The sequence below is a fragment of the Armigeres subalbatus genome, chromosome 1 (assembly GCF_024139115.2).
Source record: "Armigeres subalbatus isolate Guangzhou_Male chromosome 1, GZ_Asu_2, whole genome shotgun sequence".
Classification (NCBI taxonomy): domain Eukaryota; kingdom Metazoa; phylum Arthropoda; class Insecta; order Diptera; family Culicidae; genus Armigeres; species Armigeres subalbatus.
The window spans coordinates 29,226,368-29,298,456 of NC_085139.1; the positions used below are offsets into that span (position 1 = coordinate 29,226,368).

The following is a 72,089-nucleotide window of genomic DNA, read 5'->3' on the forward strand; positions in this document are numbered from 1 at the left end:
CAGGTTGTTTATCGGGACGGAGGCAGACGAACCATTAGCCTGCTTGCCATTTCAAGAAGATTATTATTATTTATTCAGACTAAGGCCGAAGTGGCCTGTGCGGTATATAAGAGTCTTCTCCATTCGGCTCGGTCCATGGCTACACGTCGCCAACCACGCAGTCTACGGAGGGTCCGCAAGTCATCTTCCACCTGATCGATCCACCTTGCCCGCTGCGCACCTCGCCTTCTTGTGCCCGTCGGATCGTTGTCGAGAACCATTTTCACCGGGTTACTGTCCGACATTCTGGCTACGTGCCCGGCCCATCGCAGTCGTCCGATTTTCGCGGTGTGAACGATGGATGGTTCTCCCAACAGCTGATGCAATTCGTGGTTCATTCGCCTCCTCCACGTACCGTCCGCCATCTGCACCCCACCATAGATGGTACGCAGCACTTTCCTTTCGAAAACTCAAGTGCGCGTTGGTCCTCCACGAGCATCGTCCAGGTCTCGTGTCCGTAGAGGACTACCGGTCTAATTAGCGTTTTGTAGATTGTCAGTTTGGTACGGCGGCGAACTCTATTCGATCGGAGCGTCTTGCGGAGTCCAAAGTACGTACGATTTCCAGCCACTATGCGTCTCCGAATTTCTCTGCTGGTGTCATTTTCGGCAGTCACCAGTGAGCCCAAGTACACAAATTCTTCTACCACCTCGATTTCGTCACCACCGATGCAAACTCGCGGTGGGTGGCTCACATTGTCTTCTCTTGAACCTCTGCCTATCATGTACTTCGTCTTCGACGTGTTGATGACTAGTCCGATCCGCTTAGCTTCCCTCTTCAGTCTGATGTAGGCTTCCTCCATCTTCTCAAAGTTACGTGCCATAATATCTATGTCGTCGGCGAAACCAAATAGCTGGACGGACTTATTGAAAATTGTACCACTCGTGTTAATCCTTGCTCTTCGTATTACCCCTTCCAAAGCGATGTTGAATAGCAAACACGAAAGACCATCACCTTGCCGTAACCCTCTGCGGGTTTCGAAGGGACTCGAGAATGCCCCTGAAACTCGCACTACGCACATCACCCGATCCATCGTCGCTTTGATCAACCGTGTCAGTTTATCCGGAAAACCGTGTTCGTGCATTAGCTGCCATAGCTGGTCCCGATCGATTGTATCATATGCAGCTTTGAAGTCGATGAATAGATGATGTGTGGGCACGTTGTATTCGCGGCATTTCTGCAATACTTGGCGAATGGCGAACACCTGGTCCGTGGTGGAGCGTTCGCCCATAAAACCCGCCTGGTACTGCCCCACGAACTCCCTTGCAGTTGGTGCTAGTCGACGGCATAAAATTTGGGAGAGTACCTTGTAGGCGGCGTTCAGCAATGTGATTGCGCGGTAGTTGCTACAATCCAGCTTATCGCCCTTTTTGTAGATGGGACACACGACACCTTCCATCCACTCCTGCGGCAAAACTTCCTCCTCCCAAATCTTGGTAATGACCCAGTGCAGCGCTCTAGCCAGTGCCTCACCACCGTGTTTAAATAGCTCTCCTGGTAGTTGGTCAACCCCAGGGGCTTTGTTGTTCTTCAGCCGGCCAATCTCCTCCTGGATTTCCTGGAGATCCGGAGCCGGTAGAATTATGTCCTGCGCGCGTTCTCCCAGGTCCATCACCATACCGCCATCTTCGTCTGCCACATCGCCATTCAGGTGTTCTTCGTAGTGCTGCCGCCACCTTTGGATCACCTCACGCTCGTTCGTAAGAAGGTTCCCGTTTATGTCCTTACACATATCAGGCTGTGGCACGTGGCCCTTACGTGAACGGTTTAACTTCGCATAGAACTTTCGTGTGTTATTAGCGCGGTACAGTTGCTCCGTTTCTTCACGGTCTCGATCTTCCTGCTGGCGCTTTTTCCTCCGGAAAATCGAGTTTTGTCTGTTCCGCGCCTGTTTATATCGTGCCTCGTTCGCCCTCGTGCGGTGTTGCAGCAATCTCGCCCATGCTGCATTCTTCTCTTCCACTAACTGCTCACATTCGCCGTCATACCAGTCGTTTCTATGATCCGGGGGCACCGTGCCTAGTGCAGCGGTTGCGGTGCTACCAATGGCGGATCGAATATCTCTCCAGCCATCTTCAAGAGACGCTGCGCCTAGCTGCTCTTCCGTTGGAAGTGCCACTTCCAGCTGCTGCGCGTATTCTTGGGCTAGTCTACCGTCTTGTAGCCGCCCAATGTTAAGCCGCGGCGTCCGACTTCGACGCGTGTTGTACACCGTCGAGAGTTTTGAGCGCAGGCATACTGCAACGAGGTAGTGGTCGGATTCAATATTCGCACTGCGGTAAGTGCGGACATTCGTGATGTCGGAGAAGAATTTACCGTCGATTAGAACGTGATCGATTTGGTTTTCCGTTTCTTGGTTAGGTGATCTCCATGTGGCCTTGTGGATATTTTTGCGGGGAAAGAAGGTGCTTCGGACTACCATTCCGCGGGAGGCTGCGAAGTTTATGCATCGTTGGCCGTTGTCATTCGATACGGTGTGCAGACTATCCGGTCCGATGACCGGTCTATACATTTCCTCCCTTCCTACCTGTGCGTTCATGTCACCGATGACGATTTTAACGTCCCGCAGTGGGCATCCATCGTATGTCTGCTCCAGCTGTGCGTAGAACGCTTCTTTCTCGTCGTCGGGTCTCCCTTCGTGTGGGCAGTGCACGTTGATGATGATGATGATTTCAAGAAGATGTCACTCTTTTTTACTCAGGAAACAGAATAGCTCGACTGTCAGCCCATATACGCCTAGTCCTATCCATAAACCGAGAATCGTCCAATATCGTTTGCCGTGACCAGTATACCATAATCAGGATCTTACTGGTATGAATCCTGATGTGCCGGTTGGCACTCCTCTTGGGCTTGTGTGCTTTGAGCGGCGCACGGTCGCTGTGATAGGGCCTGCTTGCAGACACATGCAGCTTTTTATAGAGGATCAACAGAGCCCACTGTCAAACCCCACCACATCCTAGACAGGCCCCCTAACTCGCAGTGGCCATGGTGTGTGTGTGTGTGTGTGTGTGTGTGTGTGTGTGTGTGTTTGTGTGTGTGTGTGTGTTTGTGTGTGCGCGTGTGTGCGTATGTGCGTATGTGTGTGCGTTACCAAAATCTCACATCAAGATCTCAGCCGTCCGTGGGCCAATTTGCACGATTTTAACACTAAACGAAAGCTATGACTTTGTCATTGTACAAGTTCAATTTTTTTTGCAATCGGACATTTGGTTCCAGAGATATGTGAGAAATACAAACATGAAGTGTATTTTCAAAAAACTAACAAAATAATGTCACATAAATATCTCAGCCGTCTGTAAACCAATTTGCATGATTTTATCTTTAAACGAAAGCTATGACTTTGCCATTGAACCCATTGTATTTTGTTTTTGCAATTAGACATTGGGTTCCGGAGATATCTCTGAAATACGAACATAAAGCATTAGACAATATGCCCCATCAAGATCTCAGTCATCCTTGGACCGATTTGTGCGATTTTATCTTCAAACGAAAGCTATGTTTTTGTCATTGGACCCATTAATTTTTTTCTGCAATCGGAAATTCGGTTTCAGAGATATCTGTGAAATACGAATATGAGACACATTTTCAGACTACTAATGAAGAATTGTCACACCAATATCTCAGCCGTCTATGACCCGATTTGAACTCTTTTGGGCTTAAACAGAAGCTGTAATATTGCCATTTAAGGCGGCAAATCAAATCTGCAGTCTTTCTGTATTTTTTAAAAATTGTTAAATTTCCAGAAATATTCTTTTTTTTTATTTTGAAATCGATAAAAGCATGATAATGTGTGGGACTAGACAGCCCTGTTATATACCGTTCTATATTATATGCGGCTTGGTGTTGATGATGAGCAAGCAGCCAAGCATCGTTCTCCCTCAGTGCGAGTTTAACAGTGACCCGACTAAGGCGATCTCTCCGCCGAGTGCAGTGATGTGCTTTGGGTGATTTCCTGGTGCAGTTGCAGGTTATACATTTGGCGACAGTGGCAGGTTTGGCTGCTAATTTCATTTAGTATCGAGTGTAACATTGTGAAAACTCTGTGTCATGGAAATCACCCACTGCGCAGTTTCACGAAAAAGAAATAAAATAAGAAAGTTGTTTACTTTTTGTTGTGTTTGCGTAGTGAAAGATGCTGCGAGTTGGGAGAATCGGAATGGCGTGTTGGTAAGTGGCAGGGAGTGGGTAGACTCCAGATTATATGCCGATATACGTGTTTTGAAAACCGCAATGTTGTATTGGAAGGAAATTGAAGATTAAACGATTTGCGTGTTGGTAAGTGACAGGGAGTATAATCAAAATGATTTGCGCGTCTTGAGGACCGCAATGGCGTGTTGGGAGGACCGCCAGGTAAACTGATTTGCGTGTTTTGAGGAACGCAATGGCCTGTTGGGAGGACCGCCAAGTCAAATGATTTGCGTGTTTTGAGGACCGCAATGGCGTGTTGAGAGGACCGCCAGGTAAAATGATTTGCGTGTTTTGAGGACCGCAATGGCGTGTTTGGAGGACCGCCAGGTAAAATGATTTGCGTGTCTTGAAGACCGCAATGGCGTGTTGAGAGGTCCGCCAGGTAAAATGGTTTGCGTGTCTTGAGGAACGCAATGGCGTATTGGGAGGACCGCCAGGTAAAATGATTTGCGTGTTTTGAGGACCGCAATGGCGTGTTGGGAGGACCGCCAAGTCAAATGATTTGGGTGTTTTGAGGACCGCAATGGCGTGTTGGGTGGACCGCCAAGTGAAGTTGAAATGATTTGCGTGTTTTGAAGACCACAATGGCGTGTTGGGAAGACCGCCAAGGAAAATGATTGGCGTGGTAGGAGGTCCGCAAAGTCAAACTGAAATGATTCACATGTTTTGAAGACCGCAGTGGCGTGTTGAGAGGACCTCCAGAAAGTTGAAATGATTTGCGTGTTTTGAGAAACGCAATGACGTGTTGAAAAAACCGCCAAGTAGAATGATCTGCATGTTCTGAGGACCGCAATAGCGTGTCAAATTGAAACGATTTGCGTGTTTTGAGGACCGTCATGGCGTGTTGGAAAGACCACCAAGTAGACTTGAAAGAATAATGCTGTGAGTTTTAAAGGCGTGGTGCCACGACAAAAGGTTTAAATGATTTGCGAAATAATGTAACCGTTAGATAGATTGAAAGAAAGGTTGACAAGTTGGTACCTACGCAATGCACGCCATGACGTGGGCGTGTTGGAAAGACAACTGTATAAAGTGGAGAAAGTTTTTTTTGATAAACGCAATGGTGTGTTAAGAGGATCCCTAGAAAGCACAAACCAAGTTTTTTGGAAAATGGAGAGAAAAACTATAGCGTGTTGAATGAATCGCCAGTTGACAAGATTAGTCAAGGCGATGGATCTGGTGTTACGCGAACTGAATTACAAAGATGTTTTCTATCCCTTCCGAAACAGGCAGAGAGTTATGGCAAGGTAATTTTGTGCCTACTTATAAACATCGCTTTAGCATGGGTTGACACTATTGGTATGATTTACAGAACGTTCAGCTTAACCAGCTACATTGATGCGTTGACTCGTAACATTAAACGTAAAAACTAGCCAGAGTATATTATATAGAGTTTGCGCAAAGATTGAAGCTTAATCAACATATTAAACTGTCAAACCGTCTACCTATCGAGCAAAGCAAAAAAATCTTGTTGAAAAGGTGGAAGTGAAGTTATAAGTGTACACTCCCGTGAAGCCACTTGAAGGGTTGAAGAAAGCTTCAAGTTGCCAAAATAATATTATGAGAATCATACAGAATCAGTATAAGCGGATTCTATTTGCGTTACTTTACTTTCAGAAACTTTAGGAAAAAAAATCCTGCTACAGTTATGAATACGTGTAAGACGATGTACATGGCAGGAGAAGACTTCAAAAAGATAATGTAGATACACCACGAGTTTTCATCGGTGGTGATCAGTGTTTCATCATTTCGGTTTTCATAGAAATCGAAGCAGGAGGTTTTCAGACAAAGAAAGAATTGATTTGTAATTGTAATTGTTGGTTATTAGGGGAACGTACCGTACGTGGTTGAACCTTTTGTCAGGTAAAGTAGGTTTTTTGAAAATTTTACATAGGAAAGCTAATAATGCTGAATCTAAGTATAAACAGGTATAAACTAGTAAACTGTCAGAAGACGTTAATTGGTGTTGCCCATCAATGTTGCTTTGAACTTGACCACGGTGTTCTGCTGTCTCGACGCCAACGGTAGTTGGTTCCTCATATAATTATGCCTTCTTCATCGAATTGGTATGTTGGATTTAACAAACGATCTCGTTCTACTATGTCCCCCATACTGAAGGTGGTGTAGTAAGTTGTTTGTAGAATTATTGATGTTAATAAATTGTTGCAATGTCGTGACCGAGTATCGTGTTCAAAACAGCCGCTGTTGATTCTCTGCAGTAAATATTGTAAAGGAATCAAATTGAGTGCTACGGGCAAGCCCAGGTAGTAGACAACATCACTGTATGTAAACAATCGTACTACTACAGATTGCACTAGCTTTCTTTTAGTTGCAACGGGTAGTACCGGCGAAAACCTTCGAAAAGTGTACAGTGTATTAGAGACATTACTTATCACATCGTTTACCTGATTGGTTTATTTCAGACGTCTGTCCATACGTAGTCCAAGGTTCCCCATGCAGTCCGAGATGCTGATTTTTTTCTCAACAGAATACAATTTCAGTTGCAGGCACAATAGGGTCGCCTTTACAAAAAAAATGATCGCTTGAGTTTTCTCCGATTCAGAACAAGTGATTCGCTATTGTCCATCGGTCGATGTATTGTAAGTCCTTGTAGACCGCAGCGACCAATCTCGCAATCTCTCGTATAGATCCGGAAAGAATATTTGCAGGTCATCGGCATAAAGCTACTAACTGCATTTTAGACCACATGGAAGATTGTTTATGTACAGGCTGAAAGAAAGGGCACTCAAGCACGATCCCTGTGGTGTTCCGTCTGTGATCGGCAGTTTGTAATGAAGGGACGTTGCCTATTTTCATTGCCTGAGTGCAATTGCCGGGAAATGAGAAAATTAGACTACATGCTCCATCGAACAAATGAAATTCGTGGTGCAGTTTTCTTCCCAAGAGTTAGTTGAAGCCGTTGAAAAATCTACAAAACGCTCAACAGACCGGTAGCCATTATTCGGGCAGGAGACCTAGGCAATACACGCAACCAACGTGTACTTGGAGTCTTTGAAAGAGAAGTGCGGTGAACCATATTGGGGAGTGCAGATGGGACAACTATTAGGGGAAACTTCAATTATTCACACCGGAAATATTCGGTGAAAATGGTTTTCAATTTTTTGACCTTGGAACGTTATATGTTCGAAAATTAAATCTATATAGTGGTATTATCACCGAGAAATGAATAAAATAGAAACATATATAATAAAAGAAAAAACCCAGATTAATCCACCTAGCAGTGATGATGCCTTTCTCGTGCATTATAAAATATATTGAAAAAATCACATTAGAAAGGTCAAAAAAGCTCTTTGGGGGAATAGATCACATTTTTTCGATCATTTTTAATATTTTTGCCTTGCCACCATTCAAAAAAAATTGTTCTTTGAATTTTCAAGGGGGACCTTTGGGGAAAAACAATGGTTTTTCAATAATTCCGAAAAGCAATGATCGGGCCCATTTCCAATAGCAAACAATTCCCCGTCGAATGCAACTTGTTGCGAGTAAATCGGATAATTCTAAGTTCTAAAAAGTGTGCCTACAAAATTTGTACACATACACACATACACACAATAAAAAACAGACGTCACCTCAGTTTGTCTAGCTGGAGTCGATCGGTATATAACACTATGGGTCTCCGGGCCTTCTATCAAGTTTTTTAGCAATCATATAGCCTTTCCGGTACAACTTTGTTGTACGAGAAAGGAAAAATGCATATGTTACAAATATGCGATCGTGCGGTAGTACAATGATTAGCGATAGTAAATATAATGATTAGCGCAACGGCGCGTTTTGAAAAATACATATGGATTAAAATTCGATATGTTTCCAACTTTCCTGATTCCCACGTAGTGTTTTTCACCAATGTAATATTAAAGTTCAATCATACTACATATAGTTGTATGTCATACATTGATTTTGCATCCCTTTGTGTAATAATTGTACAAGTACATTTGTCAAAATGAAACCAACAATTCACATAAATATAAATGAAAAAAAAGCCGCATAATATGGAAATAAGGAGGTGTATGAAAACGAATGTTCAAATCACCCATATGCCCAAACTACACCATCATTCCACCCAAACCAACCAAACCACCCAAACCAAAAAGCAGTTAGCCGTAATGACACGCCTCTTCTTTCCTTCCAAAGCATGAAACAAAATGGCAGCAAACGTAACGAGCGCACGAGAAAGCATGTACGTAGGTATGCGATTTTTATTTCCAACGACGAAACTTTTACAGCTGTGTTGAGGCGGATGAAGTCATCGGCTTCGGGTCTCTAGCGCGTGTGTGGTGTGTGTTCGTCCATTAGTTTTCGTGTTCCACATTTGAACATTTGAAGCACATTTGAAGCGGGCAGCAGGGACCATGTCCAAGGGCTTGACGACCCCTCCCCAGCCGTCTGTGAGTCAGGGGGTTCTGCCTAGGAGGTGGTGGGGTTAACAGGGGGCGCTGTTAATTCCCTCCCAAAAACCACATATCCGCAAGCAAACCTTATCAAGCGACCGTGTGCCGCTTTAAACATACAAGTTCCCTAACCCCTGAATCCTAAGGTGTCAGGCGACCCTGTGCCGAAGGGATGAATGGTGGGGGTGAAACAATTAGCCAGGTCGTTAACGGAGCCTGTGGAGGTTCCACAGAGTGAGGGCTGCTTCGGCGGCAAGCGGGTGGCAGTGGGTGGTACCCACACACCCCAAGTGGTGCACATGTGGTGCAAGCGAATGGTAGTTGGGGTATTACTCTGCAATGCCCCACAGAATCGAGGGACCGAGTGTGGGGTGAGCACACAAGTAAGTCTCTGCATGGTACGCATGGTCGGTAGTGTTAGAATGACTGAAGTCTGGTGAGGCCTGGCAGGAGTGTCGGGGGCAGATACCTCTGCGGCACCTCAGAAGTAGGGGACACGAAAGTCTCTGCTGCGTCTGGCAGGAGTGTCGGGGGTTGATGCTTCTGCGGCACCTCAGAAATCAGGAGATGACAAGGTAGTGGTGCGACCCCTGTTCCAGGATGGGGAGACCACCACATTGGCTGAGGACTACCTGGCTTCGAAATGTCAATGGGTGGGTGCTACCGGCATAGTACCTAACGGTGACCTATTGGCAGTATCAAAGCCTGGGTAGGAGTGTTAGGGCACGTCTGACGTGCCGGGTGTTCCACGCCCAAACGATGCACAGGGAGGTGCACAGAGTGGATAAAATGGGAGATGGGGGTATTACAACCCCACTGAGTGAGTGACTGAATGTCAAAGAGAGTGGTGCACAAGTGGTGCAAGCGATTGGGACTGATCAAATGTGATGAGCGAGCACATGCTAGACTCGCATGGTAATGTATGGTCAGAGTGGCTGCTTAGGCAGTAGTGTGATCCGGCTGTCGAGGGACGGAATGAGTGAAGTCTCTGCTAGGCCTGGCAGGAGTGTCGGGGGCAGATACCTGCGGCACCTCAGAAGTAGGGACACGAAAGTCTCTGCCATGACTGGCAGGAGTGTCCAAGGGGGGGTTGATGTTTCTGCGGCACCCTCAGAAATATGAGACAGGAAAGGGACCGCCTCGTAGCGGAGGTAGGAGCGGCATATTAGCCACCAACCGAGGGTCGCCTCCGGCTGGGGAGACAAGGGGTGCCATGCTGTTGCAGGACGGGTGAGCACCATACTGAATGAGGAATGTCTATGTTGTGAGATGGCGGCATTGGGGTACTTCTGCAGGGTGCCTGATCTTCCCTTGCAGTCATTCAAGGGCATAGGCAGGTGAGTGTTAGGCCATGTGGTGCCAGTATGTCTTGTGCAAAATGTGCTGCATGGGAGTGTCGAAGAGTTGAGGCGCATACGTGCACTTGTGTACGTCATGGAGGGGCAAGCACGTTCAATAGTCATCCCCGAAGTATTGCTTTAATTGCGGGCCTGGGGAATGACAGGAGAGGAAGGAGTTGGTTTTAATGGGTCGGGAGTGGTGATCCCATCCTCACACTACCTGGGTTCGCCTCCCCAGGTGTCTGTTTGCAGATTTCCATTACCTTCGTTAAAAAAAAAAAAAAAAAAAAAAAAAACATTTGAAGCTTTGGAAAACATTGAGAGGTTAGCATCATCAATAAAGCACGAAAGAAGCAACACAAACATTCATGCTGTCAGTTATATACAAACGGTGCTCCCCTGACCGTTATTAACAAAAAAAATTCTCCATCAAAACTAATACCCGGAGCTGAATTCTGGGGCTATACTGCATCTCTGGACGAAATTTGAAAAAAGTCGTAATTCCCGTTTTGGAGTTACGCCCTTTTTAAGACGTAACTGATATATATCGAAGAAATTCACAGGATTCTGTTTCAACACGATCTGAATTTTCTAAGTTGTATCCTCATCTAAAATGATTATCGTACATAAATAATCATCTGACTTTTCTCTGGATTATTAGTGGTTTTTAGGAACATGTTGCATGGATTTTGGTCATAAATTAAAGCCACACGATCAAAAATTCGACCGAAACAAAATCGTGTGAAAAACAGAATTCTGTGTATAACATCTCATCAAATACATATTTTTAAACTTCCAAGGTGTCGTCAGCGATAAAAAAAAAGTTTTTTTTTTGTTATAGCCATTAGAATTCTATACAAAATTGTTGACTATGACGATAAGTAATTTGAGATTTGTCTAAGAACATTTAAAATAAGATTAGCTTCATCTTAAGTCTAAATTCAATTTGTTAGCCAACTACGTATGATTAATTCTTTTATTTATGTTTAAATTAAATGGACAATATCAAATGCACACATATCTTCTTTTCGCAATAAATTTCAGCTCGCAAGAGATGGGTTTTATACAACTTCGGCGTATATGTCGATATATACTCTTTGTGGCATCCCTGCCCATGGCCGAATGTATTAAAAAATCCTTTTATATGAAACTTTGGGATATGATATTTGGAGGTCTTCAGAAGATCTTAACTTTCCCAGGAGACAACGAACTTATCAATTGCGACATAGAATCCAGGTGAAGGTTCATATGAGGAGTTGAAAACATTTGGAAAATGCTTCAAAACCTGTAAACAAAAACCACAGATGTCATTCACATAGAGTAATTGTACCACTATTAATAACATGCTCCGATAACGCCAACAATTTTAGATTTAGAGAAATGACATATTAGAAAAAAGTTTTGAGGGTCCATTATACATTGTTTATATAAAAACACAATTGTACATAACAAGTGACAAAAAGTTATTCTATATAAAAGTTATTGATTTCAACTTGATACGTGTCATTTCCATGCTCTCGTGCATGCTTAGAGCTGAAAAAAATAACAAAAAATTGGAGCAACGCAATTAGCACTTCAATTCTATGTTTTTGATTGGTATTGGTATGGGTACATGCATTCAAGGAGCAGTTACCCATCTGTTCTTTACTATAGCTTCGTTCATACATACGTCAACAAACTTGGAAACAAACTCAAATGGAACAAAAAATATGCGCAGCATCAGAGAAGATAGTGGTATGCCTCAGTGAAGCTGTTTTTATGCTTAAGATACCTTTTGAGGTATCAGACGGTAAATGTTAACGAACAAAGAGTGTTCACGTGGATTGAAAGAGGAGGACACTTCATCAATATAGAATCACTGTCCTTGTCGGGAATTAGATGTATTTTTCACGCAACATGGCCGACTTTTCAATTTTTATTAGTAGCTGAATATTTACAATAGTCCTAATAGTCCTGGAAACGCCGCTCTCGCCGGCTTCGCAATTAGTCATTATTCCTATTATTAGATTTATAATCTTAAGGTCACCTGCAATAATGTACTCGAAATGGTTCAATTTGACAAACTGTTCAATTTAAATACGGTTCGAATTTTCCCAGGTAATAAGTGTGGATACAAAGAAGACAGCACTTGTAGCCGATTGTCGCCAGGTTTTGAAATTTTGTTTGATCTGGAAATATTGAAATCGATACCATTTTCAATAAACACATTTTTCGTCAAGGATATGACTACTGTTTTTAATACATTGAATCAAAGCTGTGGTACATCATTGTAGTATGCAACTGGTATATCAGCAAACTACACCCGATTCTGTTTTACATGGCCGGGTAAAAAATCCCATACAAAATTTTTGCAAAGTTGCTCCATTTAGCGAGATGGATCAACTAGGTCCGAGCTCTATATGATGGACAAAGGAAAAAAAAAGTTGCTCCATTTTGCATGATTCGTCGTTTTTAACTGAAAACTTTTTTTACGCGGAACGCATCCTCCGTGTAAAAAAAGAATCGGTGTACTTTTATTGCTGACGGCTCGATGGAAGTTGAGAAATATTGTCGCGCTTATCTTTTTCTAGACTTTCGCGGCGGTCTTACTCTCGCAGGCTCGACTGCGAAGGTAGACGTCAAGATAGCCGCCGGTTAAAAGATAGGGAGAAAATTTTCCTCTCCTCAAACAAAACCACGTGTTTTCGCCAAATGACAGCAATACTCAATTGTATTAGTGAGAGGCAACCGAGTCACTGAGTACATGGAGAGGTTTATCATGACAAGTGCATAATGTGGGTAAGATTTTTATTGACTCTGTCGTGTTTAGTGACTGTTGCGATTACCTGAGAAGCAACCAGCAGGACGCCGCAGTATTCTATATTTTCTCGAGATGCATAATATGCATAAGACGAGATATACATTTATTTTCTTCGATATCATACAGTTACGTCTTTAAAAAGGGCGTAACTCCAATTTTTTTCAAATTCCACCCGGAGATGCAGTAGAGCCCCAGAATTCAGTTCCAAGTATTAGTTTTGATGGAGAATTTTTTTTGTTAATAACGGTCAGGGGAGCACCGTGATACACGGTGCGAAATTTATTCACCGCATGCAGAAATGCTACACCCTTAATTTGTTTTACTCAATATTGTGCGGTTACTTGCTAAGTTTTTTTTTAAACTTTATTAAGTGTTATTTTAATCTCCAGATTATGTTCAACACCGTACTTGCTAAATGGACACGGTCGGTTAAAGTAGCTGTTCCTTAAATAGTTCGTTAAAGTAGTCGCTGAATTATTCGCTGTTGGTTTGAGCGAGACAGAGTATATGTCAAAAAAAAATTAACCAGCAATCTGCGGTGTATTGTTCGAAATGAACGTTTATCAGCAATGAACTTTCTGCTGTACTATAGATCTCGCATAATTTATCAAAAGGACCTAAAGGCTGCCTCACACATCGGGAAAATTTTCCAGCGGATTTTGAGCCCCGTGTATTTTAAATGGGGCCGGGATTTTGATTTTCCGTGTCCAAATTCCGAAAACATCGCATATGCAAAAATGCATGGGGAAAAAATCCGCGAACCAAATTCCCGAGGTGTGAGGCTACCTTAAGTAACATTTTTTTCATGAATTAATTTGAGTACTGCAATCAACAGAACAACATGAAAGCTATTGCGATTCTTTTCTAAAATTAGCATACTGGCTCACCAGTTACGCGCCGGGTCCCATGCGCCGAGTTGTGCGCCATGCAAAAAGTAAATAAACCAATGAATGTCAAATAGATGTGAGCCTTCGGTAAGCTTTTCCACATTCGCTTGTAAGGTATGTAGCATATTGTCGTCCCTTTACGAAAAGATATTTTTAAGTGAAATTGTTCGAGGTTTAGTAGTTTTTTGCTTTTCTTTCGCCTGTGTTGCGTTCGGGATATTGTTTAAGTGGATATTAGTAGTGCAATTATGTTTAATTTGTGATGTAATATTCTACACTTGAGTAAAGTACCATAATATGACACAATACCTTAGCGGCGCACAACTAAGCGAGGCAGAGGTGAATGAGCAAAATGCTATAATATCTCGAGAATCACAATATTGATTGCAGTATTCAAATTAATTCATGAAAAAAAATGTTACTTACGTCCTTTTGAAAAGTTAAGCGAGAATTCATGAAAAAATTGTACTGCCAGGTCCCTTTTGAAAAGTTATGCGGGAAATGTAATAAAATGCGTAAAGCCAAAATAGAACTTTTGGGAACTTGCAAGTGTTCTGATTTGTTTAAGTTGACTTTTGGTAAATTTATTGGTCAATATTTAAGAAGTGTAGTTAAAAGAAAAGTGCATACTTAGTTTATTCAAATTTGATTCAGACTATCTTTTGAAAATGGTCAAAAAGGAAAAACGACCCTTCCTACAAAAAGTAATGTATGGGGTGACTATCGCAAAATTAGTCAAACTTTCTAATAAAACTTTTGAAAACTCAAAATTGAACCCTACACTAAAAAAATCGATTTAAAAATTAAAAGTCGATTTGCAAAAAACGCCCTTTTCGATTTGGACGAAATTTTGTCTCAAGATAGGTGATTATGTTCCTACCAACCGTCCATACATCGCATAGCTGGGCACTTTGAAGGAAAAAATTTCTAACAAAAACTTTTTCTTGACGGAATTGATTTTTTCAGTGTCTTTAAGGGGTGGATTTAACATATGTATACATAATATACTCATATTAAGTATTCCTGTACAGTCAGGCAGAGTACAATGTTTTGGTCGTAACTGGTCGCAACTAAAGAAGCTAATAATGGAATATAATATTTTTTTTTGAAGATATAAACCCCTTCTTAATATTACTCTTAATTTAAAAACAAACTATATTTAGTGGCTAAATTAGACAATGTATCATAAAAATAGATTTGCTTGGGGTTCTATAACGATGGATTTCATTGGTTTAATTTCAGATGAAAATACACTGAAAATATTTCCGACAAGAAAAAGTTTTTGTTAGAAAAACTTTTTTTCCTTAAGAGTGCCCAGCTTGCGATGTATGGCCGGTTGGTAGGGAACATAATCACCTATCTTGAGACAAAATTTCATTTAAATAAAAAAGGCGTTTTTCGCAAATCGACTTTAAAATTTTTAAACTGGATTTTTTCAGTGTAGGGCCCAATTTGGATTGTTTAAATATTTTCACTAGAAAGTTTGACTGATTTTGCGATGGTCACCCATACAACACTTTTTGTGGGATGTCGTTTTTCTATTATATCCATTTGAAAATATTAGCAAAAAAATTTCAGCTCTTTTCAAAGGATAGTCTAGATTAAATTTGGAAAAACATTTTTGTTTTCATTTCGGATCATCTGGTGATTTTTCATTTCTCATTTTTCATTTCTTCTTACTTTTCACTCCTCACTTCGCACTTCTCACGTCTCACTTTTCACTTCTCACTGCTCACATCGGCCCATAGGGGAAAGAAATGGCAGAAATGACGCTTAACTTTTAAAAAGAACATATGTCACCTTTTTTTTCATGAATTAATTTGTGTACTGCAATCAAAAGCTATCATATTAGTCTGTTGATCGCAATATTAAAATTCATTTATGAAAATATGTTTCTTAGGTCATTTTGAAAAAATAAACGAGAATTTTCAGTGTATACATGAAATCTTAAAATAGGTACCTTTTAACTCCTTACTGGGTTTCTATGTTTCTTTGTGAAGTTTTTTCTTCCCGTGTAAGCTGTGTATTCTATGCTGTCAGTGTGCCGGTTTCGAATAAATTGTGTCTTGGGAGAACATAACCTAGAAAATCGATAGCTTATTTGAAATATGAAATAATGATGTCTCATAACTCTTTGAATATTTACTATTTTTTGAGAAGTGCCATCATTATGAAACTCAATAGTGAACAAGAAGAAAGCATTCCCCATCGAATGCAACTTGTTGTAGCAAAATCGATTCAGGTTTAGTACTAGAAAATTGGCTAATGTTTCAATGTGCACACACATACGCACACACACACACACGGACAGACACACACGGACAGACAGACATTTGCTCAGTTTGTTTCAGAGCTGAATCGAATGGTATATAATACTATGGGTCTACAAGCGCTCTATAAAAGTACGTTTTGGGAGTGAAATGAAAGCCTTTCTGGTACAACTTTGTTGTACGAGAAAGGCAAAACCAAAGAAGGTATAATTGCATAGCATAGCTTAGCATTGTTACGGTAAACTTCGTAGATTGGACACTAGTGATACTCATGTTTTTCTCCTGAAATCCTTATTCAGATTGCTATCAGAAATCAAGGTGGTGTGGTCCTCAGCAGTGTGGACTCAGCGACACCCTCATAAGTACCACGGAGTTGAATATTAGAAGGAATTCGTTGGGTCAGGATTTGCCTGTAGCTGACCTGACAATATGACCTTGGTAGATCTTACACAGTAACACACCACGCAAAGGTGTCTACCCAGCGCTGCGGGTACAAAACCAAATAATGTATAATTGCGACGACAAAAAAAATCCGGAGAGAAAGGGGATGTGTGGGACTAGACAGCCCTGTTATATACCGTTCTATATTATATGCGGCTTGGTGTTGATGATGAGCAAGCAGCCAAGCATCGTTCTCCCTCAGTGCGAGTTTAACAGTGACCCGACTAAGGCGATCTCTCCGCCGAGTGCAGTGATGTGCTTTGGGTGATTTCCTGGTGCAGTTGCAGGTTACACAGATAATATCAGTTATTTTATATTCAATTGAAGGTCATATGCATCGAAATTGTAATATGCATTGGGCACACACAACCATTCAAAAGTGTAAGAAGGGTTGCGTTCACTGTAGGTGGATTAAGTCGGTTTTTTTTGTTTTTAAAAGAGATTTATTGTTGATTCAAAAAGAGTTGTATGTTTGTTTCAATCGATTATTTGGTTTAATATAAATAGGAAAATACATTATTGTTTTATTATCTAAAATATTTTTATATTTTTTCCGAGTTTTGTTCTCTTTGTTTTAAATACATTTCATTACTTTTTTTTACTTGATTCGTCCTCCTGTAACTGCCGTTTTGTTTTTGAATTTAGGCAGGTTTTATGTTGATATTTATCTGAAATACGCCAACAATATTTACCTGGCAATATTTTTTGTTTTTAATGGAAATATATGGCACTTACCTGGTTACATCTCCGTGGATTTATCTCTGGAAATTCCGTCTTTCCGACTTCTACTACTCCTTTCCTACCGGGAAGGTTGCGGTCGTTGGGATGCTTCGTTTCAGAACCAAATAATATGTTCTGAAAATTGAATTGTCACTTATCAATGGTTAATAAAAATATATTAATGAACAAACCTCACTAATTGGCAATGGCATTCTCGCGCACTCCGGCTGCTCGCGTATTTCACAGCGATCCATTTCTGGCCACTTCCACTTGACAAAAAATGTTTTTCAGTCGACCATCAGATTGCTTGATTTGTTTGCGAAAATCAAGCTAAACAATCACAAATGCCCTATTTGATTTTAAAAAATTAACGGGCGTATGCAAATAAATATAATTATGGACCAAGGCAAAATAAAGTCCCCGAAGAAATTGTCATGTATAAGCGGGTAGCATCTTCTTCTTCAATGGCTCCAACTGGAACATGGCCCGATTTTCAACGTATTCTTTCAGCATTTCCTCGTATGTATCTTGTGTGGCAAGTACAATGGACGCACTATATCTAGGGTGTCAAGAAAGTTTCCAACCCGAAAGCATCCTAGACCGGATACAGAATCGAACTCGGTATATCAATAATTCTTCGATATCTGTCAAAAGTAATCTTGCTCTGAAAGCATGGTTATTTGAACATTTTGAACTGTCACTGATAAGTTTAATTTGATTTCAATTTGCGAAACGGAACAAAGCCTTAATATAAAATCGAAAACAAATATTGTCCACAAAAACCTATTGAGTTATTTTCAAATGCTGTAAACGATGGAAGTCATTCGAGCTTTTATGAAAAGCTCATTTTCTAAGAAGTATTGTTGAAATACTAATATTTGTAATTGTTATTATGTTTGCAAATCTTGTTGAAACAATAAATTTCATAGTATTTTAATAAAATTTGATAGTATTTTTAATAAAAATTTGATGAGACTTTGACTTGTTTGTTTTCTAGATCTCCAGGGTGTTTGAAACGCTATAGTTACACATTTTCGGTAGAGATTTTGAAGCCGGTGCGTTGTTCCCCATGATTCAACCGATTTAGCGCTGATTGTAATTTTTTGTGAGATTTTTCCTGTTACCATCGGAGGCCGAAAAGAACTACACCGTCGGCGAAGAGGTGCGTGCTTCAGCAGGAAGCTCTGCATATATGGTGTCCATTGCAATGGGAATAGCGTAACACTTATCACTGATCCTTGACGTAGGCATTTTTCCATTATTGTTTCCTGTGACAGAAGTATTGTTGGCTTTAACACGAAGGTCCTTCGTTCCCAGAGATTTTTGGTTTTTTTGTGTCTTTATTAAGGTTTTTTGGATGTATTTAACAAATTTCCGTCTGTATTTTCCCACTCTAGAATTTTTGTTCAAGTACCAGCCCTACACTTGAAGTGGTGTCCGAAAGCCTTTCTAATGTCGAGAAAGATTGCTTGTGTAAAGATCTTTTTTGTGCATAAAGCTTCTCTGCTGCGGTGTCAAAGTGTGCGATGAACTGCAAACGCGATGGGCTTTTCAGCCTTCGAGGGTGGCATGAGCGGAACAGCTAGACGCCATCATCGACTTTGCGTCATCGAAGCATACTATCAGTGATAAGGACCTCAAGAGGATGTTGCGCTGAAACTTTGAAGAGTCGATATTGGACGCCAAGCTGGAAGAGAGGCGGTCGGGACGGCCAGAAATCTAAACCCGTGAAATCCGTGAAGTCGAGGTCTACCCAGACAAGAGGCCCAAGGATTCGCCGGACTCGGGCAAGGTCGAATCGACCGAAGGGCGTTACCAACAGCAGGCAGTGGTGCCAAAAGTCTACCCAGACTGAGGGCTCAAGTAATCGCCCAGGCAGGCGTCAGGGGTGATTGCTCAACCAGAGCAGACCTTACAAAAACAGGGAGACAGTCTCCAGGGGATAGCAGGCTCCCTGGAGGCCAAGCTCAAAAAGAGCGGAGGTTACTACCCCGAACAAAGGGTGAGTGGGGCTGGGATGCTGAACTCCAGGCCGAAATTACCTCCAAAACCAGGGAGGAAGGACCTGGAAAGGTCCAGACCCAGACCAGGGAAATAGAGGGGATGACGCCTCCTGGACCCTAGTCCAAAGAACAAGAAGGAAACCGAAGACGTCAAGAAGGAGGGCCGTAATAACGAAGGCCCAGCAGGCGAATGAAAGGTATGAGAAGTCTAGAGACGGCGGACGAGGGCCAGAGTACTCGGACGTCTTGAACGTGATGAGGGGTGACGTCGAAGCTCGGTAGACTCGGCGCCGACGTACGTCCGAATAAGACGTACCCGGATGGGCGAAATGATCCCTCGAGCTGAAGCGGGGCGTCTCGCAAAAAGGGCGCCGCATACAAAAAGAAGTTGGCGGAGGAAGTCCTAGACGAGACGGTCGAGGTGAGAGAGCACTCGACGGAAGTGAATCTAAGGGTTAAAGATCTGGACGAGATCACACCGAGAGTCGAAGAGGCTCGTCTGCGGCACTGCGGCGACAGTGTGAAGTGGAGACTTTACACCGCAGCTCGTTCGGCTACGGAAAGGTCGAGCAGGGACGCAGATAGCATTAGTTCGGCTATCTGCAGCGGACACACCTCAAAGGTAGTCAAGATTAGGGGAGCGTCAAAAGGTGGGATGGTCGGTATGCCCTGTGAGAGCATATACGAGCAACCCGAAGTTTATAGCTGAAAGTGCCTGGAACCGGGGCACAAGCAATGGGACTGCAAAGGGCCTGACAGAAGCAATCGAAATCTGCCGAGCGCTGCGGATTGGAGGGACATAAGGCACAATGCTGCACACAGGCCCTCCCAATTGTTGTTTGATTTGTTCCAGCAAAGCTGTGAGACAGCAAGCACCCATGGGGGAGTTCGATGTGCCCGGCGTTCAAGCGTGCTGCCAAAAGTCACAGTGCATGTAACGCAGCTAAGCTTGCTCGGCCTCACCCGAGTGTTTTGGTGTGCACTGGTTTAGAGAAACGGCGGAACACGTGTTGTTCGATGTGCTCACGTTTTCGCGCAAATCGCCCAAATCGTCTCGGAGCTACGCAGAAGGTGGCGCGTGGACACAAGGATGGCTAGTTCAAACAAGTAAGAGAATTGGTCAAGGGATCGGAGTCGGCTTCATGGGTCATACCGGTGGTCATGCTCTGTGGTCGAACTCGATCCTTTTAATCTCAGGAACATTAGTGTCCGCGCGAAGAACAACATGGTATCGTCGCTTTCGCGGCGTCAGTCAACCAGGCGGAGTTTCAAAGCCCGAGGACGGAAAGGGGTCCTCGTTAAAGGCTGGGGCAGGCGTAGGCACTGCGTCAGCAAATTCCCTCTGTGTGTTGGCGAATAGAACCCTGTAGCAGAGAAGGTAAAATTTGGGTGCACGCGGCATCATCATTCTTGATACCAGTCATGCAGAGGGAAGCAAGCGCAGAAGTCGACCCTTCCCACCTTCCGAAAAAAGCGAGTCACGATGCTCGGTGCTGCAAGGACACGCAGCTAACCTCGAGGGTGCGTTGTGCACTGGCCCCCCTTTGAAGCATTACTATCTGGTTGTACCGAAGGGACTATGGGCTTGGCAGCAATGGAAACGGCTTAGCGGGTCGGGGATGTAGTCCTGCCTCCCTCGTTTGCTGTTGGTGGAGGTCCCTAACCCCGCACTTCCTGGACAACCCAGGATGTCTGTTGAGCAGATTCCCCCTCCATTGCTTAGGAAAAAAAAACACACACACACACGTGTGCACAAACTAATCTAACTCATTTTAAGGTACTTATCCTTAACTAATTTATGCAATATGTTGCATTCGACGCAGAATCGATGAGCTCGGCGGTCTAGTGACTACCGCTTCTGGCTTATAAGCAAGAGGTCGTGGGTTCAATTCCAGGCTCGTCCCTTTCCTACTTTGTATTCCTATCTTAGTTCTTTCTGTGTTTCACGTTCTACCAAAACGATTCCTACTGTTATAACCTTCCACACAATTCCAAAACCTCCCGTGGCACCTATGTGAAATCGTAGAGTTCTCTGCATCTTTCTTAAGTATGTGTCCAACAAACCACCCTTCCCCTTCCTCAGCATTCGCAAGGACGTGGCCAGGACAGATCTCGACTATTGGAGAGTGCATTGCTTCCATCTAAGAGTTAGTGATTATTCCCAAATCAGTATCTGTGGTAACGGATGAAAGTGATGCTACTTTCATACAATAATAGTCTTGGCTTGTACCACCTACGAATTTGTGCGAACTGCTAAATGCTAATGCTAATGTTGCATTCGACGCAGAATCCTGTCCCATTGTTTCGTATTGAAAATTGGCCGAATCGGACTATTGGCTTCGGAGTTATGGCCAAAATATATTTTTTACAAGAAAAATTCTCCCTTAGGAGTCGTACACTTTTTACGTAAGCAATTTTTCTGGGTTTTTTAACCCCCCCTCCCCACATGTAAGATATTTTTCATACAAATGTTTTTTTATTTATATGGAGCGTAAGATATTGACCGACCCCCCTCCCCCATAGTGCTTACGTAATATGTGTACGACCCCTTACTTTTTAGGCACTTATTCTTAGCTGATTTGCTCGCAACAAGTTTCATTCGACGCAAATTCATGTCCCATTGTTTCATATTGAAAATTGGACAGATCGGACTATGGGTTTCAAAGTTAAGGCCAAAATTCATTTTTTTTACATAAGAAACACGTACAAAATTCTCACTCATTTTTCACTCGCGTCTTTAACAGCACTCCACTCAACTCAATACGACTGCAACCTTGGCTGCAACGCACAACTCTCATTTCTAGATTGCTTTGAGAATACGTCTCCACATGCAGCAAATAAATAATAAAAATTACAGTGGTGCGCCTTCCTTAGTCGTGCAATAAGATGCGCTGCTACAAAGCAAGCCCACGCTGTTGGTGGCTGGGTTTGATTCCCGATCCGGTCTAGGAAATTTTTGGGTTGGACATTTTCTCGACTTTCCCAAAGTATCAACGTGTTAACCTCATGATATACGAATGCAGAAATGGTCACTTGGCTTAGAAACCTTGCAGTTAATAACTGTGGAAGTGCCAAACGGCTAATACTCGCGCCCGGTAATCTTGCTCTTAGTGGTGTGCCCGGCAGTAAGTGTGGAAACGCGAGTAAATTTTGTTTTGTATTCTGAGATTCTTGTCATTAACGAGTCGCTAGTTACAACATCCAGTATAGCAAGGTCTCAAACCTCTATTCCAATATATTTTTTTTTATTCCAATACAATTCAATACAATTTCTGGCATTATTTCTGGTACAAAAGTATTTTCTTAAATCATTTTTTTTTCCTTCTACATGAGGTAGTATTGTTTTCTACAGTAGTTTTTTTCTGCGTGTAGGGTGGTTCTAGTTAACTGGAACGCGCGCTCGCTTCAGAGCAAAACAATTGAGCTAAAGAATTTCCTCGAGAAGAAGGAAATAGATGTGGCGTTCATCACTGAAACGCACCTGAAACCGGAGGTAAATGTTACATTTCCGGGTTTTCGCATCGTGAGGCTAGACCGTCCAACCAGGGGAGGTGGTGTGGCCATCGCTCTTCGATGCAACATAACCTGTCGCCAGTTGCCAAGCTTCCAGCTGTGTGTCATCGAGGCCGTTGGTGTCGAAGTTACCACTTTCGTCGGAACAGTCACGCTCATCGCAGCATACTGCCCAATTCATGCCAAAGTCGTCGATGGTTCTTCGGTGCCCTTCGGAGGGACATTATCAAGCTAACGCGCAGGCAGGGTCAGTACATCATTGCTGGCGACCTGAATGCCAAACATCAAGCCTGGGGTAACCGTTGCGGCAATCGAAACGGCGCCATCTTGAGAAGCGCTATGAAGAAAGGCCACTACACGATCCTGAGCCCCGATTCTCCCACTAGGCTGAATCGGTCCGGGGTAGATGCAACAATCGACCTATACATCACCAACATGAACGATCACATCTCGCAACCAGTCGTTTACCGGGAGCTCAGCTCGGATCACTATCCGGTGGTGGCGGAAGTGGGCTCCTCGGTTAACTGGCATCAGCAGTCCCGACAATACTATCCCCGAATCGACCGGGGTCGGTTCCGAAAGTTCGAGGACTACAACATCAAATACCAGCGACATCCGGAAAGACCTGAGTAAGTTGACGAGTAGCTCCACGCATTATAAGGCTTTGGTCTGATTCGCGAATGAAAATCAAATTAAACTTAAAAGTGACTGATTACTGAGTAGCCGTTCAATAAATTAACTTAAAAGTGACAGTTCATTCAAAGTTAGAGTAGAGTGGGGCAAGAGTGCGCGTGGGGTAAGAGTACGTTTTCGATTTTTTGAAGTAATGGAAAAAGATAAACTAGCAGCACTGCATCAGTTTGACAGGTATTCTGGCCAACTATTATCATGTGTAATTGTAAACGATTTGAATAAACGACAAGGGAGATATGTAGTTAGATAACTTTTTGGTCATTTTGCTAAAAATAATTGGGTTTCCGCAACTAGTATTCCATTACCATATATACGTTCAATCAGATGAACATTATACCATTTCGATAACCTATTGTGTAGAGTACTTTATGGTACAGAACACCAATCCGGTTGGTTTTCCAAGAAGTCAAAACCATTACTTGAATAATTTTTGGGACTGTGGGGTAAAAGTACGCAGGAACCGGTGGGGCAAAAGTACGCATATGAATCTTCAAGTTATGATGTCAAACCCGTATCTCCGGCCGAAATAAGACTTCTTCCAAAGCGTAAAGATCCACAACTAAAAAAAAGGGATAAAATTCAAAATTATCACAAATTTTTAGGATAAGTTGAAGTAATTCGATGTTAGACAGGACTTAGCGAACAAAGCACTGAAGCAAAATAATGAAATTGTATTATGACTTGTTGTACAACTAAACATAGTACGAAAACACAATTTCATCAAAATGATAATTTCATTTAATCAAAAGAAACATTCATAAATTCCGCAACGTTTAGCTGGGAGGGGTTGCGAGATGTATTGCGATCCATACAATTTTTAGAGGATTCATACAAAAAGTGTAAGATAGGGGGAGGGGTGATGAAATAGCCAAATTTTATGTTACGTGTTTGGTGGACTTTCTTTAAGGAAAATGCCTTTGTATTCGCCACGCGAAACCTGATATATATTTTTACCTCTGTAGTTTTTTGTATATATAAAAAACAATGGTTTTTCGTATGAAAGTGCACATTTTTAGGACTCCCTCCCCCTTTAACAGTTACGTAATCTTTAAACATTCCCTAATATATACTCATTGAACATCAATTAAATGTTATTAACTCTTATTTGTGTTAATATATACTTAAAGCACATGATTGGATAAATGCGTACTCTTACCCCACCCGATGCGCACATTTACCCCACCGGTGGGGTAAGAGTGCGTTTTTCACTTGTCTTGCAATAAGGGTTCTACTAAAACGGATCTCAATAATTTCAATATTTTTTCCACTGGGTAACATAAAGGAAGAGTATATGAATCATCGACACTGATTTGATATGCAGAAGCTTGCTTCATAAGGGCCACATGATCGATTGAAAACTAAATGCGTACTCTTGCCCCACTCTACTCTAATTGCCTAATAACTGCAAGTCATTTAACTGCAAAGCTTTTTAACTGCAATTCGATAATTGCAACAGTTTTGCAATTATCGGACCGCTAAACTTCAAACTGGTGTCAAACTCAATGACAGCTGCATTGCGCTGCACATTTAGATGCACTTTTATTGCATCTGACGTTGATTGGCAACCGTTTGACGTCTAGAATGCGTTGCAGTTATCGCACGGCATTCGTTAACTGAAAAGTAAACATTTTGCAGTTATCGAACGGCTACTGTACTATGTTTGAAACTTGATCATGAATATGCACAACATGTGATAGATTTAGTTCGGAAAATTTATTTGAGGGTACCCACTTCCTTCGGTGGGATTTGATCCCACGAAACCAGTACGCTACACAGTTAAAATTATAATGTAGTTTTACATTCATATCCATGCACATATTTGGAACATGAAAATATACTCAAAATTCAATCATTTGAAAAATTACATCAATTGAAAATGATGTTGTGTAAAATTCAATTACATAGAATTCTACATGTTTTCATTGACGTAAACCAAAATAGTATTTTTACATGTCGATGTATTTATCAATTGAAACATAATTTCTACCGTTTTAGCAATCATCGAATAAAAGTGGCTGCAAGCATACACGTGATCATGCGATGTGACAAAACCACGCGAAGGAATAATAATCATAAATAAACCACCGAATAAACCTCTACTATCGCACCACGTCACATCGCGCGATAACGCCTACTATGACATCCATCGTATCAACTGGTTGTAGTCCCTTATTCACCCGTGTTTTTTTTTTGTATGCCGTGTTACTCACCGATAACAACGATGTGCCTACTTAAATATATAACGCAATACAGGTGGGATAGGCTTGGGCTTGCTTGTTATATATTTCCCTATATTACCAGGTAAGGATTGTTTACATTTCAATAAATGTCAAGATGCGAATTGGAAGTGTAGATTTCTACATTCAAATCATGTGTGTTCAAATACAGCTGTTCTTATAAAACGGTGTTTAACCCTTAAATGCGCAATGTTGTTTTAAATCAACAAACCGAAAATACGTTTAATGTTAATGATTTCAATGGTTACACTAGTCAACAGTGTTTTACTCCCTTCAACCATTCTCAGTGTACTTGAAAGATTTTTCTTCGCTGAATTCAGTCATGTATTCAGATTTTTTGTAACACGTCCAGTTTTTGAGAAAAAAGGGTTTAAATTCACAAAACTACGTATTCTTATGGGAATTTGGTTTCTCTGTTCTGTAAAGCTGGTTTTCGGTTTATAACTTTGAGAAAGAGGTTTGAATTATATAGAAGAAATCGTACAAGATCTAAGTAAGTTGTTGAATCTTATTTGACACGTTCAATTGTTGTGAAAAACGGAATTGAATTCACAAAAGTACGTATTTTCATAGAAATTTGTTTTCTCTCCTCAACAAAGCTGAATTTCGGCTCCTCACTTTTAGAATAAAGTTTGAATTTTGTAGAATGGGCCTTGTAGAATGCATGTGGGTTGTTGGATTTCATTTGGCACGTGCATTTGTTGTGAAAAACGGAATTTCATTCACAAAAATATGTATTTTCATAGGAATTTGCTTTCTCTCCTCTGCAAAGCTGAATTTCGGCTCCTCACTTCTAGAATAAAGTTTGAATTTTGTAGGATGGGCCTTGTAGAATACATGTGAGTTATTGGATTTCATTTGGCACGTTCATTTGTTGGGAAAAACCGAATTAAATTCACAAAAGTACGTATTTTCATAGGAATTTGCTTTCTCTCCTCTGCAAAGCTGAATTTCGGCTCCTCACTTTCAGAATAAAGTTTGAATTTTGTAGGATGGGCCTTGTAGAATGCATGTGGGTTGTTGGATTTCATTTGGCACGTTCAATTGATGTGAAAAACGGAATTGAATTCACAAAAGTACGTATTTTCATGGAAATTCGGCTTATCTGTTTTGTGAAGCTAAAAATCCGTTTTTCACAACAAATCAATGCGCCATATGTCATCCAACCAACCATATGCATTCTGCAAGGCCTATTCTACAAAATTCAAACTTTATTCCCAAAGTGAGGATCCGAAATTCAGCTTTGCCGAGCACAGAATCCAAATTTCATTGAAAATACGTATATTTGTGAATTAAATTCCGTTTTTCACAACAAATGTACCTGCCAAATAAAAGACAACAACCCATATGCATTCTTCAAGGCCCATTCTACAAAATTCTAACTTTATTCTGAAAGTGAGGAGCCGAAATTAAGCTTTGCAAAGGAGAGAAACCAAAATTCAATGAATTAAAATGCGTTTTTCTCAAAAACTGGACGTGTTACAGAAAATCTGAATACGTACCTGAATACAGCGTAAAAAAATCTATCAAGTACATTAAAAATGGTTGAAGGGAGCGAAAAAAAGTTCAATTTTGTTGGATAGTGTTATTTACGTTAAAAATATTTCCGACGATTTCTAAAAAAATCGCCTTGCGCCTTTAAGGGTTAAATTAAACTTTTCAAGTGCAATTAATTTGATTGCACTTCAATAGTTTGAAGATTATCCACATTCTCAATGGAGCCAGTTCTGATAATTATTACCTAATTTGCGGTACATAACATTTAAATAGGCACAACGTTATACATACTAGCATCGAAAATAAGTATAGTATAGAGAGACATGTAAAAAAAAATTTGTAATTGGTAAATGTGACAAATTATTTACTTTATCAAATAAAAAATGTTCTAGGCTTAAATATTTTATTACTCTTTTTCAAAAATCAATTCACTGTATAGCAGTATAGCAAACAAGTCGGTTAAAAAAATATTTAAGAATCAATTCACTGGAGAACGGAAAACGTGTTTCGAAATCGGTTTAGCTGCTCATTTCAAAACTCGACAAGGCAGAAATAACTTTTCTGACACTACGCTGCCTTTGTCCTACAGAAATACTTAATGTAAACTTATGCTATTTCACTATGGTATTGATTTTGCTGTCTTCATCCTATCTCATTTTTACAAAAAAAAAATTACCAAAGACTTACCTACAGCTACTACGACTGGTCCCGGACCTCCAACAATAATGATATCATCAACACGGGTGCCGATCTAAAATAATTAATTTTAATTAAAATTTGCTCGAAACATAAAAAAATAATCTACTAACTTCTTGCGAAGCAATAATTCGTTGAAATTCTCTCCCACAAGTGAGCACAAAAACTGAAGTATCGCATGGTCAGTCGACGATGTATCCAAATTAGAATCAGTTTTGCGAGAGAGTGAGTACTGGATGATTTTTTCTCTTTTCATTGAGAAGTACTTCCGAAACTCACTCACATTCACTCCGGTGGCCCTTTCAAAATGAAAGTTCAACAGTTGTCTTCGCCGTAGCACAGGAAGCTGAGATATCATTCTAGACGTTTGAACTTTCTCGTCCAACGTGTATCTGACATAGGCCTGCGATTGTAGCAGAAATTCATCCGATAGTAAGGTTGGATCATCTCGAGCCAGCTGGGAAAGCGTACCCTTGTCACATTGGTTGGATGTATGTGCCCAATACTCACAGAGTGTTCCGGCTCGTGAGTTGCGTTTCTTCTTCGAACTGGTTGCGTTGTTAATTGCTTGTACTTCAGTATTCTTGAATCGATTCAAGTAGTTATTGCGGTTAATCATCTTATATTTTAACTCCACGTAGCCTTGGCCGGCTCCAAAGCCATCGTCATCTGTATAATCCAAAGCTGGGAATCAAAATCAATTTCAAAAATCTGCCTTGCGACATTCTCCATCGTATCAGCCCAGATCTGTGTATCGATCAGGCGGAGCTGCTCCACTACTGTGTTTGTTAATGTCGTAAGTTCAGTTTTGGCAATACGTATCGACGCTGGCGTGAAGACACTTGGATTTGATTTCTTGAATTCTTGCAGTGCACGCAAACGGCTTAGAAGATGGTCACTGAACTTGTTCCCATTAATACTGAAGCACCGGAATTTCATCTCCGTAGAGGCATGTTTTTTGGTACTTTTAAGAAGTTGTACCTCTTCCGGAGCGCTACGTTTCTGGACGGTATTCGGGGACCGGTTTTCAATGTCATCATTTTGGCTCATTTGGTTCAGTGGTCGTTCGACTTCAATAATACCTGCTTTCGAGTGACACTCTTCTTGCTCTTCATCCTGTTCGGTTCCTTCAAGTGGATCAATCGCGTCTTCATCTTGATGCAGTATCGATGGTTGAACACCTTCGAGAATAGCTGCTTTCGATTGACTTCCTTCCTGCTCGTACTCCTGATCGATGTCTTCTAGTTGATCAGCGTTGTTGATTATGATGTCTATGGCATTTTCGGATGTATCATTTTCTGCATGTGACTGTAGGGAGATTGTCTCATACACCAGTTCGGATGTGCAGGCGTCTGTTAACTCATCGTCATTAGACACAATCTACGAAGCAACCACTTCGGGTGGTTTCATTCCAGCAGTTGGTTGTAATTCGTCAATTTTTGACACGCCAGACACAATTTGAGCAATTGGATGCGGTGATTGATTTTCTTCTGGTTTTCTTCCAAGTGATTCTGCAAAAATAAAACAAAGATTCGTTAAAACATTAGGACAGCGAAACGTTTAAAAAATTTCTAGTTCTAGCAAAAATGCACTATTCGATAATACTAGCGTGACATTAGCATAATGTAAACGCCTATTAGCACATGGCAATTCATGTTCACATTGTGTTAATGTCCATAGTTTTTTTTATCTAACCCGTAAACTATGTATAGGTAGTATCCCGTTTACATATTCGCTAATTCTATCAAACAATGCACTATCCGAAAATACTAGTGCATAATTATAGCGCAATGTGAACAGGAATTGCCATCGCTAATAAGCGTTTACATTATGCTAATTTTTGCTAGTATTGTCGGATACTGTATTATGCTTCTCGAGACTTTATAGCATTTTGCTATTTCATCTCTGTCTCTCTCGATTGTGCGCCGCTAAGGTATTTGCCATATTATGGTACCTTGATTACGGAAATGCAAAATATTTCATCACATATTACACACGATTACCTAATGAGAATTATTACTACAGTATACTGATCCAAATGCAGTATAGCAGCAAATGTGAAAAAATAAAAAGATCCCGTTTATTCTACCAAAGCCTAACTATCCATCGAGGGACAATAATATGTTGCATACCTTAAAAGCGAATGTGAAAAACCGCGCCAAAAGATCACATCTGTTTGACATTGCTTTATTTACTTTTCGCATGGCGCACAACTCGGCGCACGGGAGCCGGCGCGTAACTGGCGCGCCAGGTTGCGGATTTAAGAAAAGAATCGCAATATTGTCCGCAAGAACTAGCGAATATGCAAACGAGCCAAAACGGTTTTTTTTTCTTGTTGGGTATTTCAATCACTGCGGCCATTTGTTAGATCTATTGTGATATATGCCCCATTTAATATAGCTGTGTCAAGTTAATGCATCATTAGAGTGCAGTGGGGCAAGAGTGCGCGTTGGGTAAGAGTACGTTTTCGATTTTCGACGTTATTAAAAGCAGTATCAGTATCAGTTTGCCAGATATTCTGACCAACTTATATTCATGTGTAATTGTAAACGATTTGAATAAACTACAAGAAAGATATAAAGTTAGATATTTTTTTGTCTTTTAGCAAGAAAAAATGTGTTTCCACAACTAGTATACTGACGGCATACACTACTAAGCGCTGAAGCGAAATTATGGAATTGTTGTTACACCTAAACATAGTCTGAAAACACAATTTCATCCAAATGATTACATTTCATAAATCGGGACTGATATGCGATTTGAACGTCACTTACGAAAAACGACGCATCCTTCAAAAAAGTGTTGTGTGGGTGACTATCGCAAAATCAGTCAAACTTTCTACGAGTATCATTAATGGGCGCGAGTATTTTGATCACCTTCGCAGCGCTGTAATTTTAGTTAGTCGCTCTTCTTCGACTATCAATTTAGTGGCTATATTTCGTACCAGTGACGTTTGACATTTGACAGTTATACTAATGACACACTGATGGTATTCGTACCATGGTACAAGTTGTATTACTAGTACCATGCTGGTACAACGTGGAAAATCATGGTACAATATGTTCTAGGGTATATAACCGTGGTACTTGTACCACAAGTGTGTCTTTAGTATTAAGAAAATAGCAGCGCTCTTACCGCGCTACTAAATTTGGTCACCTGTCAGTTGCGCTACTTTTATAGCAGCGCTTTTAGTAGCGACCGGTAATGTGTCAAATTATGATACTGCGCTGCCAAATGACTAATACTCGCGCCCGTTAATCTTGCTCTATAAAAATATTGGAAAGAATCCAAATTAAGCAATACACTGGAAAAATCAGTTTTATAAATTATAAGTCGATTTGCGAAAAAACGCCCTTTCTGATTTGAATAAAATTTTGTCTCAAGATAGGTGATTATGTTCCCTACCAGCAACTAAATATAGTTTTTTTTTTAAATTAAGAGTAACATTTAAAAAAGGGTTTAAAGCTTCAAAAAATATTATATTCCTTTTTTCGCTTGTTTAGTTGCGACTAGTTACGACCAAAACATTGTACTCTGCTTGACTGTACAGGAATACTTAATATTAGAAATCTATTTATATACATACAAATGAATTTCTGTCTGTCTGAACCTTATAGACTCGGAAACTAATGAGCCGATCGGCGTGAAAATTCGTATGGAGAGGTTTTTGGTGCTGGGGAATGTTCTTAAAATGGTTAGAGACCCCTCCCCGCTTTGGAAAGGGGAGCTCCCATACAAATGAAACACCAATTTCTTCATAACTCGAGAATCAATCAATCAAATGGAACCAAATCTGACATGTGGAGGTTTTGGATGCAAAGTTATGTTTCTGTGGTAGTTAGAAACTCCTCCCCCTTCTGGAAAGAGATTTAATTAGAGAATAAGTCAAATTTAGGCGAAACGAAGTTTGTCGGGTCTGCTAGTCTTCTTCTTCTTCTTCTTCTTCTTCTTCTTCTTCTTCTTCTTATTTTTTATATACATAAAAATGAATTTCTGTCTGTCTGACCCTTATAGACTCGGAAACTATTGAACCGATCGGCGTGAAAATTTACATGCAGAGGTTTTTGGGGTAGGGGAAGGTTCTTAAGATGGTTTGAGACCCCTCTCCCTTTTGGAAAGGGGGGCTCCCATACAAATAGAACAAACATTTCTGCTTAACTCGAGAACTAATCAGAGAATAAATCAATTTTAGGCGAAACAAAGTTCGTCGGGTCTGCTAGTACTACAATAAGAGATCGACGAAGACGCCATCTTGTTTCCAATCAAACCGTCAAAAGCGGTTCCATTTCGACTTGTTTACATTTTGCATCCATAAGAAGCAAACAGAAAGTTCAAGTGCTGCCAGTCTTATTTTTACGATATCATACATTTTCATACATTTCTAAGGGGGGGCCCTCCTTCGCCGTGCGGTAAGACGCGCGGCTACAAAGCATGACCATGCTGAGAGTGGCTGGGTTCGATTCCCGGTGCCGGTCTAGGCAATTTTCGGATTAAAATTTAAAAAAAATTTCTCGCTTTTAAACGATGTTCTTTACTGACAATCACTTTAAGCGCATCGTGACATTTAGAAGCTGACACGTGAGTACCTTAGGTAAGCGTGACACCCAGATTGACAACAACAAGCTGAGAGCCATAAAGAGCATCAGGTCGGTCAGCTGTCAAAATTGCAGGTGAGCACCGTTATTAATTGATTTTGTTGTCGTTTGATTGGACTGACGTCGTTTTTAATTGATAAATTGGATAAATCAGGGGGAGAAGGCGGAACACTGAATCCCTACCCCAACATGTGCGACATCTGGATTTGGTTCTAAACTGTAAACAACAGTGTTAATTCTCTACCACCTTTTTGTTATGGCGCGGCAATTTTTATGCACACTTTTGTTTTCGATATTTTATCAAAATTAAACACTCAATCATGCAGCAATATAACGATGTGGTATGCTTGAGATACCTGCTTGATTATAGAGACTCGAAAAAGATTTTTTTTGCAGTAACTAATCGAATATAAAAATGTTCACATTAACGATTGCGCCCTAACACCGGTTCTAAGCTTCGATGCAGAGTACACGAGCTTTGTTCGCCAGTGACAGGCGTATGAGACCCTTGGGATAAATCAATAGTTAAATTAAGGGTTCATTCATAAGTTTTTACAAATTTGATCCAGACTATCTTTTGAAAAAGGCCAATTTTTTTTATTGATTTTTTCAAATGGATACAATCAAAAAACGACGCATCCTACAAAAAATGTTATATGGGTGACTATCGCAAAATCAGTCAAAGTTTCTAATAAAGATATTGGAAACAATTCAAATTGAGCCCCACACTGAAAAAAATCTGTTTAAAAAAATTAAAACACGATTTGCAAAAAAATGCCCTTTTTAATTTGAATGAAATTGTGCCTCACGATAGGTGATTATGTTTCCTACCAACCGTCCATATCGCAAGCTGGGCACTTTGAAGGAAAAAAAGTTTTTCCAACAAAAACTTTTTCTTGTCGAAATTATTTTCAGTGTATTTTTATCCGTTACGATTAGTTACGACCTAAATATTGTACTCTGCTTGACTGTACAGGAATATTTTAATACATGTATGTATATGTTAAATCCACTGACACTCCTTGACACTGAAAAAAAATCAATTCAAAGGGTCAAAAAAAGGTTTTTTTCGCAAATCGAGTTTTAATTTTTAAAACTGTTTTTTTTTCAGTGTAGGGCTCAATTTGAATTGTTTCCGATATCTTTATTAGAAACTTTGACTGATTTTGCGATAGTCACCCATACAACATTTTTTTTTTAGGATGCGTCGTTTTTTAATTGTATCCATTTGAAAAAATCAATAAAAAAAACTTTGGCCTTTTTCAAAAGATAGTCTGGATCAAATTTGGACACACTAATCGCTGGAAATCAGCACCTTTTTGCTGATTTTTTTTGTGCTGTTCAACCAGCAATAAATTCAGCAAAATATTTTGCAATCAAGACAGCAATGCATTTTGACAGAACTATTGCTGGTTTTCAGCAATTTTATCGCGGCTAAAATTTTACTGGTTTTCAGACAGGTACTTTCCCTTGGGGCAGCAGGGACAGCAGGGACAGCATGATGTCCAAGGGCTTGACGACCCCTCCCCAGCTGTCTGCGAGTCAGGGAGAACTGCCTAGGGCGTGGTGGGATTTAGCAGTGGGCTCTGCCAAAATCCCTCCCAAAAAACCACAAGTGCCCGTAAGCGGACTCTATCAAAGCGACTGTGTGCCGCTTCAAAAGCACAAGCCCAGGGAGGGAGTGCCAACTGGCATGTGGAGTGTCCCTACTTCGGTAGGTACTTTCCCTACAAAGGCACGAAAGACCTCCGTCGTCCTCCTTAGCTTATCGGGTACTGATGAAACCAAATTCCCAGCATCAGGCACGTACCCGATCTCTCGCAATCCATTTTTTTTAAGCTTCTGTATCCGCTAATCAACCGTTTGTTTTCTTCTTCTGCTTCTTCTTCTTCTTATTGGCATTACATCCCCACACTGGGACAGAGCCGCCTTGCAGCTTAGTGTTCATTGAGCACTTCCACAGTTATTAACTGCAAGGTTTCTAAGCCAGGTTACCATTTTTGCATTTGTATATCATGAAGCTAGCACAATGATACTTTTATGCCCAGGGAAGTCGAGACAATTTCCAATACGAAAATTGCCTAAACCGGCACCGGGAATCGAACCCAGCCACCCTCAGCATGGTCTTGCTTTGTAGCCGCGCGTCTTACCGCACGACTAAGGAGGGCCCCGTTTGTTTTCATTGTTCCTGAAAAGTAAGCTTCCTGTTTACAAGCTCCCCGTGAACGAATACAGCCGGCCCAGTCTGAGAGCTGCACACCTTAAAAATTAACGTGTACAAAAAAAATTCCTCGTCCACAACACCGCTACCAGGACAAGTTCATCTGAGATCCACCATCTGGTCGAGAATAGAACGTTTCATTAATGCTTTGGTAAGCACAAAGAAAAGTTTAGGGTGCGTTGCTTATTCTCGGACCAGGCGATTATTGGTGTCAGGCTATTACGCCGAAGGCCGTTCTTCTTTATTTCTTCTCTCTTTTTGTTCTTCGCTGTTTCTTCTTTCGTCTTCGCTCTACTTTTTCTTCAGCTTTATTTTACTTTCGTTCTTCCTTCTTTCTCCCTCCCTTCTCCCTTTCTACTATATTTCTTCTTCCTTCTCCCTACTTCCTTCTCCCTTATTCCTTCTTCTTTCTTCTTTCTTCTTTTTTCTTTCTTCTTTCTTCTTTTTTCTTTCTTCCTTCCATCTGCCTTCTTCTTCTTTCTTTCTTCCTTCTTCCTTCTTCTTTTTCCTTCTTCACTTCTCCCTCCCCACTTCTCCCCCATCCCGCTCAATGGCCATTCGGCCTACAGACCATTTATAAATAGGTAAACCAAGTAGGGGAACAGACGGCTTTGGCAGGTTTTGTTCTATTATTGGCAGGGGGTTTTTGTCGACCGAATTTTATGAAATTTGGCCACAATATTCTTTGATATACAAAGAATGTTTAGGCCAAATTCGAGCAAAATCAGTCATAAAAAACCCCCCTGACAACAATAGAACAAAACCTGCCAAAGCCGTCATTCCCCCTACCTTCAAATTGTTTATATAAACTTATTTTTAAACTCATGATGTTTGAGGCGTCACTAACCATAGTTTCCATTCAATAAAGAGTACTGATTTACCCGATACTTCAGTTCCTCTCATTAATATTATTGGCTTTATGGTGCTTTCTTAAATAATTATTGTCCCAAATACACTGGAGTCGCTTTTTACGCGGGTCGCTATAAACGTGACATTTTGATGGATTTTTTTTAATTACACGTTGTTTCTTCCCGCGGAATATGAATTCATGTCAATTCTGTAAAACATCCATCGATAATCATTTAGAAAATTTTGTATTTGGCTAAATCATATGTCTGACGTGGTGTGCGTCGGTCCAATATTCATCGGCGGCAGCGTTTGTCAGAATTTTGGTCGGTTTATGGCGGCGGCGGCGGCGTGAATCAACGTGGCGATTTTTTATCACGTACCTTAAAATTTTTTTTGGCTTTTTCCTAAATATTCATTTAGAAATTATTTTCGGATTTTCCTCGGGAACTACTCTGAAGTTTAGACAAATATATGGAATTACCATTAAGAGAAGCTTTCAGCAGAAAATTCGCCATGAAAAACTCGTCAGAATTTTCACGAGAAATTGTTCTAAATTTCTACAGGAAAATCTGTTGAGTATTCTTCGAAATTTACTTCATAATTGTAGGAAAGTGCGACTAATAGAATGGGTGTTTTAACGTTTGCTTTCTCAGACTAAAATAATTAACGCGGCTAGTTTGGATTTGCTAACGTTAAAACAGTAAATTCTTAAGAATTTCTGCTGGAGACTCTAAGGAGTTTTCAAAGAAATTTATCTGGAATTTTCACGAGAAAGTCTCCGGAATTTGACGGGAATTTCTTTAGAATTCCCGCGGAGGATTGTTCAAAAAGGTTCAAAATGTAGATTTTAATATGAAAATTCTTTGCATTTCAACGGAAAATTGTTTGGAATTTTTAAGAAATTTTTGGAAATTCTTTGTACAATAGACGCTCGACAACTGAAAGTAATTTAACTGCAATTCAATAGTTACATCAGTTTTGTAGTTATCGGACCACTAAACTTCGAAACGAATTCAAATTCGATGATAGCTGCATTGTGCTGCACAATCACATGCACTTCTATTGCATCTGGCGTTGTCGGACGTGACAATAGTTGGACGTTTAGAACTGCATTCGCTTGATCTTCAAATTCTAACTTGCAGCAAATCAAATATTTTCATAATTGGTGACTTCAATGCCAAACACCGTTCGTGGAATAATGCTCAAAGCAATCCCAGTGGTAAAATTTAATTTGAATATTGTTCCGCGGGATATTATACTATTCAATATCCCAATGGACCAACTTGTTTTTCCTCCAATCGAAATCCTCCTACAATATTGATTTATGCTACGTTTTGACAGGGCAAGTGAGTTGAACAACTCAGTTGAATTCAATTGACTTGCCAAAAGTTGAACATGTTCAACTTTCTTTTCGTTCACTGCCAAAAATATCTATATAAGATATATGTGTCGCCGTTATAAATTTTTGCAACAGCTCCACCCTAATATAATCGATATAGAACCACACATAAATTAAATAATTGCTAATTTGAGATCACACATAAAGCTTATTTGGATATATATTTTATTAGTAGTTCGCGTGGAGAATGGTTATGTGTGCGCTGATATACATCATAAGTAAAATCTATGGATTTTTGCCAATAAATATGGGTGGATTTTTAGTAGTGTTCAAGTGAATTGAATTAAGGTGTTTACACGTTCAGTTCGCGTTCGATTCAAGCGACTTGCTCAATTCACTTGCCTTGTCTAAGAGTGAAATCAGGAGTGATTCAGTTTCATTCCAAATTTTCGACCACTATTCTAGTTTGAATCTGGAGCCAAATAGAACAAACTCGCTGGTTTCCCAGCAGTGTTCTATTCATGTTTTTCAAATTTTCAATTAAATGAATTCATCATGTTGGCGCCAAGAAAGGCGCCGTAATTGCAAAGTTGATTGATCCGTAGATAAAATGACGCATTCATACACCAAAACAATTGGAAAATATTTGAATCTCGTGATTCAATCGTGGTTCAAATCTGCAGAAAATAGAACGGAGCGTTATACCAGTTTTATTTTTTTGACATTTGACTGGTATAAAAAATGAATCTAGAACAGCTGCTGGGAAAATGAATGTTTCAGATTCATATTCAAACTGACAGCCCCGAACGATTTGTTTCACTTGTAACTTTCTGTCAGTTACGCCCGCTCAGTACATTAGACTCTCGCTCAAACTCAGGGTCGGCTCTTTCATACCGGGATAAGCAAGATAAAGGAACAAGTACCTATAAGTAGATGTTTCGACGGCAAATGATTTTATTCAAGAAAGTCCCTAACGGCCCTAACTTCCCTAGCTACAACCCTACCAAATACAGTCTACTTACGCCGTGTGTGGTGTTAGTGTTTGGGCCCGTTGAACTGGCAGTCACTGGGAAGGAACGTCGTTGTCCGGATCACATCCATGTGGTATACACGAGTACCAGCGGCTTTCTGGATCCAATCGTCCTCGGGGTAGCGCTCGTTGATGAGGATTCGTTCCTGCTTCCGTATTCCAAAAGGGGGGGGGTTCTTCTGACCGAGCCGTTGCCACGCGGTCGTCTTGGATTGAATCGGCACGTTGAGGTTGGCCGGCTCACCGGTTTCAGTCAGCTTGTTGCTCCGATCGGGCACCTGGTTTGCTGTGCCCACGATATTTTCGTAGTCGCTTGTCCAACTTGGGTCTCCGGGAAATGCGGTTTGGCTCGCGAACAATTGTTCGCAGCAGTGTACAACAGCGCACCCGTCTGGTGCTTCCGTCGGTCGTGGGTTGGGTTTGCTTCTGACGTGGGTTCGAAGCTCCAAGACTCCGGTAGACACTTGGACACAAAACGGCGATTGCGATGGCTACTGTCCAGAAACTTCAATGTGTTTCGTACTGACTTGCACTACACCTTGGATTATCACTTTTGAAAAAATAGCTGTGTTCGCTCATCTGGTGCTCGAGCAAGTGAACGAGATGAACCGGCAAAATCATCCAGGAACCAGTTAACAGGCTTTGTTTCATCCCATTCTAGGCCCACTAGGTAGTGGTGTTGCCGGTCAAAACTGCTACCAAAAACTGCCAGCATAGTGAATGTGGTAGTGTAGTGTTGTTTGAGTTGCTGAACAATTTGTATTCAGTGTACTGTGAATTTGAAATAACTGTTTGCCGTCTTGCCTCCTATCTTATATTTTGCATGTTTTTTATCTCATATTACTATAGGTTTTTTTTTATTTAGAACTAAGATAGATAATAAATTTTGATGTATAGTTTTGTTCATCCCTACTAGCTTTCGGGCCCTCCTTAGCCGTGCGGTAAGACGCGCGGCTACAAAGCAAGACCATGCTGAGGGTGGCTGGGTTCGATTCCCGAAAATTGTCTCGACTTCCCTGGGCATAAAAGTATCATCGTGTTAGCCTCATGATATACGAATGCAAAAATGGTAACTTGGCTTAGAAACCTCGCAGGTAATAACTGTGGAAGTGCGAGGCGGCTCTGTCCCAGTGTGGGGATGTAATGCCAATAAGAAGCAGAAGAAGACTAGCTTTCTAAATAATCTACTTTTACCTTTTCCTTTATTTATTTAAGTTAAGACTAAGAGTGAGTTTGAGTCCTTTGAATTAAGTAGGCAAACTGAGTGTTTGGTTACACACTGCTGATTTTACCCTAAACGTAGTATTAGTTTTAACGGATTCAAGTGAGCTGTGTGGCCATTGGGCTGAGGCTGTCGTAGTCCCCGGCGAAATACGAACGAACTGGAGTGTTCGCTCGAAATCTCAGTTTCGCATACCACCCACCGTTGGTTTCATCAGTCTTAAAGCGTCGCGGGAAAGCTGTTCTCGTCCAGAGTCTATTTACCTTACTTAAATTAACATCAAGTTCTAGTGGAACGTTATTATTCGCAATTTCTAGTGAATATTATATTAAGTTATTCTATATCTAATGATAAATCTTGTTGTGCCGACACATTAATACTGTTATCTTTACAGATGTTACGATTTGGAAAAAGACATCGAAAAATTCATCTCGGAGGATGCCACCCCCAATAAGGAGATTGTAATTGGTACCGATTCGGGCTCTAGAGGCACTGCTGACAAGGTGGACATGTCATCCGAAATAATGCGTTCTACAAGGGATGAAGAAGAGTTCCCAAAGTTTTGGTTTAAAGCAATCTTCATTGAACGCTTGTATAGCAACCAGCGTGCGAAGACAAATTATAAGGCAACATTACGAGGCAATACGCCGGAGGAGATTCTTCGAAGCATTTGGGAGCGAGCTAAGAAAGTGGTAAAGGGCAAAGTTATTTTCGATGGAAAAATTCCGCTTTGGTCCGAGAAACACAATCCAGAATTTGAAGACATTGCTGATTTTATTTTACTGCTACCATCACAGAAGAAAAATCTATCCGCACATCATCGCTAGTCACACCACGATTGCTAAAATCATGGAATAATAAATCTATCAAAATAATCATTCACGTCTATTCTACAAACGTCAAAACATCTGTTCAATATCGATTAGTTCTGCGAAAACTGATTAACCCCCAAAAGTCCAATCTCTCTGGAGCAAATTCTACGCTGGCTTCTGAACTGCAAAAAAGCCATCCTCATCTTATAGGACACGATAGTTCTTGGTTACGCTGGGCAAAGCTAATCAACTCATCTCCAGCTAACGATCGACATCAGTTGATGCAAGCTCTCTCACCGCCTCAAAATTTGCTCAAATACTTCCAAAGGGCCGGTGCGCTTGAAGCACCTCAACAACAATTTGCTCATCCGAGTATGAAAGCTGCTGAGATGAGTCGTGAAATCGCTAGTCTAAAGAATGACCTCCACGGAGCACTCAAAATATTGCAGGGCATGGAGAAAAAAATTAATAGCCTTTAACAAATGTAATGATCGTGTCCATAACTACACTGCCAAAAATATCTATATAAAATATATGTGTCGCCGTTATAAATTTTTGCAATAGCTCCACTCTAATATAATCGATATAGAACTACACATAAATTAAATAATTGCTAATACGAGACCACACATAAAGTTTATTTGGATATATATTTTATAAGTAGTTCGCGTGGAGAATGGTTATGTGTGCGCTGATATACATCATAAGTTAAATCTATGGATTTTTGCCAATAAATATGTGTGGATTTTTAGTAAAAAAGTAAATAATTAAAAGTTATTCAAGTCATACCCGGACAGAAGCCATGAACTGAATAATGAATGTGATCGTACACTCAGAAATAAAGTTAATCGTTGTCAGATTAAAATGTAAACGTTATTGACATTCCTGCGATTTAAACATAGATAGGATTACAAAAGTATACTAAGCACAATAAAACTTAACCTTTGCTCTTATTAGGTGCTGTTATTATTGACAGTATTTAAAAATTTCGCCATATTGAACTTTGAAGAAATCGTGTTCTGATGCCACTAGATTAAAAATGATAAAAAATATCATTTTCCGACTGCTTCATCTTAATCATCTTTAACGCGGTAAGATATATTTATTGAAGAATAATAGACTCAATTTGTTATCTGTTTATTGTTTAATTATTTTGCTGCTAGGCAACTTCCCGTGAATGTTCAGTATCCGGTGTTCAACAATGTACACTCAGAATAAAATGCATATTACATTTATGTTCCCCGCACTTATATTTGGACCAGTGTACTTTGCATTTAGAAGTAAGTGCGGCGCTAATGCATGCATACCTATTCGATCATAATAAGTTTTATGTGCGAATGTATTGCTTTTTCTATTAGCTCTGCACTTAAAATTCATAACAAAAATTTTTCGCATATATTCATTAGGCTTGCTTATATTTTCCATAATACGTGATTTATCAGTAATGTCCATCAAGAAATAATTATTTGTTGTTTAATATCAATCATAATTATATTGTTTATTATCAAAAGATACACGTTAAGTTTTGTTACAATTATACAAGCCACTTGGTGTGGATTTTGGTTTTAGATGAAACTGTATTCTGAAGATCAATTTGTTTTTCCTTGATGAACTCGGGCATGACTTGGGCATAGTCAAACATCCCTCGGTGGATTTATGCATAAACATCCGGTATGCATGTTAAGGATCCATCCACCGATTTTAAAATGATGGGCTTCGTTGGCTTTTGATGAGAAAGATATACGTTTTCCGGGAATTAGCAACATGAGTGCGTGAGTGAAGCCGGCCGTTTTATGCGTGGATTTGACCAAATTCTGAAACCGAAGATTTTTTGAATTTTTAGATTCATCCATGTGTGAGACTTTACACGTTTTATGCACTTACCTTGTTATAACTATTTATGATGTTAGATCTAGTTGATAATAATGAAAAATTCCGCACGTTTAAAAACAGCTTAGGAAAGGCAGTTTTCACTCGACACATTTTCTTTGTTTTGCTGTTGACAGTTGTTGGAGTCTGTTAATCATCTTCATAGTGAATTCTATGTGTGGGAATCATAGTTTTGTTTTATTAGCCACCGCACTTAAAATAATTTCAATTGTGTAATGAAATGCAATAGCTTGGCACATATTTCACAAAAGGCGCACTTGAAACTGAAAACTAGCACTGATCATAAGTTCTATGCGAATTTCGCACATAGAATTTATCAATCAATTAATTTGAGTGTAGGGATTGAGAGGGGTATGGTAAAATATATATATAAATGAGTAGGAGGGCATATACATTGGTCATGAGTGCCAAATGTGACGGTGACAGATGAGCGGAGTTAGCCTTCAGTTTTGTGATGTATTTCGCGGGAAGTAGTAGTGCTTCCGAGCTGCTGCGGATCGAGCAGCAGCTGGAGATGGCTGATTCGGATGCAGCCGTCTCCCCCTGACACGACAATGGCCAAGTCGGTACGTTGTGATAAGTAGCGCTCTCGAAATTACAAGCACGGTCGCGAAAATGTGGAGAAACAAATAAAAAAATTTGGATCGCGGGTGCTTGTTTTGTTTGGAAAAAACACGGAGAAAACGAAATTGTGAAAGTTTCGTTCGTGACATTTGTGACACAAAAAAAAGAAATAGAATGTTATACTAAAGAAATTTTTTTCTTGGAAATGTAATTTTTTTATTCGAGACAAATAGAAAATTTATTTGAATATATATATTATTTGTATATCGCGTGGAAGATATTTATGTGTGCGCTGATAAACTAAGTTGATTAAATCTATAGATTTCAAAGTGTGGATTATTAGTAGTGTGAACTAGAAAATAATTTTCCGAAAGGTAATCCCTGATAGGGTAAACAATCATTCCCCCGAGAGGGTATCCCTGATAGGGTTAATAATCATTCCCCCGAGAGGGTATCCCTGATAGGGTAAACAATCATTCCCCCGAGAGGGTATCCCTGATGGGGTAAACAATCATTCCCCTGAGAGGGTACACAATAATTCCCCCGAGAGGGTAAACAATAATTCCCCCAAGAGGGTAAACAATAATTCCCCCGAGAGGGTAAACAATAATTTTCCGAAAGGTAATCCCTGATAGGGTAAACAATAATTCCTCCGAGAGGGTATCCCTGATAGGGTAAACAATCATTCCCCTGAGAGAGTATCCCTGATAGGGTAAACAATCATTCCCCTGAGAGGGTACCAATGTATGAATATGTGAGCAAATAGTTGCGTAGAATATGTTGATGATTTGTTTTGATTTAGATGCAAGATTGATGTTCTAAAGCCTGATAGGTTATATCCGTGACTGCATTCCGAGATCAGTGGTTGACTTGAGTTCAATGTTAGAAAATGTAAACAAAGAGTGAGAACATGAAAGTAAATAGTTCCGTAGAATGTTTTTGATGATTTGTTTCTGATTTTAATGCAAGATTAATACTCTAGAGCCTGCCCGCATAATTAAAAACTGTACATGGACATTTTCCCGTGCGGTCGGCAACAGTATCCTTTACTGTTGACAACTGTATATGAACAATCTCATATAAAGTTCCAACAGTTTGTGGTACGGTTATTTGACAAATAACAATATGTTGAATGGGTTGTTAAGTTATGTCACCATAAAAAAATCAGCCGTTTTCGCCTGCAAAATTTTCGCTCGACATTATGTTATACATTGACATTTAGTGTTGATGTCGAGCAGTTATGGTTGAATCGGTCGAAAAGTATTTGATAACCGCAACGTAAACTGTGAAGCTATATCTTACATCGTAATAAAGATTCTGACCATATAACATGTTGTTTTTTATTATGCGGGTGGTAAGTTCTATCCATGAATGCATTGCGAGATCAGTAGTTGATTTGAGTTCAATGTTAGAAAATGTAAACAAAAGTGAGAATATGATAGTTAATAGTTCCGTAGAATGTTTTTGATTATTTGTTTCTGATTTTAATGCAAGATTGATGTTCTAGAGCCTGGTAAGTTCTATCCATGAATGCATTGCGAGATCAGTAGTTAATTTGAGTTCAGTGTCAGAAAATGTAAACAAAGAGTAAGAACATGTAAGCAAAGACTGGCGTAGAATATTGTTGATGATTTGTTTCTGATTTTGATGCAAGATTGATGTTCTACAGCCTGGAAAGCTCTATCTATGACTGCATTCCGAGATCAGTGGTTGACTTGAGTTTAGTGTTAGAAAATGTAAACAAAGAGTGAGAACATGAAAGTAAATAGTTCCGTAGAATGTTTTTGATGATTTGTTTCTGATTTTGATGCAAGATTGATGTTCTAGAGGCTGGTAAGCCCTATCGATGACTGCATTCCGCGATCAGTAGTTGATTTGAGTTCAATGTTAGAAAATGTAAACAAAGAATGAGAACATGAAAGCAAATAGTTCCGTAGAATGATTTTGATGATTTGTTTCTGATTGTAATGCAAGATTGATGTTCTAGAGCCTGGTAAGTTCTATCCATGACTGCATTCCGAAATCATTGGTTTATTTGAGTTCAGTTTTAGAAAATGTAAACAAAGAGTAAGGACATGTAAGCAAAGACTGGCGCAGAATATTGTTGATGATTTGTTTCTGCGCAATCACATTGCTGAACGCCGCCTACAAGGTACTCTCCCAAATTTTATGCCGTCGACTAGCACCAACTGCAAGGGAGTTCGTGGGGCAGTACCATGCGGGTTTTATGGGCGAACGCTCCACCACGGACCAGGTGTTCGCCATTCGCCAAGTACTGCAGAAATGCCGCGAATACAACGTGCCCACACATCATCTATTCATCGACTTCAAAGCCGCATATGATACAATCGATCGGGACCAGCTATGGCAGCTAATGCACGAACACGGTTTTCCGGATAAACTGATACGGTTGATCAAGGCGACGATGGATCGGGTGATGTGCGTAGTTCAGTTTCAGGGGCATTCTCTAGTCCCTTAGAAACCCGCAGAGGGTTACGGCAAGGTGATGGTCTTTCGTGTTTGCTATTCAACATCGCTTTGGAAGGGGTAATACGAAGAGCAAGGATTAACACGAGTGGTACAATTTTCAATAAGTCCATCCAGCTATTTGGCTTCGCCGACGACATAGATATTATGGCACGTAACTTTGAGAAGATGGAGGAAGCCTACATCAGACTGAAGAGGAAGCTAAGCGGATCGGACTAGTCATCAACACGTCGAAGACGAAGTACATGATAGGAAGAGGTTCAAGAGAAGACAATGTGAGCCACCCACCGCGAGTTTGCATCGGTGGTGACGAAATCGAGGTGGTAGAAGAATTTGTGTACTTGGGCTCACTGGTGACTGCCGAAAATGACACCAGCAGAGAAATTCGGAGACGCATAGTGGCTGGAAATCGTACGTACTTTGGACTCCGCAAGACGCTCCGATCGAATAGAGTTCGCCGCCGTACTAAACTGACAATCTACAAAACGCTAATTAGACCGGTAGTCCTCTACGGACACGAGACCTGGACGATGCTCGTGGAGGACCAACGCGCACTTGGAGTTTTCGAAAGGAAAGTGCTGCGTACCATCTATGGTGGGGTGCAGATGGCGGACGGTACGTGGAGGAGGCGAATGAACCACGAATTGCATCAGCTGTTGGGAGAACCATCCATCGTTCACACCGTGAAAATCGGACGACTGCGATGGGCCGGGCACGTAGCCAGAATGTCGGACAGTAACCCGGTGAAAATGGTTCTCGACAACGATCCGACGGGCACAAGAAGGCGAGGTGCGCAGCGGGTAAGGTGGATCGATCAGGTGGAAGATGACTTGCGGACCCTTCGTAGACTGCGTGGTTGGCGACGTGTAGCCATGGACCGAGCCGAATGGAGGAGGCTCTTATATACCGCACAGGCCACTTCGGCCTTAGTCTGAATAAATAATAATAATTGTTTCTGATTTTGATGCAAGATTGATGTTCTAGAGCCTGGTAAGCTCTATCTATGACTGCATTCCGAGATCAGTGGTTGACTTGAGTTTAGTGTTAGAAAATGTAAACAAAGAGTGAGAACATGAAAGTAAATAGTTCCGTAGAATGTTTTTGATGATTTGTTTCTGATTTTGATGCAAGATTGATGTTCTAGAGCCTGGTAAGCTCTATCTATGACTGCATTCCGAGATCAGTAGTTGATTTGAGTTCAGTTTTAAGAAATGTAAACAAAGATAGATACATGTAAGCAATGAGTTGCGTAGAATATTGTTGATGATTCATTTCTGATTTTGATGCAAGATTGATGTGATTTTACAATTGTAAGAGAGTAGAACAGGAGGAAGATGTAGGGATTGAGAGGGGTATGGTAAAATATATATATAAATGAGTAGGAGGGCATATACATTGGTCATGAGTGCCAAATGTGACGGTGACAGCTATTGTCTTTAGATATCTGCTAAGAAATCCGAAGTGAACTTCAGTATAGTTCTATAATAATCGAAAGAGAATGAAAGTCAAGAGAGCCTCTCTTTTGCACATACGACCTATTCTCAAAGCAATCTAGAATTGGTTGCATGTAAAATACTACCACGCACTCCCACAGCGTTTTACATTCCCCCAATAGCATGCTTACCAAGGACATGCTATCGAAAATCCTATATATGAATCATTTATTTCCCAAATATGTACCATATTTACAAGTGAAAAAGTTTAGAAAAATGAAAACTGTATTAAAAACTCCAATTGCATAAAGGCTACATGTTCTAGCCCTCATGTTGTGCCTTCAAACAAATTGCATACGTTAATTATTGTCTGACGCATAATTTTGAGATTTACTGCTAGTTGAAACCATGCACGCTTAAAGTCATTCACACAATTTTGTGTTTCGTTCACACAAAACGGGCCTAACCTGGAACAACACATATTATGAGTAACTGCCATGTTACTCATTTTAGTGTAATTGACGGTGAACGATTTCCGATGAGTTCATTTCACACAGTGAGAGAGCGGTCGGAAAACGGACCTAACCTCAATTATATTTTTCATGTAAATTGAAAATTATCGCAACATTTTTATACTATTTCAGAGGAGTCCCATTTGTTTCGATATGACCAAACTAAAGTGCGATGTTTATAGTCGAACATTTTTAGTTGTATCGTATCGAAACATAACGAAAATCCACAGAAAAAGTCATTTTCGTTGCGGTGCATGCCGGACGCAACCGCCATCATGGCAGTCAAAATGGACTTGACAGTTCGAAGCAAAGTTTCTTACACATATTAAAATAATAAAGACATTATACAGCGACTGTGCATGTCTTACACATAATTTTCACACAGATTGCTATTCTCTCGTGTCATCGTCGTCATGTGTGAAAATTATTCATGCGATGTGTAATTTACTTTAAGCGTGTGGCAGTTGTGTTGCTCTCGCTCTCGCGATACTCTCAAAGAAACTTTTTTTCCGAAACGTAAACAATGCTTTAGGTGTGGATGATGCATAACGCCCTACTGAAGTAATCCAATTGTAAAACTTATTCTAGGCAATTCCTTGCTTTGTACTGTGCATAAACAGTTATAACTGTGCCAACTACTTGATATTATTATACAATTATTCATAAATACAATTATTGGATGCTTGTTTTTAACTATGCCTGCATTGAAGTTTCATGATTGGTACGTGCGTTTGATTCCACTCCTCTCTATATCGATCAGCTGTTGCGAATCCTCTCAAAACACTCACGTGTTTCAACTTCCCGAGTTAAAAGAATACTTTTTCGGTATCATTTTACAGATCAAAATACTTTTTGCAATCAATAATAGATCTAAATTATGATGAAGGTATTTGTCAAGTAATTTGACTTTAAATTACCTATTCACATGAAATGACGTTGAAAGTTTATCTATTGAAACATACGATCCATTGTAACTTTCCATTTCCACTCCGGGTGGCTTAATACCCGGCATATAGGCAATTAACTTTGAATGTACTGATCTCGAGTGGCGATCTCTCTCTTCGCTTGTGTGGTCGTGTTGGGATCTGACGACCAAACTGGCACAACCTCACACAACCCTACTTCATTGAGCGCCGTTGCTGATGAAGCAAGTGTGTAGGAGCCGGACAATACTAAATACTCATCCTACTTGGTTGACATTGTGTACAAAAATACATTTGAGAGAGTTAGTTCTGAAAATGTATTGCGAGAGATCGGCTGGTACCTGGTGCTGGAATTTGGTTTCATCAGTACCCGCTAAGCTGCAGTGGACGACGGAGGTCCTTCGTAGCTTAGTAGGGAAGAGCACCTGTCATGCGAACTGGGGTCGTGGGATCAAACCCCACCGAAGGGGCGGTTACCCTCCAATACCTTTTCCGAACTAAATCTATCACATATTGTACATATGCATAATCAAGTTTCAGACATAGTAATTAATTTCCACTCCGGGTGGCATATAGGCAATTAACTTTGAATGAACTTTCCATTATTAAATGAGAATGTTTGTAGGATTCGTGCGAAAGATGATAAAACCACAGACAAACAGACGTAACACTTCTCATTTCAACATCGTTCACGTGTTCAACGGTTGGTTTGAAATACATCAGTGCTACGCGATTGTGCCAAGAGAGGCGCTAGTGTTCAATCGCTTTGACATTTGATTAGTGTATATGCTGCTGAATGTTTTCTGTGTTGATGACGATGATGATGATGATTGATATAGATGTATGCGTTAGCAGCAAACGTCAAATGGGAAATAATAATGGCCGACTGTGTTTCTCGCGATTCTGATAACAGATGGCAGTAGTGTTTTCTGAAAAGCGAAGGACGATATTTTTCCGAACAGTTTGTATGAAGAGTTACGTCTGTTTGTCTGTGATAAAACTAAATATGTGTATGTAATTGAATCATTTGCGAAATTATGAAGAAAATGGTGTATCGAACCACGAAAGGTTGATGCTTGAATCGCTTTTGCTTGAATAATGGTTGGGGGCCGTAAGGTAGGCAATTATTTTTGGTATGTTCTGCAAATTATGAATCGAGAAAAGCATCATGAGGGCCCATTCACAAACTACATGACGTTTTAGGTTGTGAGAGGGTACTTGTCTGAGCGTTAAGGACTTTATAAATTTCAGAACCCTACCATACATGAAGCATTACTAGAGGCTTGGTGTGGGTTGATTTCATGTTATGTAATTTGCGAATGAAACTTAACCGCTGAGTGGATTAACCTGTTTTTACAAAAATTCTCAGCAACCTAATCGCAAGCATCGGATATTCTATCTGCAGCTTTCGGTTATTTTCTCCAGTACGGGTTATTGGTGAGAATGTTTTGATTTTAGAGTTTCACCTATACTAACGTAGTGCTACAAACCGAAAGCGCATGAAGCAAATATATGTTTGATACACTTTTCTAAAGAAGTAGTGGTTAATATCTCCCTACAAATCGACGTATTATCGCTGAAATATTGATTAATTTGCGTGAAGAGCTAATGCTACATCCAGGCCCAACATTACCGCCGGTTACCCTATATCAATTTCATTTCAAGGCCGAGAAAATTTTTCAAGGTTATAGGTTATCATATTTTTTCTTTTGCACGTTCGTTCGTATTTGCATGTACTAGGGTAAAGTGACCAATAGTGGACCCCCAACCAATAGTGGACCCTCCAGCCATTTTTGCATTATTACTACACAATGTCAACATTTTGCTATGAAATTCTATCGGGAGAATCTGCCTTACAGGCCTATGATTTGATTATATGCATTGGAAATGATATGGAAAGTCAAATTAGATGACTTTTTACAATTCTATAAAAAATAAACACGAGAGTGTCCATTATAGGAATGTTTTGGGGGGTCCATAATAGGGAAGAAGAACGTCCCGAAACGGGACATGAAAAATCAAAATGAAGTGTCGACTATAAAGGAAGCAATTTCCTATTATGGACCCCAGGGTCTACTATAAGGGCGAATTCAGTTAGACTTTAAAATGTTAATTTCAACGAATAACGTCGTGTATTTGGGTGTTTTATGTATGTATCGTGAAGAGGGAATGCAGAGCTTGCTGTTAGATATCAAGCAGAGTTAATTTGTTGAAAACTTCTAAGCCTTATGACAGGAAGAGCAAAATTACTACTAGGGGGTCCACTATTGGGCATTTTACCCTATTGTAGTCAAAGATACGCAATAGAGAACCCACACGGTAGGTCAATAGAATTACCGGCATCATGATCGGCGATTTAGAAAAGGCTTACCTCGAGGACATGGTAGTAACATTCCTCACCGATGACGAGCTCAAGTATGAGCTGGAAATAAGAAATTTATTCGACAATAGAGATCAGCTCGATCACCGTAAATCGTAGGGAATTAAAAATGCGCTGCGCGAAATCAGAGGGTTTGCAAACGTGTTTTATGCGTACCGTCGTAGACCGAAGGAAGAAATTAATATTTGCCAACGCAGGTTGGAAATAGTACGGGCGGAAATCGTGATGGACGATGTATTAAAAGACACGTCAAAGATAGGGCTGCTACACATGTACAATCGTCTGAAGTTATTTAAGAAAACTTATGCAACTCGGGACTGTATTAATGAGGCAAATTCGTTGTTTTCAAATTGTTATTGTTATTGTTATTGTTATCAAATATTGCCAATTGTGCAGGTGATCTGATCAATTTAGCTCATCCAGTGGATGCAACTGTAGGAATAGTGCAGGAACACACGTCGCCTACACAATCGGTTCATAATGTATCGCAATTGTTTTCGAATGGATGCCCATACATTAGACAGTGTTTCGCTAGTAGGAGGACATGTACCAGCTACGACGACTTGTAGTCCTGGAGCAGTTCCGCGTGTAGTAAATACAGTGACAACGTCGGTTACTTTTTCTACGGTTGTGACATCATCTAGCACTTTCACCAGTGTTGCTTCATTAGGACCAATGCCTCCCATATGGTCTAACCCGCGTTATCGAGTATCAACGAGTGTTCGGTTTGATGCAGCGCGTTCGTTGACAAATGTGTTTCGGAATAGTGACGAATCAGTGTCAGCTCCAAGAATGAATCCAACGGTACCGTTCTCATCGGCGACAGGGAATCTAATTTTTTTTTTTCCAAATTTGTTTATTTGGTAGGCTCAGGCGTGTATAACACTTAACGGAGCCATGGTTCTTTGCGATATATACAATCAATATCATAATTTTTTTCAGTTAGTAAGAAAGGGGGAGGAACCAGCGTACTCGTGGTGACTCGAGGTTAGTTTACAATGTTTAAGGATGGACGGGGCTAAGGATTTTGAATCAGGGAATTTCAACTTCGCATCCGGGTATTTGACGTCAGGGACGATGTGGCGTGTCATCGTGCTCGAGGAATGGTTCGACTGGGAGCATCTTCCGGATGGCAAGAGCTATAGTGCTCTATGGAACAGAAAGTAGAGACTTAACACAAAAAAAAAACTTTGAAGAAAGAAAAAAAAACAAACTATTAGATTTTGATATCAGGAGCACAAAGAAAACTATATATGGCCTGCATATAGACTACATCACGATCTCCCAAAACACCTCGAACTTCCCTGAAGGGTTGTTTACCTCGGGCCACTAGGGTATCCAATAGTTGCTCTCTGGAGGCGTCATTTTCCGAGCAGGACCAAACTACGTGATCGATGTCATCATAATCGGCTCCGCACCTACATAAGTTGCTATCGACAAGGTTTATTCTGTACAGATGTGCGTTTAGTGAATAGTGATTAGACATAAGTCTCGACATCACGCGAATGAAGCCTCGACTTAAGCCCTCACCTCTGAACCACGCACGCCCAGAAACTATTGGAACTATAGAAAATAGCCCCCGTTCAAGTTCGTTGTGTGTCCAATTTCTTTGAAGAGTACTCTGACGGACCAATGGGAAAACCTCGTTGCTCGAGAATTGTCTATCATAAACCTCACCTTCCTGTGCGCCCACCTTTGCCAGCGAGTCTGCCTTCTTATTGCCGTAGATTGAGCAGTGAGAAGGGACCCAAGCAAAGGTAATCTTGAATGATCTTTCGATTATAACACGCATCTGCTCTCTTATGTTTGTAAGAAAGTATTATGCATCTTGAGATAAAATAGAATACTGCGGCTTCCTGCTGGTTGCTTCTCAGGTAATCGCAACGGTCACTAAACACGACAGAGTTAATGAAAATCTTACCCACCGTATGCGAAGTGAACTTGAGGGGGATTATAACACGGAATACAAAGATCTGATGATATATAGTTGAGATATACTCTCAGGAATCTTGAACGGCAAGTTAGTTCAAGCATATTATCAAAGTTATCTAGAACAAGTGTGTTACTTGTTCCACATTTGATGAGTATTCTAAGTGAGAGCTCCCAGTAACGGTGCTTTAAAGGAGTGACTCCAGCAAGCACCTCCAGGCTCATGTTATGCGTTGAATGGATGCAGCCAAGGGCAATACGCAAACAACGATACTGAATTCGTTCCAATTTGATCAGGTGGCAATCAGCTGCTGAGAGGAAGCAGAAGGAGCCATACTCTAAAACAGAGAGAATAGTCGTTCTATAGAGTTTGATGAGGTCTTCCGGGTGAGCACCCCACCATGTTCCGGAGATAGAACGTAGAAAATGGATCCTTTTCCGGCATTTTTGTATCAAATACCCAATGTGGAGTTTCCAGGTGCATTTGGAATCAAACACGACCCCAAGGTATTTAGAAGATAAAGATTGGTTGATGTCATCATTCAACAGTTTTAGTTTCAGTTGAGCTAGGTACCGCTTCCTAGTAAACACAACCAACTGAGTTTTTTGCGGTGAAAACTCAATCCCTAAATGTCTGGCCCAAACAGTCAGATTATCTAGGGTACTTTGCAATGGTCCTTGCAAGACAGCTGCACATGGACCTCTTAGAGAGACCACGGCATCATCTGCAAGTTGTCTGAGCGTGCATTGTCCTACCAAACAATTGTCAATATCTTTAACATAGAAATTATAAAGCAAGGGACTTAAACACGAACCTTGGGGAAGGCCCATGTAGCTATTTCTGGAAGTTGTCAGAGTGCCGAGTGTGAAGTTCATTTGTTTTTCTGACAACAAATTGTACAAGAAATTATTCAAAATAACGGGTAATCCACTACTGTGCAGATTGCCTGACAGTACTTCTATGGAAACTGAATCAAAAGCGCCCTTAATGTCCAAGAATACTGAAGCCAATTGCTCCTTGTGCGCGAAGGCCAGTTGTATATCTGAAGAAAGCAACGCTAGACAATCGTTTGTCCCTTTCCCTTTTCTAAATCCAAACTGAGTATTTGAAAGCAATGCATTTGCTTCGACCCAATGGTCGACTCTTGAAAGGATCGTTTTCTCCAATAATTTTCTCATGCATGATAGCATGGCAATCGGTCGGTATGAATTGTGATTAGACGCTGGTTTTCCAGGCTTTTGAATAGCTATTACTTTCACCTGTCGCCATTCAGGTGGCACAATGTTGTACTCCATGAAACAGTTGTACAGGTGAAGTAATCGCCTTGTTGCGATATCTGGGAGGTTTTCAGAAGATTGAATTTGATGTTATCGCATCCCGGAGCAGAGTTATTCGATGAAAGAAGAGACATAGAAAGTTCCAGCATTGAGAATGGTCCACCCAAAGAACCGGGATCAGTAACTGATTCTCGAAATAGCGGTTCTGCTGGTACGGAATCTGGACAGACCTTTTTTGCGAAGTTGAATATCCATCGATTGGAGTATTCTTCACTCTCGTTGGTGGAAATGCGGTTCCGCATGTTGCGGGCCGTTTTCCAAAAGTGTTGTTGTCATTGAGGTTTCTCGTGATAGTCCCTCGACAAAACGTCGCCAGTAGCTACGTTTTTTTGCCTTGAGAAGATTTTTGAGCTTTCTTTCAAGTATCAAATACTCTTCAAAAGGCTCGGACCTTTCGTGTTTACGGAAGGCCGTGAAGGCATCAGATTTCTCAGAATACAACTTAGTACATTCATCATCCCATCCAGGAGTGGCTGGTCTTCTTATGACAGATGTACTTGGAACGCGTCGTTTCTGAGCTTCTAGTGCGCTTTTTTGAATCAACTCAGTTAGGAATCGATATTCATCCAAAGGTGGAAGAGTATCAGTTGATTCAATACCAATTTTTACCGCCGATGCAAATTTTGGCCAGTCAATGTTTTTCGTGAGGTCGAAAGGAACATTAACTGGCTCAGATTGTTGATAGCTACTTTTAATTGTGGTAACTATCGGCATATGATCGGGATCTTGAATTACCTTCCACGTGCAATCTAATGATAGTGAATTTGAACATAAAGACAGATCAATACGGCTTTGTTGACCATTTGGTCCTATTCGAGTTACTTCACCAGTGTTCAAAATATTCAAATTGAAATCGTCACACAAATCATAGAAAATAGGCGCTCTATAATCGTCATACGTTTCGCCCCATCCAATACCATGTGCGTTCATATCACCCAATATCAATACTGGAGATGATAGGAGGGAGACTGCGCTCCAAAAATGTCGACGATTAATAGAGGCATTTGGAGGAATGTACACTGAAGCTATGCAAAGATCTTTATTCTTCACATTTACTTGGCATGCGACGATTTCTAAGCCGGGAACAGTCAGATGGGGAATTATATGAAAGGAATAGCATTTTTTATGCTAAAAAAACGCCACCATAATGATCATCCCGAACTTGGCGAATAATGTTTAAATCGTTGAAATTGATTTTATCTTCAGAAGAAACCCATGTTCACAGAATGCAAATATAGCGCAATCGGAATTGCGAATCAAAAACTTGAACACGTCTAATTTATTTTTCAGACTGTGACAGTTCCACTGCAGCACAGTGATTGTATCTTCGGTGTTGGCCGTATTATCCATCGAAAGATACAATTTCTGCAAGAAGGGCCATGAAACAGTCAATTGCTTCAGATAACTTTCAACTGTTGGAATAAAGAGGTCAATGATTGGCCTCAATGAATTCGGAATATTGAACAAGTTCAAAAACGGTCCACAAGGTCCTTAAAGGAGATCAATCCTCGCTTGGACGGGAATACTTTTTCTAGAAGTGCGAATTTATTTTTTCTTTCGTTGATTCTCCTAGCCGGATGTTTCTTCGAAACATCGGATTTAAACAATGGCGGGAATGTCTTACTGCAACTAGGATCAAAAGAAGCAGTAGGGACAGATTGCTTCGGGATTTTAAATAAACCCCCATTACCTTCAGATTTTGGCAAGCTTTTATGGATGACTTTTGTTCTCTTACGGCGCGATCCCGGGGAAGACGGTTGCTTCCTCTTTTCGGGCACGTGTACCTCCGCAGAATCATCCATGTCGGCTGCGTCAGAGTCCAATTCGTCGATTGATATGGAATCATAGTAATCACTTACACGAACGGTGGCTGAAATAGCAGTCGATGCAGTGGCTGTGGCGGATGTGTCTTGCAACCTAACCATTTCCGCATACGACTGCTTGGAGCGCTGTACCAACGAGCGCTTCACTTTTTGGGTGCGCTTTTTGTACACCGGGCATTCTTGCAAACCATAGAGATGGTTCAACCACAATAAGCACATTTTGTTGCTTGTTGCTGGCAGAACTCCTCCCGATGTCTTTCTAAGCATTTGCCACAACGTGGTTTGTTGTCACAAAACTCGGCAGTGTGACCAAGTTGTTTGCAGTTGGTACAATTAAATACCCTTGGCACAAAAAGACGCACCGGAAACAACATATTTTCTATATCGACATACTTTGGAAGCATCGAACCGGCGAATGTCACCCGAAGCGAGCCTGACTTGGAATAAACCTTTTCGCCATCTACCGTGGCTGCTGAATGCAATTCCTTGCAGTCCAGAATATCCACGGTAGATTGCAGGGCGTTCTTTAGGCGACCTTTCCCTGCAAGCACATCCTTGCAAGTCAAGCTCGCTGCGTTGATTACGCCTTCTATCTCGACCTCCCGCGAGGGCACATAAACTAAATATTCAACATTGTACGCCAGCAATTTCATTCGCCACCTGGTATGTAGGTGCGGTGATGCGTAGTTTGTTCCTGTTGATTTGGCTGAATTCAAGCTTCGTAAAACGACGCGTCAAATCTCGTTTTATGCCCAGAAAATCTAGGCTCTTCACTTTCTGCCGAAAGTAAACAACCCAAGGCCCAGGCGAAGCCGCATGGTACAATCGTGTGCGCCCTGCATCTTTTGGAGGCCCATTGCCTTCCACAGTCTCTGTCTCCATTCTCACCCCGCAAGGTGGGAGGATGATTTTGCTTATGTTAACTTAAGACTAATAGCCAATCAGAAAAAAAAAACTAATTTTATTTATTCTATCAATCCCTCTCCGAATAAAGCAGATGGGAGAACAATAAAACGTTTCTACTTATCTGCCCCTGCTGCTGTAGGTAGCAGTAGTAACAATAGCCTGCTTCACTGGCGTCGCCAGAAGCAGCTACTTCACTCGCCGAAAGCGATCGCCTTGGATCCGTAGGTAGGCACCACACAATAGACTCGCACTACCGAACACAATCCGCGATGCGACACAGCACACACGTCTGGCTCGTTCGAACTATCGGCACGGAATGCTGCAGTCTTTTTGTATTTTTTAAAAATTGTTAAATTTCCAGAAATATCCCTCTTTACCCTTCTTACACCCTAAGAAGGGTATAAAGATCGCTTGAAAAACCGACTTTTTATCCGTGGCTCGGAGACCCAAGTCGTATATACCAATCAACTCAGCTCGACGAACTGAGCACATGTATGTATGTGTGTGTGTGTGTGTGCGTTTTTTTTTTTTTACAAGGGTTAAAGGCCATCAAAAATCTGCGCGACAGACACCTCGAGCATCCACACTATGCTCGAAGGCGAACAGGGATGGGCTCCTCCCGACCTGCTAAAAATGTGCCTCCCGGATAAACCGGGTCCCTTATCCTCCTTGCCTCGATCCCCCCGGGACCACGGGATGCTGCGACTACTTCGGGGGGGGGGCTGTGCTCATGCACTTCTTCTAAAATTCCGGCCCCCAGCTTAGGCTAGTTCGCCGACTGGCTGGCTAATCCACTGCTCCACTGCAACGTAGTCTCGATCCCTCGACGGTCATGCACCGAACTTCCTGACTCGAATCCTCCTGACTCCCCCCGGCGTCGAGGGTGGTCCACCAGTTCCGGTGAAGGAAACTTCCGCACTGGTGGTGCCCCGACTACCGGCGGCTATCGCAGGGGACGCTTTCACGCATTTTCTCGACATTGTCCTCGGGTGCCCTACGTACCCCAATCGCTTTCTTCTTCCTTCTTCTGCAGGTTGGCTGTTCGAGTGCCGAAGTCGGTCCGAGGATTCCGGTTGGCAGAAAACTTCCGGTTCACCGGCGCCGCGACGACCCGAAGCCAAACACTGCTCACTGCGCTGAATACTCCCCAGAATTGGCACTTATTCGCTGATCTCGCCTCCATCTACGCTGCAGCTCCGACAGTATGTGCGTCACGACTCTGCTTACCGAATTCCACGTGTTTTCCTCGTGACACATTTGCTCTGCGATATTATCCGCCCTTGAGACAGGCATTTCTCTACGAATTTCCGCAAACCGCGGACAATAGAACACCACGTGCTCCGGCGTCTCTTCAACATTCTCACATTCTGGACATAGCGGGGAATTGGTGTGTCCGAACCGATGTAAATACTTCCGAAAGCATCCGTGGCCCGACAGGAACTGCGTCATGTAGAAGTTTACTTCGCCATGCTTTCTATTCATCCACGTCGACAGATTTGGAATGAGCCGGTGGGTCCACCTTCCTTTCTCAGTACTGTCCCACTTCTGCTGCCACATCGCCATCGAGCGAATTTTCGCCACCTTTCTCATGTTTCCGGTGTCTCTGCACTGGTAGCACTCGATGTCTTCCGCCAGGGTGATGCAAATGGGTACCATCCCGGCGATAACGCATACTGCCTCCGACGATATCGTTCTATACGCACTTGCAACTCGTATGGCCATCAGCCGGAACACACTTTTCAGCTTTTCCCGGTTCCGCTTGGTTTGCAGTGCTTTGCCCCAGGCAGGAACCCCATACCGCAGTATCGATGACGAGACACTAACTAGCAGACGCCTCGTGCTGCTTCGTGGGCCGCCAACGTTTGGCATGATCTTCGCTATTGCGTTCATTGCCTTCGCCGACTTTTCACAGGCGTAGTCAACGTGGCTGTTGAAATTTAGCCGGTCGTCGATCATCACTCCCAGGTGCTTCAGTGATCGCTTCGATGCAATCGCATGTCCTCCGACGACGATTTCCATCCGCTGGATAGCCTTGCAGTTGCTGACTAATAGCACCTCCGTTTTGTGGTGAGCTATTTGTAGCTTAACTCCATTCATCCAGCTCTCGATCGTGGCTATTGCCTCTGTCACAGACGCCTCCACTTCTTCGAGTGTCTCGCCCATCACTGTTAATGATACGTCGTCCGCAAAACCCACGATTTTCACTTTCCTGGGCAGCCGCAATGTCAGAACTCCATCATACATTCCGTTCCAGAGGGTTGGGCCGCGTATGGAGCCCTGAGGAACACCCGCTGTAACACGCATCGACTTTTTCCCTTCGTTCGTGTCGTACACCAGGACTCTGCTCTCAAAGTAGCTCTTCAGGATGCGGCAAAGATATTCAGGAACCCGCATTCTATGCAGCGCAGCGGCAATGGCTTCAAAGCTGGCACTGTTAAACGCGTTCTTTACGTCTATCGTAACCACTGCGCAGTATCGATCTCCTCTTCGCTTCTGTTTAGATGCTTTGTCAGCACTCTCGAGCACAGTGCGAATTGCATCCACTGTCGATACTCCTTTGCGGAATCCAAACTGCATGTTTGACAGTCCACGCTCACCCTCCATACACTTCGTCAGTCTGTTTAGGATGATCCTCTCCAGAAGTTTCCCAGCTGTGTCTATCAGGCAAATAGGCCTGTACGAGGCCGTATGTCCCGGCGGCTTTCCTGGTTTTGGCAGCAGTACCAGCTTCTGGGTCTTCCACATTTCTGGAAAGTTACCCTCGTCTAGGCACTTCTGGAGTACCGTTCTGAACATATCCGGATATGCCAAAATTGCAGCTTTCACGGCCACGTTTGGTATTCCATCTGGACCGGGTGCTTTCTTCATTTTCAGGTGCTTCGCAGCATCTGCCAGCTCATCATTGGACACTTGCCGACCCTCGGAAATTGCTTCTTCTTCTCCGTACGGTATCGGTGGCCACGTAGTCGGATTGTGTTTCGGGAAGAGACCCTCCACGATTTCCTTCAGCATGTATGGGCACGTTTCAGCTGGCGTCGACGGGCCTTTAATCTTCGCCATTACAACGCGGTACGCGTCGCCCCAGGGATTGGCGTCTGCTTCTCGGCATAGCTCTTTGTAGCAATCTGACTTGCTAATCTTGATTGCCCGTTTCAATGCGGTTCTAGCTTCCCGGAACGCCGCCTTGCGCTCCTCTCTCTCTGGTTCCGTCCTCGCTCTCTGTGCCCGCCTTCTGGATCTAAGACAAGCAGCGCGTAGTGCACTGAGCCTCTCGTTCCACCAGTAGGCTGGACGCCGATTGCTCCTAGGCTCCAGTTTTCGCGGCATTGCGGCATCACAAGCCGCTACCATCCTTCTTATCAGTTCGGCCGCATCGTCGTTCTCGAAACTGTTGTCCGGTCGAAGTGCCTCTATAAAGAGGTCCTTGTCGAAGGCTTTCGTCTTCCACTTCTGCTCAGCGGTCACTCTTCTCTGTGTTGTCGCATGGTTTCGTCGCCCAATACAATAGCGAATCGCCTGGTGATCGCTATGGGTGTACTCTTCGCTAACTCTCCAGTTCATGTTCGCCATCAACGAAGGACTGCAGAACGTGACATCGATAATAGACTCCCTCCCGTCTCTCCGAAATGTGCTTACGGAGCCTTCATTGCACATCGTACATCTAGCTTCGCCAGCGCTTCCAGGAGAATATATCCTCTCGTATTGGTGACTCTGCTGCCCCACTCCACAGCCCAGGCATTGAAATCACCCCCCATAATTACCGGCCTTCGTCCGATCAGGTTGTCGGTTAACCGCTCTAGCATCTGGCTAAACTGCTCCACTGTCCATCTTGGAGGCGCATAGCAACTGCATACGTAAACGCCGCTGATTTTGACGATCACGAATCCCTCACATGAACTCTCTACCACTTCTTGGATAGGAAATCTGCCCATAACTTGTATTGCAGCCATTCCCGTTCTATCAGCCACCCAGTTTCCGTTATCAGGAGGAACTCGATACGGCTCTGCAATTATCGCTACGTCACACATCGTTTCTGTTGTTGACTGCCATAACAGTTGCTGTGCGGTATCGCAGTGATTCAGATTAATCTGAATTATGTGCACTACTGATGACCTGCGATCGCCTTCTGATATACAGGGCATTTGTAGCCACCCGTCTGATGGTCATTTCCGTCCTCTGGTGTGCAAAGCATGCACTTGGGTCTTTGCGTGCAGTCTTTCGCAAAATGACCTGCTTCTCCGCATTTCCAACACTTGTTGGATCTGTCCGGACCTTTGCAAGCTCCTGCCCGGTGTCCATAGCCCAAACATTTGAAGCATCTCTCCATTTGTTTGTTCACTGCCGGGGCGGCTTTCAATGGGCATTTTGACCATCCAACAGTCAGTTTGCCTACCTCCAGAACTTTTTTAGCAGCGGTTACTGGCAGACGAATCATCGCTGTTTGTGTGCCTCCGTATGCTTTCCTTATTCGGATAGTCATTTGCACCTCACCCAGATTACACTGTGACTTTAGTGCATCCTTGAGCTCCTCTTCCGACGTGATCTCATCTAGATCCCTGCACATTATTACCATCTCTGGAGTCAGGGATTTAACTTCCGCCTCTGCGCCCAGCGATTTTGCAATACGCTCTTGCATAACCGAGCTATCAACCGTAGGGTCCTTCTTTAGCTCGAAGAGCATCTCTCCGGTTTGAGTGCGCCTGGTCCTTACTACGTTCTCGCCTAAGTCCCTCAGCTCCGGATCCTCTCTAACCTTCTTCAGGAGCGCTGCATACGTCGTAGCGTCTTTGGCCTTGACGAGTACCGCTTGTCCCTTAGACGGTTTCTGACGCAACGGAGGCTTTCCTTTCTTGTACTACTCCATCCTTGCCTCTTTTCGCTTCGACTGTCTATTTATTTTCTCCTTCTGGCCTACTACGGTACTCCAGCCTTCTTCCTGTGAAGTAGCGTCTGTCCCTTCGACAGCGCTTTCCCTCGTTTGCCGCTTGAGTCCACCTGGCCTCCCGTCTCCAGGCGAGGTTTTGGCCCTTTGGGAGTCATGGAGGCTGATGTACTCCCCACTCCTGCCAGTTTCTCTTTCCCTTGCTTTTTGAGTACAACGGAACTGTGCCGAAATGGCCCTGTTCTGGCGGAGCTAAGACAGGAGGAGCCTTAGACAGCGCTAATGCGCACTCCGCTTCGTCGGCCCTCAGCGCTGCTGCATCGAATTCGATCGCTGCCGATACTAGCGCCTTCCGGATCTTGTGAACCATGTCCTTAATCTCCTTATGGACGTTGTTCCTCCCATCCACGAAAGTGTGGAGCTCTTCTACCAATTTCTTCGCTGCCACTATTTTCGGCTTTTGTGAGGGCTTGTATAACTCACTTTGCCCAGGCCGCTGCTGCTGTTGTTGCTGTAGCACTACTGTCGCTGGTGGCGGTGATCTCACCAACCCACTACTGGCGAACGTGTTCGCTGATCCTGCATCTGCTTCTGTGTTGTATGTCGAATTACTCATTCTATAGGGTCCCCTCCAAACCGTTATCTCCACCCGTCGTACGTAGTCGCTTATGATCCATGGATTGTCTTTTGCAAGCAGTGAGGTCCATGCTAGGGTTGACACGGGCGCACTTATATGGCCGTGTTCAGAGCCGATCGCGCAATCGGGAGAATCTCAACCGAGTTTAGTACTCACCAATAAAATTGGTGGACGAGTATTGAACGTATTCGGAGGACTGCTAGTTATTACCGGGACGGAGGCGGCCGTACTGTTAGCCCACTCGCCATTTCAAGCCGGTGTCACCCTTCCTTACTCAGGGAGTAGAACAGCACGACCGTCAGCCCAATGTCGTCGTTTCCAATCCACTATCCAAATTCTGTCCGTTGTCGTAAGCCGTAACCAGTATATCGTAATTAGGACCTTACTGGTATCGATCCTAATGTGCCGGTTGGCACTCCTGTTGATGGGCTGAAGTGCTTTGGAAGCGGCACGGGTCGCTTGTACAGAGCTGCTTATAGACTTGTGGTTTTTTGTAGAGATTCAACAGAGCCCACTGTCAAACCTCCGCCACGTCCCCTAGGCAGAATCCGCTTGGACTGGCTGGGAACCAGTGAACTGGTACCAGGGCCCGGCCACCTTCTGAAGGAAATGCCAACTGGTGGTTTTAATTGGCGCCCGAGAGCAAGTCCCGAGCTCCCACCTCTTGTGTGTATGTGTGTGTGTGTGTGTGTGTGTGTGTGTGTGTGTGTGTGTGTGTGTGTGTGTGTGTGTGTGTGTGTGTGTGTGTGTGCGTGTGTGCGTGTGTGCGTGTGTGCGTATGTGTGTGCGTTACAAAAATGTCACATCAAGATCTCAGCCGTCCGTGGACCGATTTGCACGATTTTAACACTAAACGAAAGCTTTGACTTTGTCATTGTACGAGTTTAATTTTTTCTGCGATCGAACATTTGGTTCCAGAGATATGTGAGAAATACGAACATGAAGTATATTTTCAGAAAACTAACAAAATAATGTCACATAAATATCTCAGCCGTCTGTAAACCAATTTGCATGATTTTATCTTTAAACGAAAGCTATGACTTTGCCATTGAACCCATTGTATTTTGATTTTGCAATTAGACATTGGGTTCCGGAGATATCTCTGAAATACGAACATAAAGCATTAGACGTATCAACTTCACACATTGGTAAAATATGTCCCATCAAGATCTCAGTCGTCCTTGGACCGATTTGTGCGATTTTATCTTCAAACGAAAGCTATGTTTTTGTCATTGGACCTATTAATTTTTTTCTGCAATCGGAAATTCGGTTTCAGAGATATCTGTGAAATACGAATATGAGACATATTTTCAGACTACTAATGAAAAATTGTCACACCAATATCTCAGCCGTCTATGACCCGATTTGAACTCTTTTGGGCTTAAACAGAAGCTGTAATATTGCCATTTAAGGCGGCAAATCAAATCTGCGGCCTTTTTGTATTTTTTAAAAATTGTTAAATTTTCAGAAATATCCCTTTTTACCCTTCTTACACCCTAAGAAGGGTATAAAGATCGCTTGAAAACCGACTTTTTATCCGAGGCTCGGAGACCCAAGTCGTATATACCAATCAACTCAGCTCGACGAACTGAGCACATGTATGTATGTGTGTGTGTGTGTGTGTGTGTGTGTGTGTGTGTTTTTTTTTTTTTTTTGCAAGGGTTAAGGCCATCAAAAATCTGCGCGACAGACACCTCGAGCATCCACACTATGCGAACAGGGATGGGCTCCTCCTGCTAAAAATGTGCCTCCCGGATAAACCGGGTCCCTTATCCTCCTTGCCTCGATCCCCCCGGGACCACTGGATGCTGCGACTACTTCGGGGGGGGGGCTGTGCTTATGCACTTCTTCTAAAATTCCGGCCCCTAGCTTAGGCTAGTTCGCCGACTGGTTTGCTGAGATCCACTGCTACGTCTCGATCCCTCGGCGGTTGTGCCGCAAACTTCCTCACTCGAATCCTCCTGACTTCCCCCGGCGTCGAGGGTGGTCCACCAGTTCCGGTGAAGGAAACTTCCGCACTGATGGTGCCCCGACTACCGGCGGCTATCGCAGGGGACGCTTTCGCGCATTGCGCCGACTTCGTCTTCGGGTTGTAGAGGTGGTCCGACAGTTCCGGTGGTGGATAACGTCCGCACTGGCGGTGCCCTACATACCCGAAGCACTTACTTCTTCTTTCTTCTTTCTTCAGCAGGTTGACGGTTCGAGTGCCGAGGTCGGTCCGACGATTCCGGTTGGCAGAAGACTTCCGGTTCGCTGGCGCCCCGACGACTCGAGACCCAACACTGCTCACTGTGCTGGATTTTGCTCCAAACCGACGCTTACTTGCTGGTCCCTTCTCCATCGACGCTGCAGCTCTGACATTATTTGTGTCACGACTCTGGTTACCGCATGCCACGTACCTTCATCGCGACACATTCGCTCTGCGATGTTGTCCGCCCTTATGGCAGGCATTCTCCTACGTGCCTCCGCAAACCTCAGGCAGTCGAATATCACGTGCTCTGGAGTCTCCTCTACGTTGATACACGCCGGGCAGAATGGCGATGACGCATGGCCACACCGGTGCAAATATTGGCGGAAACAACCGTGTCCGGATAGGAACTGTGTGAGGTAAAAGTTCACCTCACCATGCTCCCTGTTCACCCATGTCGACACATTGGGGATGAGCCGATGGGTCCACCTTCCATTATCCGCATTGTCCCACTCCTGCTGCCACTTTACCATAGAGTCCAGTCTCACCGCCTTCCTCCACATTTCTGGTATCTATCCGTTGGTAGCACTCGATGTCCTCTGTTAGGGTTATGCAGATTGGAATTATCCCTGCGATAAGGCAAACTACCTCCGACGAAATGGTTCGGTACGCACTCGCTACCTGGATGGTCATTAGACGAAACACGCTACTGAGCTTCATCTGGTTACGTTTCGTCTTGAACGCAGCTCCCAGTGCTGGAGCTCCGTACCTTAGTATCGAGGATGATACTGACGCAAGAAGACGCCTACTGCTGCCTTTCGGACCGCCGACGTTCGGCATGATCCTTGCTAACGCACTGATCATTTGAGCCGCCTTTTCACAGGAATAGTCCACGTGGGTGTTGAAGTTCAACCGGTCATCAATCATCACACCTAGATGTCTCAGAGTCCGCACCGACGGGATGTCGTGCCCTTCGATGGTAATCTGCATCCGCTGGATTACTTTGCAGTTGCTGACCAGCATCACTTCCGTTTTGTGATGAGCCAGCTGCAGCTTGACTCCATTCATCCAGGTTTCTACTGCGTCGGTCGCTTCCGCCACCAGCATATCCACCTCCTCCAGTGACTTACCGGTTATCGTTAGGACGACATCATCCGCGAATCCGTAAGTCTTTACACCTTTGGGCAACTTCAGCATCAGCACACCGTTGTACATCACATTCCATAACGTCGGGCCTAGAATGGACCCTTGTGGAACGCCCGCCGTAACCCTGATCGACTTCTGCCCCGAGTTCGTGTCGTAAACCAGAATCCGGTTCAGGAAGTAGCTCCTAAGGATCTTACACAGGAAGTCGGGGATTCGCATTCCATGAAGCGCTGTGGCGTTGGCCTCCCAGCTGGCACTATTGAACGCGTTTTTGACGTCAATCGTCACTACCGCGCAGAACCGATTGCCGCTCCTCTTCTTCTTGGACGCCCTCTCTGCATCTTCAATGACTGTCCTGATTGCATCCACAGTCGATCTGCCTTTGCGGAATCCGAACTGGTTTTCCGATAAGCCAGTCTCACCCTCCGTGAACTGTGTAAGCCTATTAATGATAACCCTTTCCAGAAGCTTCCCCAGTGTATCCAGCAGACATATGGGCCTATACGATGCTGGGTTCCCCGGCGGTTTTCCTGGTTTCGGCAGCAGCACCAGTTTCTGGATCTTCCACGTGTCCGGAAAATTACCGTCTACTAAACACTTCTGCAGCACCATCCTGAACAGATCCGGGAACGCCAAAATCGCGGATTTTAGAGCCACATTTGGAATTCCATCCGGACCCGGAGCTTTTTTTCAACTTCAAACCTTTCGCCACTGATAATAGCTCGTCATTGGTGACTTGCATACCTGCAGCGATTACTCGGTCTTCATCTTCGTACGGCGTACGCGGCCACGTCGTAGAACCATGCTGCGGGAAAAGACCGTCCACGATGATCTTCAGCTTGTCTGGACACATTTCGGCTGGCGTCGCTGGACCCCTGATCTTCTTTGTCACAACTCGATAAGCGTTACCCCAAGGATCAGCGTCAGCTTCCTGGCACAACTCCTTGAAGCAGTTAGACTTGCTGATTTGGATCGCCCGTTTGAATGCCGCTCTAGCTTCACGGAAAACTATCTTTCGCTCCTCTCTGACCATTTCAGACCGTGCCCTCTGAACGCGTCTCCTAGCTCTGAGACAGGCAGCGCGAAGGTTAGCAAGATTTTCGTTCCACCAGTAACTTGGCCGTCGGCTATTCGTTGGCTCCAATTTCCTCGGCATCGTCGCATCGCAAGCCCTCGCTAGCGTTTCCGTCGCTAGTTGGTCTGCGTCAAGGTTTGTAGCGTCGCTGTTCACTCGAAGTGCTTCGATAAAAAGATCCTTATCGAAGTCCTTCGTCTTCCATCTTCGCCAACTAGACCTTGTCTCCCGTCGTACCGTCGGCGTTCGCGTTCCAACACTATATCGGATCGCCTGGTGATCGCTATGGGTATATTCTTCACAAACTCTCCAGTTCATGTTCCTCGCCATCGACGGACTGCAGAACGTGACATCGATGATGGACTCCCTGCCATCTCTGCGGAATGTACTAACGATACCTTCGTTGCACAATCTTACTTCCAGCTTAGCCAGCGCCTCCAGCAAACTGTAACCTCTGGCGTTAGTCAGTCTGCTTCCCCAATCCACTGCCCAAGCATTGAAATCGCCTCCGATGATCACTGGATTTCGGCCGATCAGCTTCTCCGTGAGTGAGTCCAGCATCCGGTTATACTGCTCCAAAGTCCACCTTGGGGGTGCGTAACAGCTACACACAAAGATCCCGTTAATTTTGGCGATTACGAAACCCTCGCTTGAACTGTCTACCACCTCTTGGATAGGAAATCTGCCCATCACTTGGATAGCCGCAATCCCCGTAGCATCCGCCACCCAGTTGCCGTTGTCAGAAGGAATCCGGTACGGCTCAGCAATAATTGCCACGTCACACATTGCTTCTGTTGTCGACTGCCACAACATTTGCTGTGCGGTGTCGCAATGATTGAGATTCAACTGGATGATCTCCATTAATCCCGGCCCGCCATCGCCTTCTTGTATGCAGGGCATTGGAAGCCACCCGTCGTATGGTCGTTTCCGTCCTCCGGTTTGCAGAGCAGGCATCTTGGTTGCTTCGTGCAGTCCCTAGCAACGTGTCCTTCTTCACCACATTTCCTACATAGACCGGATCTATCCGGGCCTTTGCAGTTTCGCGCCTGGTGGCCAAACGCCATGCATTTGAAGCATCGCTCCATCTGCTTGGTGACTCGTGGGGCGAATCTCAACGGGCACACCGACCATCCTACTTTTACCTTGCCCGCCTCCACCATTTGGTTGGCAGCCTCTGCTGGTAGTCGTATCGCTGCTACTTGTGTGCAACCGTACGCTCTCCTCAGTCGAACTGTCATTTGCACTTCCCCCAGCTTGCATTGTGAGACCAGTGCATCCCTCAGTTCGTCTTCCGTCGTGATCTCGTCCAGGTCTCTGCACTCTTCCACTGCTTCCTGCGTTAGAGCTCTTACGTTACCGTCACTGCCCAATGAATTGGCAATGAGCTCCCGGAAGGCCGAGCTCTTGATCGTGGGATCCTTCTTCAGCTCGAACAGCAACTCCCCCTTCTGGGTACTCCTAGTTCTCACCACTTTCTCACCCAAGTCTTTTAGCTCCGGGTCCTCTCTCACTTTCTTCAGGATCGCTGCGTACGACGTTTTATCGCTCGCTTCTACGATCAGGGCATCACCTTTAACTCTCTCCCGAGGAGAACGACGTTTTTCTTGTTTCTTCTGTTCCTTCCTCTTTTCCACATTCTCCTTCTGCTGCTTCCTCTTCTCCCGCTGGTTTTCCACGGTCTGCCACTCACCATCCTTGACACGTTCCTTCAGCACGCTGGCAAAGTCTTGCACGTTCCGTTGCTTTTTCGTGCCTTCCTGCTCTCCAGGCGAATCCCTTCCTCGCTTTTCCGTGCGAGTGATTCGGGGACTTTTAGGTGCCTGCTGCGTCTCAACTGCTGTATGCTCCGCCGTATCTTTCAGCACCTTTTCAGCTGCTTCGGCTTTCTCTTTCAGCGCGATCTGTTCGTGTTCGGCTGCTTTTACGGCGGACTTGATGCTTGTCACTAGAAGCTTGATCTTCGTGTGAACATTGTGCTTGTCCTTCACGAAGTCATAAAGCTCGTTGACTCGCTTCCGCACCTCCATCAGGTTGGACCTCCCAAGTTGTAGCTCCTCCTGAGTAGCACTACTTTCCGATTTTTGGGTGGACACCCTATTCCCGGATCCTAGCTCCTGTTGGCCTGCCTGGTTCTCAGCAGTCTTGGCCGTACTACTGGTACTCGCTACTGCTGCCTGCGACATCACTGGAGATCGCTGCAGCTTCCCACTCTTTGCGAAAACATTCGCCCCGCCTGCTCTTTCATTGTTTGTAGAATTTGTTTCCATGTTAAAAGGGTCCCCCCTCCGGGCCGTTATCTCTACCTGTTGTAGATAGTCGCCTCTTATGATCCCATGGGTGCCCCGAGCAGCACAAGTGAGTCAAAAATGGTTGCAGCAACTTGATTGTGACCAAATCTGGTCACATATGAGTTGCACTAACCTACGTGGAACATGTGTGCTGCTAGGGGCCTTTGTAAACAGTGAGGTCCATGCAAGGGTTGACTCCGGTGCCTTATAACACCGTGTTTAGAGCCGGATCGGCGTAAATCAGGAATGGTGCATCTGAACCTACTACCCACTGGTATAGGTGACAGGTTTTGAGCGTTACCGGAGGCCTGCCAGGTTGTTTATCGGGACGGAGGCAGACGAACCATTAGCCTGCTTGCCATTTCAAGAAGATTATTATTATTTATTCAGACTAAGGCCGAAGTGGCCTGTGCGGTATATAAGAGTCTTCTCCATTCGGCTCGGTCCATGGCTACACGTCGCCAACCACGCAGTCTACGGAGGGTCCGCAAGTCATCTTCCACCTGATCGATCCACCTTGCCCGCTGCGCACCTCGCCTTCTTGTGCCCGTCGGATCGTTGTCGAGAACCATTTTCACCGGGTTACTGTCCGACATTCTGGCTACGTGCCCGGCCCATCGCAGTCGTCCGATTTTCGCGGTGTGAACGATGGATGGTTCTCCCAACAGCTGATGCAATTCGTGGTTCATTCGCCTCCTCCACGTACCGTCCGCCATCTGCACCCCACCATAGATGGTACGCAGCACTTTCCTTTCGAAAACTCCAAGTGCGCGTTGGTCCTCCACGAGCATCGTCCAGGTCTCGTGTCCGTAGAGGACTACCGGTCTAATTAGCGTTTTGTAGATTGTCAGTTTGGTACGGCGGCGAACTCTATTCGATCGGAGCGTCTTGCGGAGTCCAAAGTACGTACGATTTCCAGCCACTATGCGTCTCCGAATTTCTCTGCTGGTGTCATTTTCGGCAGTCACCAGTGAGCCCAAGTACACAAATTCTTCTACCACCTCGATTTCGTCACCACCGATGCAAACTCGCGGTGGGTGGCTCACATTGTCTTCTCTTGAACCTCTGCCTATCATGTACTTCGTCTTCGACGTGTTGATGACTAGTCCGATCCGCTTAGCTTCCCTCTTCAGTCTGATGTAGGCTTCCTCCATCTTCTCAAAGTTACGTGCCATAATATCTATGTCGTCGGCGAAACCAAATAGCTGGACGGACTTATTGAAAATTGTACCACTCGTGTTAATCCTTGCTCTTCGTATTACCCCTTCCAAAGCGATGTTGAATAGCAAACACGAAAGACCATCACCTTGCCGTAACCCTCTGCGGGTTTCGAAGGGACTCGAGAATGCCCCTGAAACTCGCACTACGCACATCACCCGATCCATCGTCGCTTTGATCAACCGTGTCAGTTTATCCGGAAAACCGTGTTCGTGCATTAGCTGCCATAGCTGGTCCCGATCGATTGTATCATATGCAGCTTTGAAGTCGATGAATAGATGATGTGTGGGCACGTTGTATTCGCGGCATTTCTGCAATACTTGGCGAATGGCGAACACCTGGTCCGTGGTGGAGCGTTCGCCCATAAAACCCGCCTGGTACTGCCCCACGAACTCCCTTGCAGTTGGTGCTAGTCGACGGCATAAAATTTGGGAGAGTACCTTGTAGGCGGCGTTCAGCAATGTGATTGCGCGGTAGTTGCTACAATCCAGCTTATCGCCCTTTTGTAGATGGGACACACGACACCTTCCATCCACTCCTGCGGCAAAACTTCCTCCTCCCAAATCTTGGTAATGACCCAGTGCAGCGCTCTAGCCAGTGCCTCACCACCGTGTTTAAATAGCTCTCCTGGTAGTTGGTCAACCCCAGGGGCTTTGTTGTTCTTCAGCCGGCCAATCTCCTCCTGGATTTCCTGGAGATCCGGAGCCGGTAGAATTATGTCCTGCGCGCGTTCTCCCAGGTCCATCACCATACCGCCATCTTCGTCTGCCACATCGCCATTCAGGTGTTCTTCGTAGTGCTGCCGCCACCTTTGGATCACCTCACGCTCGTTCGTAAGAAGGTTCCCGTTTATGTCCTTACACATATCAGGCTGTGGCACGTGGCCCTTACGTGAACGGTTTAACTTCGCATAGAACTTTCGTGTGTTATTAGCGCGGTACAGTTGCTCCGTTTCTTCACGGTCTCGATCTTCCTGCTGGCGCTTTTTCCTCCGGAAAATCGAGTTTTGTCTGTTCCGCGCCTGTTTATATCGTGCCTCGTTCGCCCTCGTGCGGTGTTGCAGCAATCTCACCCATGCTGCATTCTTCTCTTCCACTAACTGCTCACATTCGCCGTCATACCAGTCGTTTCTATGATCCGGGGGCACCGTGCCTAGTGCAGCGGTTGCGGTGCTACCAATGGCGGATCGAATATCTCTCCAGCCATCTTCAAGAGACGCTGCGCCTAGCTGCTCTTCCGTTGGAAGTGCCACTTCCAGCTGCTGCGCGTATTCTTGGGCTAGTCTACCGTCTTGTAGCCGCCCAATGTTAAGCCGCGGCGTCCGACTTCGACGCGTGTTGTACACCGTCGAGAGTTTTGAGCGCAGGCATACTGCAACGAGGTAGTGGTCGGATTCAATATTCGCACTGCGGTAAGTGCGGACATTCGTGATGTCGGAGAAGAATTTACCGTCGATTAGAACGTGATCGATTTGGTTTTCCGTTTCTTGGTTAGGTGATCTCCATGTGGCCTTGTGGATATTTTTGCGGGGAAAGAAGGTGCTTCGGACTACCATTCCGCGGGAGGCTGCGAAGTTTATGCATCGTTGGCCGTTGTCATTCGATACGGTGTGCAGACTATCCGGTCCGATGACCGGTCTATACATTTCCTCCCTTCCTACCTGTGCGTTCATGTCACCGATGACGATTTTAACGTCCCGCAGTGGGCATCCATCGTATGTCTGCTCCAGCTGTGCGTAGAACGCTTCTTTCTCGTCGTCGGGTCTCCCTTCGTGTGGGCAGTGCACGTTGATGATGATGATGATTTCAAGAAGATGTCACTCTTTTTTACTCAGGAAACAGAATAGCTCGACTGTCAGCCCATATACGCCTAGTCCTATCCATAAACCGAGAATCGTCCAATGTCGTTTGCCGTGACCAGTATACCATAATCAGGATCTTACTGGTATGAATCCTGATGTGCCGGTTGGCACTCCTCTTGGGCTTGTGTGCTTTGAGCGGCGCACGGTCGCTGTGATAGGGCCTGCTTGCAGACACATGCAGCTTTTTATAGAGGATCAACAGAGCCCACTGTCAAACCCCACCACATCCTAGACAGGCCCCCTAACTCGCAGTGGCCATGGTGTGTGTGTGTGTGTGTGTGTGTTTGTGTGTGTGTGTTTGTGTGTGCGCGTGTGTGCGTATGTGCGTATGTGTGTGCGTTACCAAAATCTCACATCAAGATCTCAGCCGTCCGTGGGCCAATTTGCACGATTTTAACACTAAACGAAAGCTATGACTTTGTCATTGTACAAGTTCAATTTTTTTTGCAATCGGACATTTGGTTCCAGAGATATGTGAGAAATACAAACATGAAGTGTATTTTCAAAAAACTAACAAAATAATGTCACATAAATATCTCAGCCGTCTGTAAACCAATTTGCATGATTTTATCTTTAAACGAAAGCTATGACTTTGCCATTGAACCCATTGTATTTTGTTTTTGCAATTAGACATTGGGTTCCGGAGATATCTCTGAAATACGAACATAAAGCATTAGACAATATGCCCCATCAAGATCTCAGTCATCCTTGGACCGATTTGTGCGATTTTATCTTCAAACGAAAGCTATGTTTTTGTCATTGGACCCATTAATTTTTTTCTGCAATCGGAAATTCGGTTTCAGAGATA

General features: G+C 43.0%; 1 long non-coding RNA gene and 1 pseudogene across 1 annotated transcript; both read right to left on the reverse strand.

Annotated features, from left to right (window-relative positions):
* Positions 1 to 16,769: 16,769 nt before the first annotated feature.
* LOC134223330 (uncharacterized) lies at positions 16,770 to 17,424 on the reverse strand. The gene is made up of 3 exons (XR_009982526.1): positions 17,286 to 17,424; positions 17,110 to 17,229; positions 16,770 to 17,042 (listed from the first exon to the last, which is right to left on the reverse strand). It is a non-coding gene; the product is annotated as an uncharacterized LOC134223330 (long non-coding RNA).
* A 5,202-nt stretch (positions 17,425 to 22,626) lies between these two features.
* LOC134213544 (uncharacterized) lies at positions 22,627 to 29,240 on the reverse strand (annotated as a pseudogene).
* Positions 29,241 to 72,089: the final 42,849 nt, after the last annotated feature.